At 34.1% G+C, this 70,374-nt stretch overlaps 7 protein-coding genes across 10 annotated transcripts; 3 read left to right on the top strand and 4 right to left on the bottom strand.

The window, feature by feature from the left end:
- The first annotated feature begins 544 nt into the window (after nt 1–544).
- Nucleotides 545–3,396, top strand: LOC122601920 (heat shock cognate 70 kDa protein-like). The gene is made up of 3 exons (XM_043774652.1): nt 545–772; nt 1,028–2,626; nt 2,761–3,396. Exons 1-3 carry the CDS (start codon nt 545–547, stop codon nt 3,199–3,201), a joined length of 2,268 nt encoding a protein of 755 aa, XP_043630587.1. The 3' UTR covers nt 3,202–3,396.
- A 562-nt stretch (nt 3,397–3,958) lies between these two features.
- LOC122599347 lies at nt 3,959–7,502 on the bottom strand. Its single transcript, XM_043771850.1, has 4 exons — nt 7,390–7,502; nt 6,043–6,114; nt 4,600–4,773; nt 3,959–4,480 (listed from the first exon to the last, which is right to left on the bottom strand). The coding sequence occupies exons 1-4, from the start codon at nt 7,417–7,419 to the stop codon at nt 4,409–4,411; spliced, it is 348 nt and encodes a 115-aa protein (XP_043627785.1). The 5' UTR covers nt 7,420–7,502; the 3' UTR covers nt 3,959–4,408.
- An 11,065-nt stretch (nt 7,503–18,567) lies between these two features.
- Nucleotides 18,568–32,875, top strand: LOC122600825 (mediator of RNA polymerase II transcription subunit 12). 2 transcript variants are annotated; one of them, XM_043773597.1, is made up of 14 exons: nt 18,568–18,890; nt 20,277–20,444; nt 20,630–20,689; nt 20,851–20,956; nt 21,153–21,221; nt 21,306–21,359; nt 21,512–21,619; nt 21,845–21,994; nt 22,077–22,421; nt 22,749–24,934; nt 25,476–28,040; nt 28,760–29,081; nt 30,024–30,518; nt 32,419–32,875. In XM_043773597.1, exons 2-13 carry the CDS (start codon nt 20,320–20,322, stop codon nt 30,471–30,473), a joined length of 6,540 nt encoding a protein of 2,179 aa, XP_043629532.1. In that variant the 5' UTR covers nt 18,568–18,890; nt 20,277–20,319; the 3' UTR covers nt 30,474–30,518; nt 32,419–32,875. The 2 variants fall into 2 exon arrangements, with proteins under 2 accessions (XP_043629532.1, XP_043629531.1); XM_043773596.1 differs by lacking the exon at nt 32,419–32,875 and having other exon boundaries at nt 30,024–31,104.
- Nucleotides 32,876–33,863: 988 nt separating this feature from the next.
- LOC122600550 (rop guanine nucleotide exchange factor 3-like) lies at nt 33,864–36,969 on the bottom strand. Of its 2 annotated transcripts, XM_043773281.1 has the most exons (7): nt 36,481–36,969; nt 36,105–36,221; nt 35,855–36,000; nt 35,541–35,615; nt 35,006–35,299; nt 34,451–34,783; nt 33,864–34,140 (listed from the first exon to the last, which is right to left on the bottom strand). In XM_043773281.1, the coding sequence occupies exons 1-7, from the start codon at nt 36,848–36,850 to the stop codon at nt 34,009–34,011; spliced, it is 1,467 nt and encodes a 488-aa protein (XP_043629216.1). In that variant the 5' UTR covers nt 36,851–36,969; the 3' UTR covers nt 33,864–34,008. The 2 variants fall into 2 exon arrangements, with proteins under 2 accessions (XP_043629216.1, XP_043629217.1); XM_043773282.1 differs by lacking the exon at nt 36,481–36,969 and having other exon boundaries at nt 35,855–35,983; nt 36,105–36,211.
- A 2,836-nt stretch (nt 36,970–39,805) lies between these two features.
- Nucleotides 39,806–42,824, bottom strand: LOC122600505 (UPF0187 protein At3g61320, chloroplastic-like). The gene is made up of 4 exons (XM_043773230.1): nt 42,126–42,824; nt 40,927–41,094; nt 40,632–40,838; nt 39,806–40,233 (listed from the first exon to the last, which is right to left on the bottom strand). The coding sequence occupies exons 1-4, from the start codon at nt 42,768–42,770 to the stop codon at nt 40,015–40,017; spliced, it is 1,239 nt and encodes a 412-aa protein (XP_043629165.1). The 5' UTR covers nt 42,771–42,824; the 3' UTR covers nt 39,806–40,014.
- Nucleotides 42,825–43,474: 650 nt separating this feature from the next.
- On the bottom strand, nt 43,475–49,542 carry LOC122599390 (serine/threonine-protein kinase BSK7-like). 2 transcript variants are annotated; one of them, XM_043771897.1, is made up of 11 exons: nt 49,141–49,542; nt 48,309–48,405; nt 47,755–47,972; nt 47,132–47,267; nt 46,525–46,658; nt 46,346–46,451; nt 46,102–46,187; nt 45,837–46,025; nt 45,026–45,178; nt 44,536–44,649; nt 43,475–44,037 (listed from the first exon to the last, which is right to left on the bottom strand). In XM_043771897.1, exons 2-11 carry the CDS (start codon nt 48,388–48,390, stop codon nt 43,780–43,782), a joined length of 1,476 nt encoding a protein of 491 aa, XP_043627832.1. In that variant the 5' UTR covers nt 48,391–48,405; nt 49,141–49,542; the 3' UTR covers nt 43,475–43,779. The 2 variants fall into 2 exon arrangements, with proteins under 2 accessions (XP_043627832.1, XP_043627833.1); XM_043771898.1 differs by lacking the exon at nt 49,141–49,542 and adding an exon at nt 49,068–49,082.
- Nucleotides 49,543–58,458: 8,916 nt separating this feature from the next.
- LOC122600822 lies at nt 58,459–59,988 on the top strand. Its single transcript, XM_043773593.1, has 3 exons — nt 58,459–58,645; nt 58,734–58,795; nt 59,678–59,988. Exons 1-3 carry the CDS (start codon nt 58,588–58,590, stop codon nt 59,807–59,809), a joined length of 252 nt encoding a protein of 83 aa, XP_043629528.1. The 5' UTR covers nt 58,459–58,587; the 3' UTR covers nt 59,810–59,988.
- The last annotated feature ends 10,386 nt before the right edge of the window (nt 59,989–70,374 follow it).

The raw sequence follows: 70,374 nt of genomic DNA, 5'->3' as shown, positions 1-70,374 counted from the left end.
AAGTGCCAAAGGGTTTTTGTTATCTAATGGCAGTTGTTGCTAAGTTTGTTATGGTTTATAGCATTACAATCTACAAGCATTCAATCAGGGAAGATGTTTTAGTTTACAATACCCAACATAGTGTTCTAACTTCTAGCTTAAAAAGATGACGACAATCTTTTCAGAAAAAATTCAAAACAGGGTTTTTGAGGTGGGTTGAATATATAAGTGTAATAAAGAGAAAATAGTTTTCTAATGAGAATGGTCAAACTCTTTTTAAAAGAAAATGTCTTATATATCGTCGGATAAAAAGATGTGAGAATATACATGCGGACATGCCTAATTTAACAATAGATTTTCTGAAGATATTTAATGAAACTTTCTAAATATATTTAAGACGAAATTATTTATTATTACCTTGTGTAGAGAAAAAATTATGTATCCTCTTTGTATAAATAGAGGCAGGCCTGCAGGGCACATGATCGATCGAGGAGTTAATTAGTCAAGAAAGAATTAATTTATTAGTTATTATTAGGAGGAATATATAAGAAAAAGAATTGAGGGGATGAGCAGAAGAAGTAGAAGAGGAAAGGAGGCAATTGGAATAGACTTGGGAACAACCTACTCATGTGTTGCTGTATGGAAGAATGACCGGGTCGAAATCATACCCAATGATCAAGGCAACCGAACAACACCTTCTGCTGTTGCTTTTACTGATGCTGATTGTCTCATCGGCGATAGCGCCAAGAATCAACTTTTAATGAATCCTACCAACACCATATTTGGTCAGTACGTTTGCTCAATTCATTGGAATCGTGTCTTTGTAATTACTATATAAGACTAATAACTTCTATGTTGAAAGTTTCACACATCTTTGGTCAGTAGGTTAAATTAGTTACACTTACTTGCACATATTTAAACAAACTTCTTACCCTGGTTTCTGAATTGTTACCCTAGTTTCTGAATTGTTTAACTCAAACCACTTTGTCAAAACTTATACTGTTCATCAGATTTTGGTCTGCAATTAACGGGCCTATATGTTCATCAGATTGGAAGGAATTATACTGATTTCCAAGAGCAACAAGACATTAAATTGTGGCCTTTCGAGGTCATACGAGGGCCTGGGGATGCGCCAAAGATTGTTGTCACCTACAAAGGTCAAAAGAAGGAATTCATGGCCCAAGAAATTTCATCTATGATTCTTGGAAAACTTAAAGCAACTGCCGAGGCCTACCTTGGGGAAGCCGTAGAAAATGCTGTCATAACAGTCCCGGCATATTTTAACGAATCACAACATCAAGCTACAAAGGATGCGGGCACTATTGCTGGCTTGAACGTCATCCGCATGATCAATGAGCCCACAGCAGCCGCCCTTACTTATGGGCTGGACAATAAATTATCTGGTGATCAGGAGATTAATGTGCTCATCTTTGATTTAGGTAGTGGTACTTTTGATGTCTCTCTATTGACCATTGATCAGAGAGGGGGTCATGACTTTAAGGTGAAAGCGGTTTCTGGTGACACTCATTTGGGAGGTGAAGATTTTGATAACCTCATGGTGGATCATTGTGTTGACTACTTCAAAAGGAGATGGAAAAATAAGGACTTGACAGGAAACCAAAGAGCACTGGGGAGGTTGAGAGCTTCTTGTGAGAAAGCAAAAAGGATTCTCTCATCCACTACTGAGACGTCCATCGAATTGGACTGCCTGCATGAGGGGATTGATTTTTCTATGAAATTCACTCGAGCCAAATTTGAAAATCTCAATATGAGCATGTTCAACAGCTGCATCACAACCGTTGACAGGTGTTTAAAGGATGCAGGGATGGAAAAATCAGGGGTAGATGAGATTGTTCTAGTTGGTGGATCGACTAGGATTCCTATGGTCCAGTGTATGTTGCAGGAATATTTTGATGGCAAGCAGCTTTGCAAGAGTGTTAACGCTGATGAGGCTGTTGCATATGGTGCAGCCATTATGGCTGCAAAGTTAAGTAGTGGTGGTACCAGTACCAGCTTATGTCTTCGTGACTTGGTGCTCGTGGACGTCACTCCTTTGTCCCTCGGTGTTAGGGTAGCTGGAGATGTATTTAGTGTTGTGATCCAGCGGAACACTTCGATACCTTTTAAGCGGGAGGGTTATCTCATGACGAGCTGCGACGATCAATATGCTCTAGAGGTTAAAGTGTATCAAGGTGAAAGAGCCAGAGCTACGGATAACCATTTTTTGGGGAAGTTCAAAATATCTGGAATTCCACCCGCTCCCAAAGGAGTTTCAATCTGGACTTGCTTTGATATAGATGCTGATGGTCTCCTCACAGTCACGGCTAAGATAGAATCAACGGGTAATACAGAACAACTCATCATTAAAAATGAAAACAGAAGACTCTCCATGGAAGGGATCGAGAAGATGATAAAAGATGCTGACAAGTACAAACACGAGGACCAAGAATTTAAGAGGAGAGCGGATGCATACATGGCATTAGAGGATTACTTATATGACTTGAAAAATATGATGAAAACCTATGATTATCAGGAACGGGCCATGCACCCAAATAGAAGAAAGAGAATACAAAATGCTATTGCTTACACGACCACATGGCTCCTGGAGAACCAAGCTGCATGCCTAGATGAGCTCCAAGACATGATGGTATATCTCTTCTCAAATCTGTATATGTATGTGCCAATATATATATACCTATATATATATATATATTTAGCTTCTTATTAATTAGACTACTTTGGTTATAGTATATGATAAGCTAGTTTGTTCTTGATAATTAGATAATGTTGAAGAGTAACATACAACGATTTACAACTGAATCAACACGGAGAAATCAAGAAACTGATCCAAGAAGAGGAAATGAAGAGGTGAGAAATCAGGAAACTAATCTTAGAGGGAAGAACCAGGAAACTGGACCAAGACAGAAAAATCAAGAAACTGAACCAAGACCGAGATATCAGAAAAGTGATCCAAGACCGAGAAATCGAGAAACTGAACCAAGAGCGAGAAATAAGGAATCTGATCCAAGAGGGGGGAATCAAGAAACTGGACCAACACGGAAAACTCAAGAAACTGAACCAAGATGGAGAAATCAGGAAAGTGACCCAAGACCGAGAAATCAAGAAACTAATCCAAGGCAGAGAAATCAAAAGAAGTTAAGCAGCTGGTTGGGAGGCTTATTATATGGTTTGAAGGATAGCATTCAACGTAGGTTCTACTAATAGATATATGACACCCAAACAAATTCTTTTGGAGCTAACTTGGTCTATATCTTTTGATTTTCGTTGTTCATTCGGTTAGGTTGTTTAAACATACATTTTTAGGAATGACCCCTTAGGTTTGTGATTAGATCAAGGGGGCATTAATTTGGTTGTTAGCAGCAAGCTTTGTTGATTAGTTTCACTATCTATCAAACTCGAGGCGCATGAAAATAAAAATCACATTTAACAAACTTTCAAACATCATTAAAATGATACTTTTGTAGCATAAAGAAACAGGTTATAATCAAAGAGTTCAACTTGTTAGTACTTATCATATTTATGTTTACTGGAGACTTGTCATTTATTCATAGAAAAATAAAAAGAGTCGGAAAACATCTTTTCAAATCACAAACTGAAACGAGCAGTAGACATAGCAGATGATCCAAAGGTACTCTCCTAGTTAGCTGCTTGCAAATGCAGCAGAGGAGTCTTTGCAAATTAGTGAGTGCTTGGCTTTTTTCTATTGTTAGTTAACAACAAAATGGCCCTTTAGCTTTTAGATAATACAAACGAGTACCTAAATTAATTTGTGTGAATGAACAACTAAAATTGGTAGTATTATGGCTTGGCTTTGTTATCTAGAGTCAGTTGTTGCTTGGTAATTTAGCCAAGCACCCAACTGTGATAACACCACATGGGACAGAAAAGAACAAAACATATATAGACATATACAACAAACACAAAAACACATATACGAGTATATACAAAAGACTGATCATTGATCCAATTTATTCATCCCATCCAACTCATCATTAATCCATGCAAAGTCAATAACATTTTGATGTCCCTGCATTTGAATTATCTCAATATCACTCTCATCACAAGCATTTTGCAATGCACACAGCTTCTAACAGCTTCAATTCGACACAGAACAGTTAACATACAAAAGTTTTTAACCACTCAAGTTCTACTCTTCTTACTTACATAATGGTGCACGAATCTTGTGAATCATGTTTGGGAAAAAGCTCCTCCGACAAAGGCTCAACATCCCCACGAGGGTCACAAGGAACATTAGTCTCCCAATGGATAGCAGCCTTGGGAAAAAGCTCATCAGGATCGGCAGGCTTGGCAGCATTGGCATTGGAATCAGCAGGCTTATTTATTATTTGTATGTTCATAGTTAAGTGTGTATTTCAGATTAGCAATCTAGACTATTTTAATCAAGATCCTACAAGAGTGAACCGACCTTTAATTGTTTATTTTCTTCTCTTAGATAAGCCAGATCCCTTTCCAGATGTTCCTGGCCATATAAAAGTAAAAATGATGAATAAATATTGTACAGTAAAAGGCGAAGCCGCTTTCAATATTCACTCGGATACATCTGGTGCTAATCAAAAAGACAATAAGAATACAAATTACCTTTAATTCTTTTTCTGCACACTGAAGTTTTGAAAGTTCAACATTCTTTCCATCTACTGTGCTCCTAAGGCAGGCCACGTCTCTCTTTAAACCAATCAGTTCTAGGTCTGTATTCAAATTGCCTATATGAGCCCTTAAAATTTCATTACTCTCTCGAAGTCCCCTAATTTCACACTAAACAAAATCCGAGAAAATCCAGTGAGTATTAAACCATTATGACAGATGTATATTATGTAGTTAGTAATGTATATAGATGTAAAATAGTGATATGGTAGACAGTTGTGTAACTGTCATGGCAGCCAATAATAAACACGTACATCGGTTAGAAGATGCCTGTTTGTAACCTATAAGTATGTATTCATTGTACTTTGGAAAAATCAATCGAAATAACAGTTATCATTTGTTCTCTGTTTTTCATCTATTCATACACACACACAATCACATTCACCAAAAACCATTTCAAGGCTAACCCAACAGTTGGCATCAAAGCCGACAGGGGATCCTGAGAACCTGTGAACCACAAATTTGAAGATATGCGGGTTGATTCCACAGAAAGTATCGTTACCATGACGATGACTTCTGGAACCAACAACAAAGGGAAGTAATCCATAATTTGGATTGCCTGAAGTTATGTCATGACCCTGATAATTACAAGGCCAGGTTGATGTATGCAAAAAAATGAATATGCTTCATTAGAGGGCATGCTTACTGGATTGTCCAAACAAGCCCACGAAGACTAAATTCAATAAAGAAAAACTAGTGAAAGCAAAGAAAGCAGAAGTGAAAACGGGATTTGAAAAGGCCACAGGAAGCAAGGATGATGAAACGGTTATAAAATCCATAGATTGGCAAGTGATAGGGACCGACAGAGAAGGCTGGGATGACATATGGTATGTTTCGGACGAATACCGGAGAAACATGACCCCAAATGTTCAACTTTTTGACAAGTTTCAGTCAGGAGACACGGGATTGAGTGCAACCAAACAAGATAGTTTGAATGTTCAAGGAGTTTGGGAAGTGATTGTGAAGACAGAAACAAGATATGGTAGACAGTTGTGTAACTGTCATGCCAAACAATAACAAACATGCACATCGGTTAGAAGATGCCTGTTGGTAACCTATATATACGTATTCATTGCACTTTGTTCTCTGTTTTTTCACGTATTCAATAACACACACACACATTCATCAGATTTTCCTTCGGATAATGTTTAGTATGTTAAAACACGGAAACCATTTCAAGGCTAATCCCAACAGTGGGCATATGTTTTACGAATAAACATATGATATACATCTACTTATAAACCATATGGAGTTAACAGTAGCTAGGCAGCATAAGTTTTGAGGGTGTTTAGGTAGCCAAAACATCAAGCGTGGCATAAGATTATTTGAAGAGAATGATTGCGGGTAGATGAAGATATATATAAGTTATGGATGCAAAACCTTATCACAAGATTGTTGCTCAGTGCGATTCAGCTTCCTTTCTTTTTTACCAGCATAACCTTTTGGTTCCTCCTGCATACAAATTGTATTTTGCTTAAATAACATTATGGATAAAACAACATATTGTCAAAAATAAAAATAAAATAAAAGTAGAATAAGCATGATTTGCATTTACAACCAAAAGTTCCACTCACTCAAGGCATATGCAATATGTATGATATCATAGATAGAGTTGAGAATAAGGGACAATTAAAAGCAGTCATTTTATCTATTTTTTTTAAGAACGGCATACTATCCTACTCCTACTCCTAAATTACACGTATTATTGGGATGGAACCCAAGAATCTCGAACCCTAGTGGAAAACCCCAAGGTCAACGACATTACTAATGGGCTACACCAATGGGACACCAACCTCATTCCCAATAATTATAACTACTTACCTAATGTTGGGATCTCCGTAATTCTCAGAAATTCTAACTTTGTTTAAATATGAATAAATGGCGGCAGTGAACAAAATAATTAAAAGTGAAATCCAGGGTAAAACGAAAACAGAACCAAAAAACTAATTAAAACTGAACCAAAAAAACCAACGGTTTTTGGTTCTGATTTTCGGAAAACGAAAAGTATCTGTTGACTTTTGGTAAAGTAAGAAAAACCGAACCACAAAAACCTAACCGAAAAATAAGACACCTATATATAACACATACGTCAAGATTGTTTAGTCTATATTCCAAAATTAATGACGATATCCTTGTAACCAACCTATCAATCCATCAAACCTTGGGGAAACATAAAGAGTAAAGGACGTAAACTGATACATATGAAGGAAAACACAACAGTATATAGGACACATACAAGATCTAAAATAACTTATTAAAGCAAGCAAGCAAGCATTTGAGTAAAATCGCCTAACACAAGCCGTATCCATTAAGTAATTTAGCAGATCAAACTTTTCATCTAGTCCGGAAAGAACTACACTATACTAAAACAACAACAACAATAATAATAATATTAATAATAAATATATAAATAAATAATAATAATAATAATTAAAAGTGTTTTTATAAAGAAAATAATAATAATAAATAACAACAACAACAACAACAATAATAATAATAATAATAATAACAACAACAATAATAATAATACGAGTACTAATAATAATACTAATTTACAGTACAAGTCAAGCTAAAATTCAGTTCATCAAAAAAACAAAATTTCATTTTAGATCATGAAATACAGTAGCAATCGTCTCATTAATAAACACAACAACAAAACGAAAAACTGTAAAAAAGGAAAAATAATATAAAATGAGGTATAATATTTTTACTTTAAATATGAATTACCTGCTCAGAAGTATTAGCATCCTTGGCCATAATCGCCACGACGATCTCCTCCTTCCGATTATATGTTCGATGATGATCGAAATAATGTCGCTAGAGAAGGAGAGTGTGTTTGATTTTTATTGTAAGAAAAAGAGGGGGAAATCAGAGAGTGTGTTCTTTTATTTTGGTTTTGTTTGCTTCTGATTATATAGGAAGCATCCCATCCGTTAGATTAGTAGGACATCCCATGTCCGTTGGATTAATTTTCTCCAGCTTGGGGGTTACGCTTCCTGTTTGTTACAACAAAATGCTTTATTGCTGTTTACCCCATTAACTTCTCGCTTTTTCAATATTCTACCCTCCTAACATAATTTCGCCAAGTATTTAATTGTTTATGTATACGGGTATTGAGGCCTTGAGGGTATCATGGTTTGAAATTTAATCTGGTAAACTTAATTTTTAAATAGTGAAATGTTTGTTTTAAGTTCGTAAAAAACAAGTTACATGTGTCTTCACTCAAATAAAAACTAAAATAACAAAAGCTCAAAACAAAAAGAGCCTAAACAAATTAAAGTCAAATACGAGCTCAAATGAAATCAGTTTAATAAAGAAGCTTGAGTCTAAGCTTGAAACAACAAACGGTGTTTACATTACAGATTATATAAAATCAGGCCACCAATATATATATATATATATATACTAGTCTTAAGTCCTGTCTGATGGACGAGTGGATTTAAATTATATGCCTTGTATATTTCGTTTTAATATGTTCTGATATTTTATGATAAATTATATGATTTTGCTTAACTAAATAAATTGATAACATATAAACATTTATATAATAACATGTTTAAAAATATTCAATATGTGTTGATAACACCGAACTTAGTGTGATTCGTACAAGTTCAGTGTTGTCAACACCGGACTTCCTTGTTTTACAAATTCTTTCAAACAAATTCCTATAAACACCACAAACTCTAAAAAATCTCCCATTCGTACAAAATAGATAAAATTACTAAAATCATTTTTTAAAAAAACATTATGTATTATTACTAAAATTATTAAAATACATTACATAACCCTAACATTCAGAATAGTCTGAGTTCACAGTACTGTCGTCGTCTTTGCGATGAATGTATCGATAAGGTTTAGAAGACCCGGCAGTGTCGCCGGGTTAAGGAGATGCGTACTCCTCCCCCAGGTTAGTATGATAATCTACACACCGACCACCACCGACACTTCCTTGCCAGAATACCGTGTGGTCTAGAGTGGCTGTGAATATAGAAGGCGCGACAGTAAGCTGAAACTAATCTGATCTAGCCAGTCAATCTTCCCTCGAAGATATTTTCGACAGCGCTACAAGCCCGATCGAGAGCTTCAATTCGGTTACTTCAGACCGGTGTCTATCATCGTTTACCATGTGGTTTTGCATCGCCATCTTAACATCAAAAAAGTTCATGTTTGTCATGTTTTATATATAATATGTGTGTGTTGTGTGATATAATAAAAATAAAAAAAGAAAGAAGCTGAAAAAAATAAGAAAATGGAGGAAGGAAGGATGAAGCAAAATAAAGAAATGGAGGAAAAATAACGAAAAAGAAAAAAAGAAGAGGGATAGAAGTGGACCGTTGGTTTTGGGTTTCTCTGATTTTTTTTTAAGTGTGCAACATTCCAATTTTGCGAGACCACGCCGGGGACGACTTTCCCCAATTTGCTCACCGCCCACCCGGTACCGGTAAACGGGGCGGTGTTCGCTTAGGTACCGGACTGGTATCGGTTTGGTGTCTTAGGCACTCCGTCCACCCTTACTAAAAAACATTAAAAAAATTAAATAAAATATATCAATGAAGAATATAAAGAAAAATTTTGATAAAAGAAAATACATTATATAATTTACATGTGTGTAAAAATTGATATTTAATCAAACAGTATATGTGTATCTATAAGAACATTAAGTATATAACATAATTTGAGCTTCTAGCTAACAACAAATGTTAAATCAAAAATCACATAAATAACTAAATATCAGTTTTGTTTACACTACCTAAACAAATTAGATCGATAAATAAGTTATCATCTTGAAAAAAAAACATTATACGATTATATATGGAAGAGTGTCACTTTTAAACAAATATAATAAAATGAATATAAAAAAATTAAAACACAATCAAAATAAATATATGAATAAACTTTACCTAAATTATAACCATAATCGTTTTTGAGTCGGGTTTTGTAACACCCCACCCTTTTCAAGGAAGAAAACTAGGGAGTTATGGACCAAACTAACGAAGATTATGTCAATTGAAACCATAATATCTTATTGCAAAATGACGAGCAATAATGGAAGCGTTTCAAAATATAATGACGAGATAGACTAACAAAAGTATTAATATCCAAAATAAAATCTCCAAAATCCAACGAACAACTAAAACTTAAAAGAAAGAGCTTATGTGCCATCCAGATCCAATATCTCTCACATCACCTTGCTCAAAATCCCCTTGATTACCTGCCGCAGGGAAAGAAAGAAAATTGCGGTTGAGCCAATTGCTCAGTGCGCAGATATAGAATGATGTATGACAATAACTAAAAGAGGCAAGATATTTTCAAATAAATCTTTTAACCAACAAGAGACCGAATATACCTTGACAGACCAAAGATTTAAAGTAAGTTTAAGTAAAGGCTAATTCAATACATAATATAATTATACGATCAAATAAATTATTTTCACATTATTAACAGAACATATCAAAATCCAAAGTTATCAAAAAAACTTACAAAGCTTCACATTTTCATATCCAACATTATCAACATACTTATATTTCAGAGTTTCATATTTTCAAAACCCATCGAGCTCCTACACAGAACGTATACACTTGCATACCCAGTCACATGAACCGATAAACAAGTGTCAGACATATGTACAATGGACTGCAGATCCAAATGTACCCTACAAATGTGAAATGGTGTGTCGGGCACAACACAACATCCACCCTACCAGAACCTACAATAGAGTCGACTCATACGCCTCCCAACAGAATGACCAATGCTTTTAAAAGTACACAAAAAGAGACGCCGTAACCGATCACGCTGTCACGGAAGTGTCACACCATTGGTGCCCCAATGATATGCCTATAGTACCCCATAGGTGGTTAATAGCTCGGGGTAAAATTACATATTAATACTCGTTTCATATGACATTAATAAAACAAGGTTTCTTATAAAAGCCTGACAAGTTTCAAAAGTACATCACATTATCTATATTTATTAACCAACCCGAGAACCCTTTTGCTTTGTAACCAAAATACAATTAGATATTGTAAGTGATGAAACAAGCACACTTTGCAAACGTTTGAACAGCCTTGCGACTACAAGAATAACAAAAATCGCAAGCCAAAGCCACTGAAGGAATGGGACGATCAAATTAAGCTGATGACAAGTTATTAGTTTCTGAAATCACTTGATTATATTCCAAAGGACCAGGTAACATATATATAATCGCTATTCACAGAAGGACGAGGTGACAAAGGTACTAACAGAATTGAAACAGAATTGAAGCAAAACAGTAAACACATAACTTCCGAATCAAAGACGAAACTAGAAGATAGATACATGCACTATAGGATGATCGCTGAAAGAATGCAGAGAATTCAAACCGACGTTTAACGTATCGATAAGTTATAGAAACAAGAATCCGTACCTTAAACGATCACGATGTCAAACAGAATCGCCTATCTATCTTTTCCACGAACGATCTACAACGATTATATAGAACTACCCATCATTAATAACAGCCTGCGATTATTCCTGACCCATCCCGTTTTATGACTGTAACTACATAATTCTTATCATATTAAAAGCTTAAGATCATAACTTGACTAAATTAGTTTACGTAGCTATATTATAACCTACCGGGTGGTAATGTGTTTGTAACAAAATAGTAATTAAATACTCTTATTTTTGTTAAACATGAAGTCCATGCACCAGTATCTTTCTCGTCTCTGTTACTTCCGTTTAATCCAAATAACATTCAAATTTATCTTGCTGGAGTGATAACCCACTATTACGTCTAGTATTATCTTGAACTCGATCTTAAAAGTTTTAAATCCCGATCAGTATAATCATTTACATACTTAAGACTCGAAACTTCCGTCTTTTCACCATGGCTGGTGATTTCGAAACAGATTTTGACTCATATAACACAAGCGATGTGACCCGAAAACTTATATAATCAAAATATTAGGTATATACAGAAGTTTGATGTGTGTTTTACTTTACTCAGAAAACAGTTTTGATGGCAGAACTTTTGCTCGAAATTATCTCTGTACTCCAACCCACCCTCCTGTTCTTATTTTCTTTTAATTTAAGTGTTCTCTGATGTATCGATTAGATTTTACGTGTGTTGTATCTCTCTCTCTATATATATAGAGTAAATCCAAGAATATAGGCTGCAAAGTATGGAATTTTAGTTGGGTTTGATCACATACGTCTCTTAAGCCAGGGATATCTATAGAACATATACCTATCTATATCAATTATTATTATTGTTCTACTAATTTATCTTTTTAAAATAAATAAAAATCGGGGTGTTATAGTTTTATTATTCATAATTTATAGTTTTTTTTACGAACAAAATGATTAGAATATTTAGATATTACATAATTATTAAAATTTGAAAAAATTTTATAATATTAAAAGAATAAACCCGTTTTAGTAGATTTATACAAAAATAATATTGATGGTGATTTTATGGATATATAAAAAAAACAACAACTAAGCGATAGAAAAAATAGTTTGTTAATTATAAAATGTAATAGATTGGACTTTAGCTAATTTGTAATAATAAAGTTTATAGTTAATTACTTAAATGATACTTAACGTTTGTGCGATATTGCTGGTTTGATACCTTTTATTTCAAAATTACGCGGATCATACCTAGCGTTTCCAAAACTCCACTCGAATCATACTTGAACCAAACGCCGTTTGATGGCCGTTAAAAACCCCCCCATGTGACTTGCACGTGAAGGGTAAAGATGTAATATCATGATTCTTAATTACTTAAATGGTACCTAACATTTGCACGATATTGTTGGTTTAATGCATAATGTTTCTTAATTACTTAAATGGTACCTAATGTTTAGTTCTTATTTTTTTTTGTATTTTATTTATTTTGTATGGTGAATTTCGCTTTAAGCCAGTGTTTTAAAAACCGGTATTTTAGTTATATCGGTGCGACAAAATTTCCGGTATTATGGGTATTACCGGAAATAACGGTCGGTCCGACTATTTTTAATTTGTTTTTTTTTTATAAAAATTCTTCAAAACTTGTTACAATTTAATGAAAATGGTCAAATGCACTTATAATCCACTCAAACATAACACCAAAAGGTATTTCATAACAAAATATAAGTTTTAAAATTCACAAATAACCAAAAATAGCAATAAAGTATTATAAAAATAATTTTAAATAAATTTCAATTTTTTTTTTTTTGAAAATATCGGAAGTACCGCAGCTGTAATAGCGGAAAAAATCAGGAATACCAAAAATATCGGTCGGTATTTACCGGTATTTAAGAAATTGCTTTAAGCTTCATGTCGCGGTAAATACCGGCCGGTATTTCTTGTATTCCTGGTATTTTCCGGTATTATCGCTACGGTATTTTTTGATATTTTCAAAAAAGAAAACTAGAAATTTTTTAAAACTATTTTTATGATACTTTATTACTATTTTTGGTTATTTGTGAATTTAAAACTTATATGTTGTTATGAATTACCTATTTGGTATTATTTTCAGTGGATTGTAAGTGCATTTTAACTATATTCGTTAAATTCTAACAAGTTTTTGACAATTTTTATAAAAAATTAAAAAACAAATATAAAATAGTTGTATTGACCGGTATTTCCGAATATACTAGAAATTATTTCACACCGTCATGACTAAATTACCGGTTTTAAAAACATTGGCTTAAAGTGAAATTCACTTTACAAAACAAAAAAAAAATACAAAAAATTTAATAACTAAACATTAGGTATCATTTAAGTAATTAAGAAACATTAGGTATGAAACCAGCAATATCGTGCAAACGTTAGGTATCATTTAAGTAATTAAGAAACATGATATTACATATTTACCCCTCACGTGCAAGTCATGTGGGAGGGGGGGGGTTAACGGCCATCAAACGACGTTTGGTTCCAGTATGGTCCGAGTGGAGTTTCAAAAACGTTAGGTATGATCCGCGTAATTTTGAAAGGAAAGATATCAAACCAGCAATATCGCGCAACGTTAGGTACCATTTAAGTAATTAACTCTAAACTTTATTATTAACAAATTAGCTAAAGTCAGATGTATGGGAAAAAAGAGATAAATTTTCTTAGTTAATTTATAAGAGGTGAAGTGTTATAAGGGAAAATACATATATATTTTTCACAACATGTTCTTTTAGTTATATAATATATGGTAAATATATATATATATATATCCTTGATTATCTGGGCTTTTTTTTCTATTAAAATGTTTTTCACTGTGATTGTTTTCCCTTTTCCCTTTTTTAGTTTTCGTTATTTACATATTTTAAGTTTTTACCTTTCAAATTATTCTTTTTCGGTTCTTGTCATAATTCGTAATGATTGCTAAGTATTTGTAGCCGTTAAACTTTTTTAATGTTTGTATGGTATTTTTTATACATGTAGTAATCATTCAGCACATAAAAATCCTAGATGGAGATCAATGAATAAAAGTTATTACTCTTCGGAACATTGACGATATATCAACATACAATGCATAAATTTCTTGTTAGTGACGTGGGGCAAACTAAAAAAAGTCAAAGTTTATAAACATAATAAAGCCTTTTTCATAACCTACATGCTAGAAGTATCTTATTAGGTGCCTAAACTAATATACTTAATTGCCAACAATATATTGAACACATACAAAGTAACAGAATAATGAGTAAATTAGTAACTACTATAAAAGGTCATTAGCTTGAGCTACCGATGGTCCATGTCATTTTTTAGTATGAGAATGCTAAAAGCAAAATAGCAAAAGTGCACATAAGCGTTAGTAGTCTTCACAAACATTGCTATTACACTTCTAATTGCCACCACACGTGACTCTCCACCGCAACAACATCCAGAACCCTCATACATTGGTCATATGTAATACCATAACAGCAGTAGTATCAATACCATTGTAGAAACCAAAACTTTGAATAATGAGCCGTGAATAAACGCCGAAGCGGACAGCTTGCAACGAATACGAAGACCATAAAATGCCAACATGCTACGACAACAACTGCAATATACTTTTGAAAACGTTTTTAATGCATAATACATAAATAAATCCATTACAAACAATCCATTTACCCATTCCATAAAACATTCGCAAAAAGTAGTTTATATCCAATAGTAATTATCATGGACACAACTAAAATGTTATCTTTATATATACTATAAGACAGTTGAACTAATGACTTATTAACCAATCACATCGTTTGATTTCATTAAATTGACTTTTGATGATGTCATCATTTAGATAAACTACAAATTAAAAATCTTAATAATCATTATCCAAATATATTATTATATTAATATTTATATTAATTTGTAAAAAAAAGTCTCATTATTTACACTTTTTTGTTTTCCATCAATAATTTACACTTTTTAGCCCTGAATACTTAATTTATATTTATATTTTTAGCTGTCAACTTGAGAGAATTTTTTTAAAATTTATAATCATTTAATTAAATAAAATTTTTTTAACATATCAAATATTTTCTACAAAAAATTATTTCAAAACCTAATGACTTAATAACAAATATTAGATTAGATTTCTATAATTATAAATATTAATATTTAGTTTAATATTAGATATAAATACAATGTTAGCTTTAGATACATATCCCAAACATAATAACAGATAACGATATACAACATCATTGTCTTAAACACAATAGGAATCACAGGATAGGGGACGATCATAGAACCAAATACGATTTACAACAGAGGGTTACTTGAATCCTAAATCCAAATCAATATAAACTCCATTCAAAATTCATTCTATCTCTCAATCAAAAAGATACATAATTTTCTCCTTTTCGTATATTAGTTTTGCTTTTTAATGTTTAAAGTTACAGTTGTCACTCAAATCAAGAGTCCTAATTGTTATCAAGGAATATAAAAACAATCCTAATTGTTATCATATTATCATAGAACAAGTGATTGAAAATAAACCTATGCGTGTTATGGACGTGCATCATGATTAAATCCATATACCTAAATGTCAAGTACAAGATCACAAATATGTTTATATTTTTATTCTTAATTATCTTTCATAATAATATCACATTATGAGTACATTTGGTTTCAAAATATTCTATAATGGAGAAATTATTATATATAGCATGTGCCTTGTGGAATGACTACAGCAAACAATTTCATCAATATGTCTAGGCTAATAATGACAGTGACGAACCTATGATTATTGTACTATAACTTGCAAAATATAACACTTAAAACCGAACTTTTTCAAAATTATAAGCTTTTATGACTTAAATGTATGAAGATCTAATATTGATAATATCGTAAATCCCGTGTCCAGTGTTGGACACGAGTCTAATATCTAGTAAAGAACATATAGGCAACATATAGGCAAATAGTGATGAAATACAATATAAAATGATTGAGTTTAATTTATGACGTGTTCAATCGGGTCAAATAATTTCATATCAATTGCCTTAACACCAATACTTCATAAATAAAACTGAAGCAAAACTATTCAGCTTATTTATTTATGTTAGATTATCTACCAACAAACGTAAGAAATCAATATGTAGACCATGTTTTGTATTTATAAAGAAGAGATTGGTGAAAAGGTTCGGGATAATAAAATTTGTAGTCACATTACGTGGATAGCACACATATAATCATCTTTTTAGCCCCAATAGTTTCATAAATTCATAATCTACAATTCCTTATGTACCATACAAGTTAGAGGCCCATTCACATGGCATGTTACCCAGCAACTATATTCTTTGCATAATCATCCTTTAATCCCCCATGTTTCCAGAAAGTGGCCACACGTATTTGGTTAACATACTATGTTAAGTAGAGTTGGTTTTTATTTATTTTTTATTATTATTTCTTTTTTATAGGTAATCATGGGTGTCTTACTCATTTTGCGGGCAAAACTTATCCCAAAAGCCGACTCTATAAGCTCAAAGTCAGAGCAGGTAAGCCTCTATAGCCACTAGAGTATTTTTTTTTTAAGCAACCACAAATTGAACATGTGGCCTCCAGGGAGTTTCACCCTTTTGGAGACGCATGCCCAAATAATGCACCACCACCCTAGTGGCTAGAGTTGGTTATGCACTTATGTTAAAGGGGACATTTATCAACTAGTCTTAACCCATCATAACCTTATTCACGAAAAACAATGCTCTTTACACCTTTATTTGATGTGTGTGGTTGTGGGATGGGGCGAGGGGGGTCGACCTAAGTTGGTGTGGGTCCAAAATGGGCTTTCGCTCCGCTAATTTCGATTATTAGCCATTCGTTATCCAACTAACGTTAAAACGAAGCCATAAACATAAACGAGCTTAATTTACACTAAAGCTTTAACAAAACATTAAGGAATTTATCTTTAATTTATACAAGTCAATTACATTAATCACAAGTCAGAATAGTCAAATATCACGAATGTTACATATAAATAAACCAAGTATAAAGGTATAATGGTCAATAAACATGACTATATATATATGTGTGTGTGTGTGTGTGCAAGTTATTTTAGGACCACTTATTTTAGGACTAATTTTAGGACATGTGTTTTTTGTAACTTACACACCACCATGATCATCTATTACGATATACAAGATTTTTTTGTAAAAACACTAAGACTTTCCGGCCACCACGTTGCCGGAAAATCATGTGTCCGGAAAGTCTTAGTGTTTTTACAAAAAAGTCTTGTATATCGTAGTAGATGATGATGGTGGCTTGTAAGTTACAAAAAACACATATCCTAATTGGTCATAAAATAAGAGGTGATCATAAAATAACCCAACCTTATATATATATATATATATATATATATATAGGGTAGAGATCAAGAAGGAAGCTTCCTAAGGAGAGAAGGGAGAGAAGATCCGTTTTTTTTATTGTTTTTTTTTTTTTGATATTTTTTCATTAATTAACTCGATCCATAATTTTTTTTTATTTTATAAAAAAACTAATTTTAATAACCCGAGTTAGTGAGTTATACATGTAGGGTACGGTACGGGCTTCGCCCTTAAGGATATTAATAAGGGGTAGCTGGTGGGAGTGATAAGTCATAGAGGGTGATCGGTGATGAGATGATCTACCTAACGGGATTAACCCTTAGCTATCATGGCTTCGTCATAGTCTGAGAGGCTTCACCTATAGCTTACAGGCTACGCCCTTTGAAAAATTTTTTTTTTTTTAAATATTTAAAATTGGTGAATACAAGAGAGAATACAAAAATTAAAAAATAGGAAAAAAAGTTCAAAAAAAAACTAAAAAAAATGAATCTTCTCTTCCTTCTCTCCTTAAGGTACCTTCTCATTTGATCTCTATCCTGTATACATATATATGTATTTGTATATGACGTTTTTTTAAGACCAAAAGCTATTGATTTATTAATTGGACTAATCGGTATTTAAATTCTATTTTCTATTTTGTAGAGGTGGATTATTTCAAATGATCATATAATTTAAGCATACAAATAGTTATTTATTTATTTATTTTTCTTAAAAGTTTGTGTTGGAACATCTTGAAAGAAGGATTTTATTAAAAAGAAAATAAACACTAGTGGAGGTTGTAGTGAGTAAAATCAAAATATAGATAACCATAACATTTATTAGTTTGACTACTTTTGGCATTGTTTTGACTATCTATACTTGTCTGAGCTCTTTTTGCTATTTAAAAGTCAAAATGCACCAACCACACCAAAAGACAAACTTATCCTTCATTTATCTATATATCCAGCATTCTTATTCGTATTCTTAGTAAGGTTTATTTGGTAAAATTTACCAACCTATCCGTCATTAGGCCTAATTATTCTTCGTAAAAAGCATTAATTAGATCAAAGATATCCTAATCCACCCCCTTTATCTACACAAACTTTCCAATTTGACCCCCCTGTTGTTTACTCATCATCATCATCATCAAAAACCAAAATTAAAAATAAAAATTAAAAAAGAGTCAAAAGCCCCAATCTGTTTCTGTATCTAATATAATACACACACGATTCGTGTTTCTCAAATTACAAATCCCTAATCTTTTTCAGACAAATTTTGATTCTGCTTACATATAATTTACATAAACGTTACAAGTTTTGTACCTATAATTCACATCAAAACCCTAATTTCCCAATTTTATTCAAAACCCTAGTTTCACTGACAGCTCAATTACAAACCCTAATTTTCAAAATTGAAAGTTTTTAACAACTGGGTATTGGATGTTTTGAACTTAAGATTAGGTTTCTTCCATAAAGCTTCTTGCTTGATTCAAAGGTATCATTAATTTTGAATTGATTTTTAAGATTCTCATGCTACTAAAATATCTTTGATTTTTTATGTTTTAATTTGGATAGTGGGTATTTAAATTTAGTATGTTTTTTTTTTATACTGTTATGGCGTTTATAAGCTGAATTTTTTGAGTATAGTTAGAGCTCGAATTAGCTCGGTGAAGATGTAAAGTTTTATGCTTGTATAGTGTATGATGAAAAATTTGACGATCATTGTGATCTGATTGATAAAGTAATGTTTTTTGTGGAAATTAGTGATTATAGGCTTCGAAACTTTATATACATGGTTTTTTGTGCCAGTTATGTAGCTGAAAGTCAGGGGATTAGGGTGCTTGTTTAAGATATAAGCTGAATGTTAGGGCATTTTTAAAGTTGGGATACTTGTGTGTCTGGATTCAAGAGCTGAAACCTAATGATGCCTGGATATGTTTACTGTTTTTGATCAGCAGTTACTGAGATGGAAATTTGGATCTATTTTGTGATAAATTTATGCTTATGGTTAACTTAGCTGGCGTCATTGGTTGTACTTGAAAAGCATCTGTTTTTTTTTTTTAGGTTCTTAACGCATCGTGTGTAATACTAATGTTATGTTCCCTCACAGAATTAATTTTTTTTCCAAACTTGGGTGGATGTGTCGGTTTGTGATTTCAGAAGTGCAGTTCATACAGAAAACTTAATGTAGAATTTTTATTTATAGTGTAAAAGCATTGTGTGCATTGCTTAATTGAGTTATGCACTTAAATATCATGTGCATATATTTGTCATTATGTGAAATGAATCATATTCGGATAAATTTGTGTTATTATAACAAGCTTGATGTCATCTTGTATATCAATAGTTAACCTTGCATCTTATGATGCTTATTAGATTATGTAGCGTTTGTATGTTCATTTCCAAAAAAAGTAACGTGTGCATGCTAGTTATTACACTTTAAGAAAAATCAAACACTATTGAGTAATTAAATACCACGTTGAGCCATCTCTTGTTACAACTTACTGACTTAGATTCTATTGTAACTTGAGATTTTGATTTCCTTCCAACTCAAGTTTGATTAGATTTGTAAATGCTAGACTCAACTGTTGCTTCGCTCTATTCTGTATACATAATTGTGTTTTTTACATGTCAGTTCTTCCTCAATCGCTAGTTCCCAGTTCCCACAGATGTTAGCCTATGCTTTTGTTATATTTCAAATAGAACTTTGATAAATAGGGGATCTATTAGAGTATTAGTGTCTTTGAAGGTTTTTCTAGATAGCTTCGTTCAATTTAAGTTATATATGCTGCTTGGATTACATGATTTTGGCGAAAGTACATATTTGAGAGATAATGTATTGCTGTATCTAATGCAATTTCTTAAACATGGTAATTTGCAGTTATTCAATGTGTGAGACAGTATGCAGGTCATAGTTTGGAGAAATGCAAAGGTATCATGCTACCAACTGCACTAGTGCAGTCAATAGCAGTGCAGTTGGTGGCTCATTAGGCCGGGATACTTCCCGAGCTGAGTCGTCTTCTCTCCCAGCTAATTATCCAATAAATCGGTTTGCATTGTCCCTTTATATCTCATCTTAAGATATATGCAATATATACGTCTTTTGATGCACAATATTATAACCATTACTGTATCTTCTGTATCATATTTGCTTTTCAAGTGATTTTTTTATTTATTTATTGGCAGTTCCATATGGTAATGTTGTCGAAATGACTTGTGTTATATGTTTTTCAGGCGACCTTCTCAGCCTGCACCCTACAAATTGAGGTGTGAGAAAGATCCCCTGAATTCTAGGTAATTTATGGGATCATGAGAAAATTTTTGATGTCGTTTTCTAAGTTTCACCCCTTTTTGTACTCTTTTGTATTAGATCATTATAAGAACGTCGACAAGGTTTTAATTATATATTGATATAAGCAGTATCTTTAATTTTCACTTTGGTACTCTCCTGTCAGGCTCCCACCGCCTGACTTTCACCCTCCGACTACAAATTGCCCAGAGGAGACCCTTACAAAGGACTATGTGCTTGCTGGATACAGAGAGACAGTTGAGGGGCTTGAGGTATGCCATAAATTATGATTGATTTTCGTTTTGAATAAAGTTATGCATATCATATGAGGCTTCGTTATTATGTACCGTTCTTTTATTCCATTAGATTTGTGCCTTTATCATTTCTGTTTAGTTTTCAATAACCCCTTGCTTATTTGTGATCCGTAAGTCACCTATGTTGCCAACCATTTTGAACTTTCTCTTGCAGGAGTCCAGAGAGATAACTTTATCACAGATTCAAACTTTCACCAAGCCTGTAATCTTAAAGTGCAAGGAGGTAAATTCTTTGTTATTGTGATATCATTCTATTGAACCATTTTTATTACTTTTATTATGACAGTAGACGTTATGATTTCCGCAGGCAATCAGAAAATATCACCGAGCAATCAATGAATCTCGTGCTCAGAAACGCAAGGTATTGTGTTTCTTTACTTGGGATAGTGCCACTGCTGATGGAGACATAGAATTATATGACTGCCATTTACACACACACACACACACATTCATATATCCATCATCCATATGTAATATTTTGCTGAGGGCCTGAAGTGTACATATATGATGCAGGCTGGTCAAGTATATGGAGTCCCTCTTAGTGGTAATTTATTGAGTAAGCCCAGTGTTTTTCCAGAACAAAAAGCCAGTGGTGAAGATTTTAGGAAGAAGTGGATTGAGGTTCGTCTTTCCGCTTTTTGGGGGCATACGGTGTTATATATTTTTACACTTGCTTTTCTGCCTCTTGAAATTTTACTTTAATTTTTACATTTTTGCTACATGAGTTGCTTACATGCACATTCTTCATCTAACTGAAGATGCATTATATATGCCCATTATCAAAAAATGCTCTTCAAGTGGTAGAACTTAGACTTGGTATCTGACACTTTGAGCTTTACCCTACAGGGCTTGTCTCAACAGCATAAACGTTTACGGTCCCTGGCTGATCATGTTCCTCATGGTTATAGACGAAAATCACTGTTTGAAGTCCTTATCAGAAATAATGTACCTCTACTAAGGGCAACTTGGTTTATTAAAGTAACATATCTAAATCAGGTATGTAAAATTTTATTTGGACCATCTTTTTTGGCATTTTTCTAGTTCATGGAATGTAGCGGATCATTATTTGATTTTCCAGGTTCGGCCAGGGACTTCTAGTACATCTTCTGGCTCAGCTGACAAAACTCGGCTTTCCCGCTCAGAGCAGTGGACAAAAGATGTTATTGAGTATTTACAATATCTCCTTGATGAATTTGTTTCTAAAAACAATTCTCATTCTACCTTGCATTCTAAAGACCGATCACCCCAATTTGCTTATGCCGGGTCCATCCAGCACAAGAATGACTCTGTGCTGACGCCTGATGGTGATGAGCCTTCGTTACATTTCAAATGGTGGTATGTGGTGCGAATCATACAGTGGCACTATGCAGAAGGGTTGCTTCTTCCTTCTTCGATCATTGATTGGGTTTTAAATCAATTGCAGGTGATCTTATTGGCTTTTTAATGAAAATAGACTGATTTTATGTTGATGATAAAATAATTAGGGTTGCAGCTATGATTATGAACTTGTATTATATTGCTAGCATATGATTTTTTTAATAGAATGAGTGTTTTTTATGTATTATCATTTTTCCCAACCCGGTGTGGGTGGGTGTGTGTGTGTGGCGGGGGTGGGGGGGGGGGGGGGGGGGGTAAACACTGTAGCTTCAAAGCAATTTTTTCTTTCAGCCTATTAGTGATAGGTCATAACCTGAATTGACTCATTCGTAAGCAAATTAGTTACATAAAATATCGTTTTTGTCATTTGCAGGAGAAAGAATCACTTGGGATATTGCAATTGCTTTTGCCTATCATATATGGTGTTATTGAAACTATTGTCTTATCTCAAAATTATGTTCATACTCTTGCGGCGATAGCTGTTCGTTTTATCCAGGAACCATCTCCAGGTGGTTCTGATCTTGTGGATAATTCTAGGCGGGCATACACTATATCTGCTCTCATTGAGATCCTTCGATATTTAATACTTGCTGTTCCGGATACTTTTGTTGCCTTAAATTGCTTTCCCTTGCCATCATGCGTGGTATCAAATGCAGCAAATGAAGGTAGTATGATAACACGGGTTACCAGGGAAGGTGGCACTAAACACGGGCCTTCCTTATCCATTGATGCAGTTGTTTCTTCAATTCAGAAATGTGCAATAAATCTTGCAAGAGCAGCAAGACCTGGACATCGGGTTCATGGTGTGGCCAAAGCAGTTAATGAGTTAGATAAAACACTTATACATGGAGATATCACAACCGCTTACAAGTGCATGTTTGAGGATTTATGTGATGAAATAGATGATAAAAGGTGGACATCAGAGGTCTCCTTGTATTTAAGGTCATCTCTTAAATGGATCGGCACAGCTAGCTCTTCCTTACTTTGTTCCATATTTTTTGTTTTTGAGTGGGCAACATGTGACTTTAGGGATTTTAGGACTGCCCCCCCTCATGGTATTAAATTCAGTGGCAAAAGAGACTTTTCTCAGGTATACGTTGCTACTCGACTTTTAGAGATGAAAATGAGAAATATGCGTAGTTCAAGCAAGTCAAAAGCAAGTAAAAAAGTCAAAGATCTGTCACATTTTTTTCAAAGCCCTGGCCCGTTACATGACATTGTTGTGTGTTGGCTTGATCAACACCAAGCTGAAAATGGCGAAGGTTTTAAGCGTGTTCAGTTACTCATAAATGAACTCACTCGATCAGGAATTTTTTATCCCCAAGCCTATGTGAGGCAGCTTATTGTTAGTGGAATCATGGGTCGGAATGACTCAGTTGTTGACTTTGATCGGAGGAGGAGACATTATAAACTCCTGAAACATCTTCCCAGTTCATATGTTCAAGGTGCACTTGAAGAAGCACAAATGGCCGAGACATCTCTTATTTCAGAAGCCATGCATATTTACTCAAATGAACGTCATCTTTTGCTTCATGAACTTTTTGGCCTTCCAAAGAATATCAACTCTTTGCATAAGCAGAAAACCAATCAAAAGTTCGGAATCGTTCAACGGAAAATACCGTCATCTGCATCTGATTTGGTATCGAATAAAAACATCAATAGGGCTACCAAGATAGATGAACTTATGAATTCAATTGGGGTGCTGCTTCATTTCCCAAGTTCCCTTTCTTCCATGGAGAATGGTCTTGATGAGTCACCTGGTATTAAACGCCCCGCCGGGCCAGTAGTTATTAGTGAAGGAACACCTGGATGTGAAGAATGCAGGAGAGCGAAGAGACAAAAAGTAGAAGAAAAAAATCCTAATCTGTCTGATGATGAGGATGTTTGGTGGGTTAGAAAGGGCCTTAAGTCATTGGAGTCTTTTAGAGCAGATCCACCGATCAAACCAGTAAAACAAGCCTCAAGAGGCAGACAAAAAATGGTCCGTAAGACTTCAAGTCTTGCTCAGTTAGCAGCTGCCAGAATTGAGGGTAGCCAGGGTGCATCCACTAGTCATGTATGTGATAGCAGAGTAAGTTGTCCTCACCACCGAAATAGTAACGATAATGATGTCCTGAAAACAACGGATTCAATCAAAAGTGTCAATTTTGGAGATATCTCTTCAATTGGGAAAGTTTTGAAACATGTACCGTTAGATGAGAAGCGGGCTGTTGTAGTGTGGTTGATGGGCATTGTGAAGCAGCTTGTTGATGAGGCTGGAAAAATCCCCGAGACTCCAGCAAAAGTTGGACCGTACGGTAGAAATTTCCCGCATGTTGATGATAAAGGTTTGGGAAAATGGAAGCTTGGTGAAGATGAATTATCCACTATCTTGTATTTGATGGATGTTTGTGATGATTTAGTTTCTGCAGCCCGGTTTCTTATTTGGCTGTTGCCTAAAGTTCCTATTAACCCAATTCCTCCGGTCCATGGTGGGAGAAATGTTATGATTGTACAGAAGAATGTTGACAATCAACTGTTTGTTGTTGGGGAGGCACTGATCTTATCATCTCTTAGAAGGTTTTCCCTCGCTCTTCGTAATAAGTATTTATTTGTAGAGGTGGTTAGATGGGGTGTGGGTAACGTGTTCATGTTGAAATGGCAAACAGGTCTTTTGTAATGTGGGTTTACATGTTGAGTTAGGTTGACATGTAAAGGGTTTTTTGTTCATTAAAAGAAGTTATATACAATTAATGTGGCAATATTGACCTAAGGGATTGTATGCATCAAAAGTAGCGTTTAGTGTTCTTCAACCTGCTTGACCCATTTAACTTCTAGCTGGATTTTGTAACGACCCACTTGAGAACAAAACACTGCCCAGATCATCATCCGTACGTAGGTAAACGGGTTAAAATTGGCACCTCTAACTATATGTATCCATATGTACTATCAATTCCATTTTTAACTGTAATATGACCCACTTGAGAAAAAACACGGCCAAGATCAACTATTTTTTTAGTGAATGTGTCAAATTTTGCCACCTTTAGTTAATTGTATACATATCCGCATTCCACTGTAAAGCTTTTTGTATTTTAAAGATCTTGAGAATCCTTTTCTTCAGGTATGAAAATATACTTGCTGCAGCTGATCTTATTCCAGAAACATTATCTGCCATGATGCATCGTGCTTCCGCAGTTATGGCTTCCAATGGGCGGATTTCTGGTTCTATAGTTTTAGTCTTTGCTCGTCAGATGTTAAAAAAATATGGGCATGTAGTGAGTGTTGTCGAATGGGTAAAGAACTTCAAAACAACATCTGATAAAAGGCTTGTTATGGAACTTGAATCTGGAAGATCATCAGATGGAGAATTTGGTTTCCCACTTGGAATTCCTGCAGGAGTCCAAGATTTTGATGAGTTCTTACTTAAAAAGATTAGCGGTGTTCGTATTTCTAGAGTTGGTTTGGGCATGCGGGATACTGTTCAAAGACTCATTGATGAAGTCAGTCCTACGCCTTATGGTCAGGAAAAGAAGTCTTTTGCAGGTGGCCAGTTGAAAAGAGCAAGTCTAGAGAAATCAGATGATGCGTTCCCGATAGCTCAACAGGTTGTAAAAGGGCTATTGGATTGCATGAGACAAACAGGAGGTGCAGCGCAAGAAGGTGACCCGACATTGGTTGCATTTGCAGTTTCTGCAATTGTAAGTAATGTCGGGCAAGTGATTGCTAAAATGAATGATATATCTCAGAATTCATTAAACTTCGCGAGATACATCTTACGTATTCATCTTACATGTCTGTCCCTACTAAAAGATGCACTTGGAGAACGCCAAAGTCGGGTTTTTGAAATAGCTCTTGCTACCGAAGCTTCGTCTGCCCTAGCCCAACTTTTCTCTCCTCCAAAAGCTGCTCGTGGTCAGTTACAACTATCTCCCGAAACCCGTGATTCCATATCTAATGAAAATCTGAACATTGCTGGTAAAACTACATTTTCTAAGCTAGCCAAAACGACTGGTGCAATTTCTGCGCTTGTTATTGGGGCTGTTCTTCAGGGTATTGTTAGTCTTGAAAGGATGGTAACAGTTTTTAGATTAAAAGAAGGGCTAAATGTGATTCAGTTTGTAAGGAGTACAAGGTCAAACTCAAATGGAAGTGTACGGTCTATAGGTGATTTAAAAATTGATAATCTGGTTGAAGTTTCCATACATTGGTTTAGGGTCCTTGTTGGGAATTGCAGGAGTGTTTCTGATGGATTCATAGTCGAGATTTTGGGTGAATCTTCTATCGTAGCATTATCAAGAATCCAACGAATGCTTCCTGTTAACCTTGTCTTCCCACCCGCTTTTGCTATGTTTGGATTCTTGATATGGAAACGGTTCATTCTCAACGCAAATGTTATGGCTCGTGACAACATTTCACAGCTATTTCAATCTTTAACAAGTGCTATCACAGATGCCATAAAGCATTTACCCTTCCGTGACGTGTGTCTCAGAGATTGTTCTACATTATATGATATAGTGTCTACGGATACAAGTGACTCTGAGTTTGCTGCCATGCTGGACTTGAGTGGGCCAGATATGCATTCAAAGATTACGGCTTTTGTCCCTATAAGAGCCCGAATCTTTTTAAATGCCATCATTGATTGTCAATTGCCACATGAAGTTCTTTTCCATGATGATGGGAATCGGGCATCTGTGCATACTGAGTTAAATGAGATGAAGCTTCTTGATAAGCTTGTTCATATTCTGGACACCTTGCAGCCTGCAAAGTTTCATTGGCAATGGGTTGAGCTCAGATTGCTATTGAACGAGCAAGCCTTGATTGAAAAAGTAGAAGCCCGGGACGCTTCTATAGTTGAAGCTTTGAAATCATTTTCACCAAATAATGAAAATCTTGGGACTTCTGAGAACGAAAATAACTTCATTCAAATGGTCTTGACCCGGCTTCTGGTTAGACCCGATGCTGCTTCTCTTTTCTCTGAGGTTGTGCACCTTCTGGGAAGGTCGCTAGAGGATGAAGTTCTGTTGCAAGCAAAATGGTTCCTTAAAGGCCATGATGTTCTCTTTGGTCGAAAATCAATTCGGCAACGGTTAATTAATATTGCTGAGAGCAAAGGTTTGTCAACTAAGATTCAATTTTCAAAACCATGGGGTTGGTGTAATTCCTCTCCAGATGGGCCTGGGCCCACAAAAAAAGGGAATAAGAGGAAGTCTGAGATGATATCTCTGGAAGAAGGCGAGGTAGTTGATGATGGAAATGGAACCGACACAAAGAGACATTCTAGAACATTTAGCCAAGTTTCAGATGTTGAAGCGTTTATAGTCAGTCAACAACACGTGACCGAAAAAGCGTTAGTGGAATTACTTCTTCCGTGCATTGATCAGAGCTCTGATGACTCACGGGTCACTTTTGCTACTGACCTAATTAAGCAGATGAACGAAATTGAGCAGCAGATAAGTACAGTTACTCATGGAGTGACTAAACAGGCAGGAACCGTTGCTTCTGGGATTGAAGGTCCAGTGGCCAAAGGGAATACTCGTAAGGGTATAAGAGGTGGTAGTCCTGGATTGGCTAGACGTCCTGCAGGCCCCGTTGAAATGATGCTGCCTTCACCTTCAGCATTGCGTGCTTCGATGTCGCTGCGCTTGCAGCTCCTCCTAAGACTGCTCCCTGTAATCTGTGCTGATGGGTAAGTAGTATGCTGACATCTGTAGTGATAACTTGTATTTTCAAAAAAGCTTGAATGATGACCTGGTGGTATAGGTAGCAAGGCAGGAGGGTTGGTCACAACCTAGTTAAAAAAGGTTTTTTTTTGTGCAATTTAAAATCTGTCGCCTCGTGTTAGCTGACCGAAAACACCTAGTCCTAATTTTTGTAAAATTTTTTTGCAATTAGTTTCTTAGTGCAAAAATATAGTACTTATGTTGTTGAAAAGATTATAAGCTTTATGGCATAAATTGATGTAGAAGGTTGTATGCATTAATAATAACTTCGGTCAACTCTTCTGACATGTTTTATTTTAGCAGACATAAAGATTATAAGCTTTATGACATGTTTTTTTCTGACATGTAGAAGGGTTACAATGGCTGACCAACACTTTTTTTGTTCTTCCTTCCATATCTATATATGACTAACTAATATATTAGGATAGGTAACATAACTGTTGCATAACAAAGGATCCCATTTTGTTTAATCAATCAATTTAGGAGGTTGTGTACACCTGAGTATATTTTTACATAAATGATTTGAATACAATACCTCTACTTAGTGTTGACTTGATCCTGTTAAATAGATCCAAGGTTGACATCATTTCTTAGTAAACATTGAGAAAACCAAGTTGAATTCTCAGTATAGTAAATGCTTTCTTTTAACCCACATAATTTTCAATTACTGTTTTTAATATGTCAGTGAGCCATCAGCACGTAACATGAGGTACATGCTTGCGCCAGTGGTGCTTCGTCTTCTTGGAAGTAGGGTCGTCCATGAAGATGCAGATGCTTCTAACCCTGCTTCTAAATTTTCCATCAAGAGAGAGGTGGAATCGATGATAGATTCTTCTGCTTCTGTTGATCTTGGTGAAAGTCTCTTTGATCGTTTATTATTGGTGCTGCATGCTCTGTTAAGTAGCTCCCACCCCTACTGGCTCAGGGCAAAGCTTATTTCCAAGACTGCGTCTGAGGGTTCCAGAGACTCATCACCGTATGATCGTGAAGTTGCAGAAAATTTGCAGGTATGAATCTCGTAAACTTTCAATGTTAATATAATCATTCTGTTAGTCACAATAGTAAGTTATGTAGTATGGGGAGATAAGTTGCAGACTTCATGTACATATGGTAGAACACCTATAAAGCTGTAGTACAACTCCTCAATGCTTGCATATTATGTACCTGCATAAACTAATTTCGTGTATAAATCACTTCTCTACAGTAAAAATTAGTTGAGTTTTTGAAATTAAGTGACAATCTGTGTTCATATTTGGATAACTTAATAGATCTCTAGAGATATGGTTTGGTATCCTTGGTGGACCCAAATCCATACCTTAAAGCAAGGTTGGGTAACTAGTGACTTGGGACTCGGCTGGAGAAAAAAAAAAGGGGGAAGGGGGTCATGAGTTTTTGGAAACTCAGACTCAACTTGGGGGTACCCGGATTGGGGTTATATATTTAATAATTTTTTTTGGAAATAATATGTAATAGAAAATTAGAAAAAATAGATTACAAACTTCAAACTTAAACATAATTGTTTACAAACATTTACATAATACTTTGAAGTTCAAACTCAAATGTTTAAAAACGTAAACTTAAACCAATTTAGGGTCTTTTTTAGAGTTTATGTAAATTTTTTCATCATCTTTGACACGAGTTAGGCAAGTTTGACCTGATTCGGCTCAGTTTTACTCGAGTTGGCTGAGTTTGGCCTGTGTTGATCTGAGTCTAATCCAGTGACTGAAATCCTGTGTTGATCTGACTTGACCTGTTTGACGTTCGAGTCACGAGTCAAATCCGTGTATCCAGTCGAGTCAGCCGAGTTTTACAACACCACCTAAGTTTGTATTGATTTGATATTACTTGCTTCTGTTCTGAGACATCCTTAAGAAGATTGTTGCATTTTACTCGAATAGATTCCATATGTTGAAAGTGATTAATCTTAATATATTTACTAAATGATGCAGAATGAGTTGGATGGCATGCAATTACCGGATGCAGTCAGATTGCGGATTCAGACTGCCATGCCATTTGTTTTCCCTTCTATGAGATTTTCAATATCTTGCCAGCCACCCAGTGTCCCCAATTTCGCACTTGGTTATCTTCAGCCGACCATATCAATACCCGGACCAAATCCTGGAAGTCATAGAAACAATCAAGTTTCTTCATCTCGCATCATTTCAAATGGGCCAGGAAAGGCCACAAAGCCCGTGTCCTCACAACCTGATTCCAGTATAGAGATTGACCCATGGACCCTTTTGGAGGACGGAGCAGGATCGGGGCCATCTTCCATAAATGCAGCTGCAATTGCAGGAAGTGATAATGCTAATCTGAAAGCATCAAGTTGGCTCAAGGGTGCGGTCAGGGTGAGGAGGATGGATCTGACTTACATCGGTGCCATAGATGATGACAGCTGATTATAACTTTTCAAAAGTTAAATTTAAAGTCAGACCCTGGTTCAGGTAATCATTAACTTGTAATATTACCATTTTGGGGTCAGGGTCAGTGTCAGCCTCCTGTTTTATGTCCTAACCGGCAACAAGCAGTGTTTGAGGCTGATCATATTCTTTTGAGGGCACGGGGTAGTCCGGAATTTTCTACGAACAACCAGATGCATTCCTTTGGCTCAGTCCTGGCTCGATGACTAACCCCTTGGACCATAGTGGCTCAGTCCTGGACCGTATGGTTCGGAGATTTGTTGTATATATAGGGATATCTGAGCAAAAAGTATGTGAAAAAAAAAAGAAAGAGAGAATGATGTTCAGCAGTCGTCTGTTTTGTTGGCCCTTTTTAGGACTATCGAGCTGGAATAATATACACACCAAGCTCTTTTAACACTTTACTCTCTCTCTCACTCACACACTTTGTGTATTATTATCATTATTGTTTGCTCATATGGAGTATGAAGAAGATAAATCCTTTTCTCCTCAAGTTAGAATCGAATCTAGAGCAATAAACAAATATAGACTTGTCTCATGTAGTGTAAGTTAGTGTAAGTTGTACCATGCTTTGCATTTGACTATTTTTTGCTCTAGATTATTTTGTGTTTCGTTGACGCTTTACCTGAAAATGGGTGCATGTTTCTAGATGTCATTTCTTGTTGATTTGAATGTTCCACCAAGACCTGGCCCAGTTTGGTTGGTTGAACCGCTTGTAAGAGATCATGCCAAATCAGACGAGATAATTAAAAATGGTCGACCTGATAACCCAAGCACTATTGGCTTATGATAATGGCTTATGCAGTAGGTGAAATATGTAAACCTTGTTAGATAGAATGTCATTAGGAAATGAATTAGTGTCTTCTCCATGAAATGGTATGTTGCTTGATTTATCTTAAAATGCAGTATCGTGATCTTAAAAAAGACTTCTGTGTAACGTTCAGAGTTGATAATGTGTGTCTGTGTATAATAATGTGAAGTGTTTCCGGATTATATGTATGGTATGTTCATGTTCATAATTATATATATAGGGAAACATAACAAGAGTTTACAAAGGTATAATGGCTAACTGACAGTTCCAGACCCATGTGTAATGGATTTTTTAGCCGCTAAAAGTTGCATGAGAGCTTGAAGGCAGGTCATGTTTTAACTTTCATTATTAATACTCAACAGACACGTAGATTAGTTGAAGTCAGTTGAGTGTCATAGTAGTAACTTCAATGTTACTACTCCAAGCCCCATATCATCACTACTTCATAATCCTAACACCACTTTCGTACCATAACCACCCCAAGGCTTCTCAAACTCTTGTTATGTATGATCCCAACGACTTGTCCAACCAACGACTTTACGATGGGGGTGCAAAAAGCAGGAAAAGAAAGTGTGGTACTTTACTTTTGTTGATGTTGATGATTCCGTAAAGTACGTAGCCATCTATCAGTCAAACTAATCCAAACAAACTACAGCAGTACTTTATAAAATAAAAAATCATAATATATATATGTGGGATTAAAAAAGTGGTTGAGTTACAAAGTAGACCCCACAAAATTATGTCACAAAAATAACAAGACCTTCCCCCCACCCTCCTCTATCTTCTAACAATAATAATAATGCACCAGTTGGAAATTGCATGTTTTGTGAAGTGATTATTCACTCACAATTCATCATCATCTTCTTCTTCTATAAAATTACAAAAAAGTGCTTGTTTCTGTGTGTTTTTTTCTACACAGTGACAATCATCTATTTATTAGAGTAAGTGTAGAAATATATAATTTTCTACTTTTCTATCAGTGAAAAAAAAATAATTAATTGGTTTTTTTAGCTTTTATTTTCTTGCTTTTTGTAACTAAATTCTTGTTTTCTGGTCCATACATGGGTCCGTCCAAGTAATTATTGAATTTGATGCTTTTTTTTTTGGTTGAAGTTTGTTGGTTAATTTGCAGAGGAGCTAGCTAGCTAGGGTGATCAAGAATGGAAGGGGAGGTGGATGGTGGCTCCGAGAAAGTCAAGAATAATGCTGCAGCTGGTCCCATCAGCGGCGGTAATAGTGTGATGAATGAAGCTGTAAGGAAATGCTTGGAAGCACAAAACAAATTAGGAGGAGGAGATGATGATCATAAAAAATGCAACCCAAAATTACTTGAAGCTCTCAAGTCCTCCTCCTCATCAAACAAGAAGAAGAAGCCCTCCCGGGGTCCTTTAAGGCTTAGGAGTGGTTCCTTGACTGATGTATGAACCACCCACCCATCCATCCTAAAAATGAGCTTTTTATAAGAATCGTATAATTAGCAACTTTTAATATATTGATGCATTCATGTATAAATCATTATTGAAGCAAGCATATATATATAAAGTGATCGAGGTTCTAGCGCATTGAGATATATGAACGATCTTGATAGTATAATCTTTCAAATCACTAAACATGAGCTTTTTATAAGAACGGTGAGATATATATGTATATATCTTAAAAAAGGTTCAATCCTTTGTAATTAAACCAAGACTATTGACTTACTTTTAACACACCAAAATTTTAAGGTTCAATCCTTTGTCAATCATCATCATATGATATATATTCAGATGATCACCATCCAACAATATCATCATTATCATCATCAATTCAATTGTATTGGATGTTATGCTTATTTAGTTAATCTTTATATCTAGTACATCACCATTCTAATTTTAGAAAGACGCCTATAATGCAACAAACATGCACCCCAATGAGTAGTATCAACTTTATACCTTGTAAGAATAGACTTACTTATGCCTGGGGCTGTAAACGAACCGAACGAGACCTTGTTCATGTCCGTTCGTTAAGTTAAACGAACGGTTCACGAACATATAAACGAACAAAGTGACTTGTTCATGTTCGGCCGTTTGTGTTCATGAACGACTGTTCACGAACACAAACGAACGAACACTAATGAACGAACACAAACGAACGAAATATTTATAAATTAACTATTTTTATTTAAACTTTTTCTTAAATAGTTAGGTATTAATAATATGTATATTATATAAAACAAATATTTATATTTATAAATGAACATAACGAACAAATGTTCACGAACATAAACAAACTATTGTTCACGAACGACAGTTCATGAACATAAATGAACGAATGTTCACGAACGTAAATGAACGAACGAGAGCTTTGTTCATGTCCGTTCATTTAACTAAACGAACGAACACGAACGAACTTCCCGCCGAACGGTTCATGAACTATTCGTGAACTGTTCAGTTCGTTTACAGCCCTAGTTATGCCTAGCTAATTAAAAGGTTGTCCTCGGACCACTAAGAAAATCAATAATTAACCATAATTGTATGATCAACGTCTCGAGTTAGCTGGGCAAAACATAACCAGATATGTTTAGTGATAAGCTTAATTGGACTAACTAATCATCATTTCTATATACAAATAGGCAGAAGAAGAAATTGATAGAGTATGTCTAAACGTACAAAAATATATGTATATCTTGCAAAAATAAGGCAGGCAGAGGCAGGTTAACAATAACTAAGAGTCTTGATGTTGTTGGTTTGTCACGGAATGGTCTACAAACAATACATCTTCCACCCAACCAACAATATTATATGCTAAACCTTCCAAAACCCTTGAGTAGCTCTCCAATATAGCTTGTCCCACATCCTACAATCATAATCACCATTTCAAACTACAATATATAGTTGTAAAACTAAAATTACTTTAGGTGAAAAAACCAAGTAAATTGATTATTGAGATGTACAAGAACCATTTGTACAACTTGGACACTTTTTTTTTTGTCAGAAATTTCACTTACTTTTACATTGTTTTTCACATTTCTGCAATACTTTGTTTACCATAGAAAATGAAGTAGTATGCCTATTATTAGAAAATTTGATCATTCATTAATTCATGTCTCCAACTAATTAAAAAATTGTTCATAAAGAATGAAAAATAGTTTCATATATGCACTTACTCTGTTGTATTGAATTTTGGTCGTGTCTAGTGTTGTTTGTGCAAGTTTGGGGAAGCGTTGTTTTAGGCTGAAAAATAATATTTCCGCTCTTTCGGCTAGCACCACGTTCTTTTCGCCCTCCATGTGTTCTTTAACCAATTCCCATGATGAGTTTGGAAAACTTGAGCATGCTTTTTGCCTCCATGTGAACATGGAGGCCTCAACACGATCGGCTAACTCAAGGGCTTCATGTTCCGAGCTTATGTTGAGACAATCGAGAAGATGTTCAGGGGAGAATCTGCTTGTGGAAGTCATGTACCGATATATGGTATCCCCTACACTTGTTCTTCCACTCTGAAAACAAACACATAAAAGCTTCAAAAGACTGCAAATTTAAGCGGTTCTTGGATTGTGAATTATACAAGAGTAGTGAACCACAATGAATCAAGTATCTGCAAACATGTGTTTGGATAACAAAGTGCAACTTAGAGTAGTTTTTTTTGGTATTTTCTTATAACAAAGGCAAATTTACATAATTACTTGTTAACAGTGAGGTTGATATATGGAGGGTGAAACCTTAGGAAGGGAAGCAATATACGTGCGTGGGATTTCCATATCGGCAAGAACACTATTGTTGATAGCCATTGCAGCTTTGTATATTTGATTTGCTGCATCACGTTTCTGTCTCAAATGCTTCTTGGCCATCTCTGAAAGGCCTTCTGCTGAAACACATGGGACGGGCAGCCACCACTTCTCTTCTTTCCTCCGAGGCCGAGGAGTTTGTCTAAAAGATCCAGTCCCTGAGTGTCCTGACATGCTTCCTTGTTCGTCATACCAAAATTCTGTTTCTTGGAAACTCTCCAATATTTCCTGCAATGGAAACAGAAGACTCATTTAGACAATCATTATGATTAAGAAGTATGTTTTTTTGTGGCTAAAGAACCGTTGTTTTACTAATTGAATAGTCATTTGATAAGACGTGAATATGATTTTGTTGATAAAACAACAGCAAAACAAATTTTACAAATTGCACTATAATCATGCGTAACTTACTAATACTTTTGTCCAATATGATCACCAAAACAAAGCTAGGATTGAAATATGGCCTTACAATGAGAAGTGCATCGAGCTTAACTAACGCGGGAAGGTTGATATCTATATCTGATCTTGGCCTGCTAATCATCATCTGAAAGAAAGAAGTTTGAACATATATAACCCATCACGATGTTCCAACAAGAAAATGGATAATAATCATAATTGACCGACATTTGTATTGTTGCAGGTGAGACATCATTGCAAAATAATATCGATCTGTTCTTGCGAAAAAGATTTGCAAGAGTAGACATATTCAAACAAATAGTCAAAACGTAAATGGAAGACCATGCTAGTTGACACTTGCAGAACAACATTTAGTTATAACCGTACCTCCATGGATGCTCCGTTTTGTGAAGCTGGGACAAATTCAACAATGTAATCACATACAGATAACAAGCAAGTCATTTCCCTTTTCCACATCATCTTGTTATCACGATACAACGGTTCCAACCTCTGGTGCTGCCCAAACATAGAAACTACAGTGTACAAATTATGGTAATTAAAGGATGCAACTCATTGTCTATAGGCAATATATATGCTATGTGTTAAGTTATGGTTTGGAGACAAGATGAGTAGATACCATAGAGATTTGTGATAGCATTAGAGACAGTAACTGCAGTGGAAACGCCTTTGCCACCGCCTGACATATCCTCCCCCAACAAAAGCTTCGAAAATCTTTCCTTGATCATTTCAAGCTCTGCAGCAGCAAGCAGGAATGTATACTTTTAAAGATTAATTTGTTGCATCGACAATGAAATGGATACTGATACTTAACTATAGCCCATCCAATTAATTACTAATGTTTTAACAAATAAGCTCTAAAACCAACTGGCTGATACAAGTAATAACCCATAAGTTCTTACAATCTCCAACGTGGAATTGGGCTGAGTTTGCACCACCCGACCGACAATAATATTCTCGACTAAGATTAACAAAGTAATTTTAAAAAAACTAACCCAAATCAGTAGGTGCTTGATCATTATTGATGACCTTATGATGATCATTATCCTTGAGATTAAGATACTTGTTGATTCCTCCAGCAAATCTCGAAAGGGTTGGCCTGCAGTAAGGTGATTTCCTGGTGCCTGGCCAGCATACCGGAGAATTTGCCTCTGATGAACAGCTATTGAAATCATGATCAGTTGATGATTGCTCAGAAAAACCTGATGAAGAGTTGGTCCTACAATAACCAAATGAATTATTATTATTATTATTATTGTCACTTGCTGGTGTTGTCGGTGCCGATTGATCATGATCCATCATGGATGATGATGATGATGACTGAAAACAGGCCGTATCACAATTAATCTCTTGTAAATCCTCCATGTTTTTTTTCCTTACTACAAAGTGTTTTTCAAGTTTGGTCCTAGCTGCATACAAAATTAAAAATGCAGTTGTTTTGCAATAAAATTCTTTCAGTTTTAAATCACTAGTATACTATAAAGAGTTTCTGTCATTTGTGTTGTTTAAATAGTTGAACCTTTTCAAGGCTTGACTAGAGGGAACATTTTTTAATTTTTTTAAATATTTGTTGTGTATGATACTATTTAATTTCAATAGATTAAAAAGCGTTCAGAAAGTCAACACCTAAGCATGATCACACATTCACGTACAGATTAATTAAGCCCATCGATCGATCAGGTATGGTTGAAAAGGTATATATAATGGATGTAAAAACATATATAAAAAACATTCAATTCTATGAGAGGGTTGGCTTATCGAACACTTGATATATATATATAAACGTACCGAAAGTATGATATATATTTTTGAGAGGTCTAAAGCAAATTTAGATATTATTAACTAACGGACACGCCTACCTTATCAGTAATTAAACCGATAGATAGATATTAGGAAGCTGCTGTGATCCTAGCTACCTAAATTATTAAGGTATCAAAGAAGGGACCAGCCAATTAACCATTGAACCTGGGCTAACGCAAAAGTCATCATCTAGCTTGAAGGCTACACCAGACCCCTACCAAACTGTCCCGCGACTCATATGTTCTATGTTTTTTTTTTAATATATATATATATATATATTGAAAAGTTATTTTGAGAAACTTTTTTTGTGAGAACCTTTGAGAACTTTTCAAATCAAGCCCAACTGATGATTGTTTTTTATATGAAAATTGTTATTTGATTGTTTTCTGAATAACTTATGTGCAATATTGAAGTTTATAATTGTATGGAGGCATGGATTATCATCCGTTATACAATTATGTGGAAATTTTAATTTTTGATCACATGTGCACGAATATTGCTATGATTACATGTGATCGACTTGCATATATGTGATCATAGCAATATTCGTGCACATGTGATCAAGAATCCAAATCTCCACATAATTGTATAACAGATGATAATCCATGCTCTGCACAATTATAAACTTCAAAATTACACATAAGTTATTCATAAAACAATCAAAAAACAATTTCCATATAAAGAACAATCATCGGTTGGGCTTGATTTGAAAAGTTTTCAAAGGTTCTCGCAAAAAAAAGGGTTCTCAAAATAACTTTACCATATATATATATATATATATATATATAATTTGAACTAGAACACCAAATTCAATAAATGGTCGACATCTTGTCCAACAACTCGTACATTTTGTGTTTTTGTTTTACAAGAAAGGCTCATACGTTGCGCATGACATTTATTATATCTATATATATATATATATATATATATATATATATGGGATAACTTGGATGATGTTAACATTATTTTGGTTGGATGATGTTGCTTTCACAAATCATTAAAATCATGAGGGGCTTTTTGACATGTGTAAAAAATGATTTAGGTTAGTTTGTGAAAACAACATCATCCAACCAAGATGATGTTAACATCATAAATCATTTTCCCATATATATATGTTAGAGACATTAAAATCTTTTTACTACGGGATTATTGAATATCATAAACATCTATGAATTAATTAATTAGAGGATTTGTTGATACTAGTTTATAATGAAATATGGGAGCCGATTCCTTTTTTAGTGGACCAAACATGTTTCATCCGTATTAAGATTTTAACTAAAGCATGTTTGATAACCTACGGGCTAAGGCTAAATTTTGTAAAGAATGATGTACAAATCTATCTCACCCATGACATACAAATAATGAGAGATCCGACAAACTAATCACGTCCGTCCGTCCATCATGGGATGCTTAAAATACTACTCGTATCACTTTACATTCTATTTGGAGACAAGATCTTTCAAGTTATATAATACGTTAGGGGTCTCGATGATAGACGTGCAAGCCATTAAAATCGAGTCGGTCAAAACAAGTAATAACAATAATGTATCATGAATAAGTTGACATTATGGCCCGGGTTTGACTTCATAAAATAATGCTAGTCAATGTGACTGTTCACATTTATAACAAATCTGTGTTATCTAACCCTTTTTTATTAAAAAAAAAAATCACAGCGCATTTAATTGCGAAAAATGTTTTTTAGTTGCCTGAAGTTTTTTATCTCTAAAAAACAAATAAAAATTTTGAAAACGCGTTCAAAACCATAAAATGAAAAACAATGTGAGGTTTTCAAAATTTTGAAAATGAAAAAGGAAAAATGGAAAAGAATAAAAAAAAAATTTCTAGTTTTCCATAGAAAAGTGAAAAATAGTGTTTTATGTTACAATAAAAAACTTTTTTAAAAAAATACAATTTGGACGTCTTTCCTGATTTTTATATTTTCTTGAAAAGTAAAAATGGAAAACATGAAAGTTTTCTTAAACGAAACGCACCTTTATATACCATTAATTTCCATAACCACCACCCCCCCCCCCCCCCCCCCCCCCTCTAGACTCAATTTTATGAAACCCCCATGTCACTTGATCCAGAGGTCATTAGTCAAAATGTTACCAACTTGATCCATGACGAGCATGGGCCATATACGTAGTTATACAATTGGACTATGGTGTAGTTTTCTTACTACCAAGCAGTGAATAAATTTAGAAAATCATCAATCAGAATCTTATGAGTCAATTTATGAACTGTCGTCAATGATCCAGTCTACATTACAACTCAGGGTCTATTAACCACAAGCTTTTTCAATGGCCTCCCTCAGTCTAACAATGAAAAGGGAAACCGATTCACAAATGAAGCTTACATGATTCTGCTAAATGCTAATGACATTAATGTTCATAACATGGTTGTACTTTTACCATAATATCCAAGGGTTGAGCTTTTGTTATGAAAAATACAACTTTTTATGCACTAACGAGCAACCCCTAGGGTTGTAGTTAGTATTTTCCCAAGTTTTCTATAATGAAGTTTTTCAACAACCTCCAAATTTTATTAAACAAATATGCTACACATTTATATAACCTAACAAATCTATAGCTACAACAGGCCTGGCCAGGATACAAAATGTGCGGTGCCATTCGTTTTGGTCATTTTTTTTGCAGTGAAAAAATGAAAATGTGATTTTGGGTCTCAATGAGCGGATGCAAGTGAAGCAACCAACATAGGCTTGTGAACACCTATCGTGAGTTAGAACTGTTAGGTGGAGTATTATGTTCGTATCCAGATGTTGGGTGCCCATTTGGTGACAGGTTCCTGGATTTAGCCTCTTTCTTCAGTATTAAAGTTTCTCGTATCTTATTCTCGCTTTTCATTGCCTCTTGTACATGGTCACAAGTTCGTATGCAAAGCTCATCCAGAGCAAGCATCTGAAAGGGCTCTTCAATGAGAACTCCCACCTACAAGTTCCCACATACAAGTTCAGTATCAAGTCTAAACAATTTCACAGGGCATAAAAAAGTCAACTACTTGATCCATTTGACATTAAAGGTAAATTTCTGGTCAAAGGTGAACGATTAGAACTCAATGAATATATGCCACTCCCTCTCTGTAGTAAACTCAAACATATTTAAAAATATGTTATAAAGGCTTTAATCTCAAAAGGAGCTATATAAACATTAAAATTTTGATTCATCCTCAATTTCCATCCAAAATTTTAAGAAATGCATTACTGTAGATTTCATGTCATAAAAACTAATTAAAAGAAATGCATTGGGATTGCGTTTACTTGTTGAGTAGTTTTACCTTTAATAGTATGGTCTTTTTAAAATGAAAAAGTCAATGGAGAGAGTGATACCTCTTCAATGCAGAATAGAGAAGCCGCACTAACAAATGTAGCAGGAACCACAATCCAGTTACAATCATCCCAGAGTATGATGGGAAGGGTAAGATGCCATAGCACAAGAAATCTTGAGGTCAAACGAGTGTACGAAAGAGGGATAGGTATGCCCATGATTTGTTCACAAACACCAATACCTTCATGGAAACAAGTAACTTTTGATTCCTGCATATTTTTCAATGCACACAAAAGTTTACTCAACAGAATGTTTGACTTTAAGGTCAGATCTACAACTTCTCAGGTAAAAATTTACCAATACAGTCCGCTTTGGTTCCTCCAAATTAAGCAGCTTCATGCTTTGAGAGATGAACTGAATGATGCAGCGTGGACGATGATTTGAACTGAGAACTATTGCTAGATCATCATCCTCAAGCAGATGCTCAAGATCTCTTCCTATATCAGATTCGTAAATCAAATGGCACTGCATTCAAAGATTGGTAAATAAACTAAACATAGACTAATACATTCTTAAATTATGCATTTGACTACAAAAATTAAATCATTTATCTGATTATGGAAGGAGGTAGATTTACTCAATTTCGTTTTTTCAAAAACTATTTTCATTTACTATAACTATTAATTCTCTTGAGCAAAATCCGTAAACAAACCAATAAATATATGCTATATTTCCAGTTACGCTACTCTTTGGCAAGTCACCAAATACTATTTCCACCATTCCAGACGAAAAGAAAGGTCTAGCTTGACTATCGGGTCACACTACCACTTCCCTGATTCAATGAGGATACGAATTTTGACACAACAGTACTTCTTGTTTATACAAATCAGCTACCATTTTCTCTCTCGTTCATTATACAACAGTTCAAGCCATCACTAAATACTACTATTCTTGTTTATGATACAACAATACAAAACATCACCAAGTGGTCTAGTGGCAAGGAGTCTTGTTTCCTCACAAGAGGTTTAAAGCCCAGAGATATGGTTAGAATTGGCCCCGGGCAAAAACTAAGGACCAATCAGGGCTACATCTGAATTGAAAAATATGGCTTGCCAACCCCAGGTAACCCGAACAGGGAAATCCTCCTCCCTTTACCCGTTTAGCTAACATTATTTTCTATAACTAACAAGTAAGTCAAAGATTATAAATTTCTTTTAATGGTCAAGCTGAGTCAATATTGTCAGTTGTTTGTACTAGACAGGGCAATTTCTCAGTAATGAGAAACTTGGCCAAAAGGTGTGAAGTTAAAAAAAGCTTGTGTTGGCTTTGCATCCTGATTAAATTGCTTTATACAGCATAAACTAGGAATTTTGCTAAAGATGGCCCTCCACACTGTGGTTATTATGAACGTAATTCAGGCAATTCTACGTTAATACAACACACATTTTGCAAAGTACCCAAATGCCAAAAAACAATCTCGTACAATTTCACAACGACATTCTTCAAAGTTAAAAACTAAAATGGAAACATTATTTAGTGCCGGCTGGAATACAAACCTTAAGAGCAACAGGAAAGGCCACGATATACTGCAAAAGGGAAGTCTTCAAACACAAATCATCATCAACACTAGCAATAACCTGTCTAGCAAAATCATTAGTACCCGAAATAACCTTACTCCAAGCCTTCCTCCCTTGTTCGAACCTCGAATACGAAGCTTCCGTTCTAAAAACCAACAACAGCGCCAAGGCGGGGGCAGTCAACTGATAAGGCAAAGACGAAGCCCTCAGAACCGGAAGAAACTCAGGCAACAAGTGCCACAAGACTGCAGTGTTATAAGTAGCTACAACGGCAGCAAAAGACGTAAAAGCGATCACGGGGGGGACTAACGACAAAATGACCCTGGAATTAAGACTGGACAACATATGGCGAAGGTGTCTGTAAGAGCTACGGTGTCGAACCCAGTCTTGGTGTTTGTAAAGAGGGCGGGTTTGTTTCATACGACGTTCTTTGATGCTGTCTGCCCAATCTGGGATCGATTTCAGGATTGAAGTTATTAAGGTTGTGGGTGGTTGGGAACAGAGGATTTTGGAAGATGGTTTTTTTAGGGGGAAATTGAGGAGGAGGTGGGGGGTTTTTGGGGATTGTGGAGACAATGAGAAAGATGCCTGAGATTGAAAACAAGGGGGTTTGGGGGCTGACATATGGAATCTTGTTATTAGGGTTTTCTGGTGGAGGGGAGTTATGTGAGCAGGAAGAGGACATGTTTGGGCAGTTGGAAACAAGTTTGAGTGGAAGGTCGTTAAAAGCGGTTAGGTGTGTGTCTTTTCGTTTCGGAGGTTCCTTCGAGTTCTCCCAAACCGGATCAAGTTGGAAACATCTTGACCCTCGAATGAAAATCAAAAGTTAAGATTTAAAGATAATATTTAAATCTCAACCTTTGATTTTCATCTACGAGTCAAGATCATCCCAACTTGACTGTCAAGTTGGGAAAACTTAAAGGAATCCTTTTCCGTTGGTTTTTTCTTTCTTTTAAAATTTATCTTATTATATGCAAAATGATTAATTCTCTCAATTAAATGACTTGATAATTCTTTTAACCATAAGATAATGAAGTGAATAAATGCAAAATTAAGAAAAAGAATTCTGATACCATACGTCGCATTCTTATGATTTTATAGGAATATTTTATAGGTTTTTTTTTGTTTTAATCATTTTTCTATTTATATAACTTTCAAACCATATTTTTCTTCTTTTTATAACGATTTTATAAACCATAATTCCAACAATCAAGTCCAAAACCTACCTATATGTAAAAAAATTAATAAAAGTTTCACATACTTCATCAACAAGATATATACTCAAATACTCATATCATGGTTCAAACAAATACATTAAACTATAAAGAGACAAAAATGAAGGCAAGATTGTCATTACATACAAAAAACTACATATGTGTTGTCCAACTGTGTTCTTGCTTTACAATCTGTGTTTTCCCACCAAATCTGTTTCTCTATTTCTCAAATACACAATTTAATCCATATATAGGCAAGGTAAAAGAAAGAAACATTAAACCCAGAGGAAAAATTGTCGTTTTGATACACATACTAAAGAACCGCCTCTCTTTTACCTGGTTCTCGTTTTTCACACAAAAGAAAATATTTGAAGATTAATAACAGCAATTTACAGTATACAACAATGGCAACAACTTGGTTATTGTCCATTGATAGTGGCTCCGGTTTTCCTGGCTTCAAGAGTAACACCCTCCTTGAGAGCCACCTGGGCTTCGGTTTCCATTTTAAGGGTGAAAAGCGCGGCGGCTTGTAGATATGAAGCAATGTGCCACACAGGTGAGATGACTTGTGCTTGCATTGCATCACCTAAAGCTTCTTGAGGCATGTTGTTCATGAGGTATGCTAAACTACGTCGAGCATATACAGTTGGAGATACCATAGGTCCGTGTTCAATGAACTGCAAAGAGAAAGACACATGGTATACAGGTATTCAACAATATGCATGTGTCCAATGATCCAAGAGCATGAACACCTAAATCCGGAAGTCTACGAGCATGAATGCAAGTTGTAAACTATTTTGTAATGTGAAAAACAAAAAATAAATATTATGTGCCTTCTGCGTTTCTGGGTAATAGATATTGTTACGGCAGTGTATACTGTAGTCGAAAATCCCGAACCAGCCATTCTGTATATGCATATGTCGATCTCCTAGAGCACGTTCGTAAGTATCAAATTTTTCATGAGTATGTATGTACATACTAAAAGGTCTCATACTATGAACAAAATCCAATTATTTCGAGTTAATGTGTTCGTCCAATCATTGATCATCAAACCATATCATTTTTAAGCAAGTATCGGATATATAGGTGAAAACAATAAGGGACATCAATAGTTGAAAATCTGTAGTGGTTGTTTCCATATGTAGATTAACAAACAAATGCAAAAGACAACATACCTGAGTATAGCACTCGATTGCAGTACTAAATTCTTTGTGCCGAAATGCGGCATCACCCTTCTTTTTCGCGTTTAGCGACTCTTGCATTTGATCGGTCCACATTTGAAATGAGAGCTAAAACAAGCAAACATATAATCAGAAAGTATCAAAAGCAGATACACAACAGTCAGCATTTTACATTTAACCATTATTTAGTACAAATAAAACGGCGAAACAATAACACTAGGGTAAAAAATTGGTCAAAACTCGAAAGGGAAATTTTAAAGCTCACCATAGCACAGTCAAGTGACTATAACCTCCCTGATACTTTTATTTTGCAAGAAAATAAAGTTTATAAATAACTATTTTAGTAATAGTTTTATACTATATTATTTATGAACTTCGTTAGAGAAAAAATAAATCCCATTTGACCTAAAATAATAATAACTTGTTATCCAATCTGCCAATGAAGCAAGATGAAAGACTAGTTGTTATCAAGAGAATATATAACCTCGGTTGTTTGTCCTTCATCATCCTTATACGAAAGCTTTTCCATGATCTCGTGTATTGCAGTCAGATCCATTCTCAAGCAAGCTTCACCAAGTGGAGATCGAGGCGAGAATGATGTAGTCATTTGGAGGCCCATCAAGACGAGTGAAGGAACCTATTTGTCAAGGAGAGAAAGATTTTACCAAAACAGATGCTGAGAAATTTAAGATGATTTTTAGTTTCGACATAATCAGATCAAGCCGGCTCTTGCCCAGGCTTAATTCTTAACTCTAGTTTTCAAAAATCATTTATAGCTTTGTTCTGGTTTACAACCCAAACCAAACTCAGTATATATCTATCAAAATGAAAACCAATTGAGCATGGCTCAAGTGGTACTCACATCCACAAAACACATGGGTCCACTGAAGGGACTTAGATTAAGAAGATCTTGGATTCAAGCCCTGCCTCCACTATGCCCCACTATGCTAGCGAGTTGCCTGCAGATATTCTTTATGAGATGGTCAATGGCCCAGGTCATTAGGTCAAGGGTATCCCTGCCAATCTACACCTTTTGGTAGCTTTTGACTTAGTCCATTTCAAAGTAGTACTAACCAAGTTTGTACCCAGCTTAAGTTTTAAACTGAACCGCAGATTTCGGTTCTGTTATACTATTATATTTTTGGCAAGACCCTGTTCAGGTCCCAACACAATGCATGCCCCTAAAAGACCATTTCAGGTACCTTTGTCCCCACAAACATCACAAGACCCTGTTGATCTAAAAATTATGTGGATGGCAAAAGATGACATTATGTACAACAAAAATGTCACCTAACCTCGGTCTCCTGTTGAAGAGAAATTAGAGCAGACACTACCGACTTCGGATTTGGGCGTTCACGAGGTTCATATTGCAAACAACGAGAAGCCAGACGCACCAATTCGGTTCCATCATCATTTGAAAATTGTCCTTCTAGACATGAATCCGTAAGCATTTGAAGATTTCGGTCCCTTATCAAGTCAAGAGCCTAAGACAGCAAACTAAGTTCATATATATACGCTTTCAAGATGACTTATTTGAGCCTCAAGAATGCTTATACTTACATGGCTGGGAGGGATGTGCTTCCCACTAAGAAGGTCAAGCAAAAGAGTCCCAAAGCTATATATGACACTTTCCGGAGTCACCCTCCCTGAACCAAAATTAGATAAGTGATGAGTATTTCATAAAATATTAAACTAGACTTCAATGATGACAATCTTTGGGACCCATATCGGAATAATCCATCTTTAATGGAAGAGGTCAGTCTAGTTTGAAAACTTCCATAAGTTGAAAAAATAGGAGCTATACCAGTTCTCAAATACTCGGGAGGAGTAAACGCAAGATTTGTACTATAACTTTTCCCGTCCCTGCTATTCTTCATTAGTCCAAAGCACGAAAGTCTGGGATTACCTTCCTGTGAGAATATAATATATAAATTATTAGATTTAAAAAGGATTTAAGAAAACGGAACAGAAGTTAAAACTTACCTCATCAAATAAGACTCGGTAAGCATTGAGGTCATGGTAAAGAGCACGGCCTTTACTTGTACAATATTCAAGAGCTTCTGCAAGATGTAGCACAACCCGTAACCTCATTGCCCACTTCATTGGTTGTGATTCCCCTATATGATGGAGCTTTTACATGTAAGTCACGATATTGAAAGAAAACATAGAGGGGGCAAAGGCGATTTCAACACAATTATGTAAACATGGCCCTCTATGACAAGTCAAACAGGAGGAAATCAATCAAAGTAAATAAATGGATAAACGATCAATAAAGGTCCCCCACCGACCGGTCTCACGTAAATAAAGAGATACCAGCTAATAAAAATCGGTCAAACGGGCGAACGCATTAAGATTTATCCAAAGCATACTAAAGTTGTTCCACCAACCTACTAAATAATTATACTGTTTCAGTGATCACATTATTACATCGATAAATCTATGAGAGTAAATATGGGGGGAACATGTGCTGATGGCCCAACCCGACATTGTCACTTTTTGATCCACCATGAATTTACCCATTTTAACCAATTAATTGACCCACCATTTACCCGCCTTTACAGATAATGAAGAAGTGGGTAGGTGATCTTACAGTGAAAAAGATGTTTCGCAAGTGTATTATTGGGCATGTATTCGGCCACAAGTAGCCTCTCGTCATCTTCACAGCAGCAACCAAGGAGATTGGCAAGCCTACCATTACGAAGCTGGCCAACAGATTTTGCTTCTTCCTGGTGATTTTCGAGATAGATTCTTAGATACCAATTCGATGATGGACACATACTTTTAACAAGTGCAAGACTACAAGTAACCTTGAATAGAAACTAAAATGAAATATTTGTCTCAATCAACGTACATAAAAACCATAAAGTCCCTTTGGGGATTTTCAATATTAATAATCAAAAAGGCTTCACCATAAGGTTCTCCTAGCTGGAAAGTATTTAAGATATTTAACTGAAAGTCATAAACTAACTCAAGCTATGTGTCTGGTCAAACACTACAATTTATCTATGTTATTGATTATATGGTAAGCATGACCCAGACTAAAGCACTGACCAACAACTAATTCGTCTAATGTTATCTTTGTCTCAATCTCTAAAGTTGACATGTAATGGTTAAATTAAAAGAGCTATAGCAAGTGAAGAACAAAAAAAATAATGCACAAAATATACACATGGTTCTAACAGAATCAGTGATATAGTGAGTGTAATAGCGTACCATAAACTGTCGAGAATCAGGCCAAGCTGATCGATTAAAGCGCTTTACAGCTATCCTCATTTGATTCTCAAGTTTCCCTTTATAGACAACGTTTGGCGCCTTCTCACCGTGCTCAGAAACAATGTTCTCCACAGCAAAACCAGATGTGGCATTTTTAAGTTGCTCCAACCTGAATTCTTTGAATGCAGTTGGATCACTCGACTCCTCGTCCTTGTTTCCTGCAGTAACAAGAAAAAATTTCAATATCTCAAAATGGGTCAATTTGGGTTTATAACGAATTGCTAACGGGTCAAAAGGGTAAAATTTAAAAAGGTTGACTAAAAGAGAAAGAGATTGAACAATATTAGTCATCCATGACATAATCCACACAGCCTCCACATTCAAGGGCTTTTTTCGAAAAATCAATTTTCTGACAATACTTCTTGTAATCATATTCAGATATATTGAACCCATTTTGACCCATTACCCAACTTGCCTAACTTGCAACATTTGTTGCCTATAATATCTATTTAGCAACTTGAAAAGGTAGATATATCATCATGGTGAATTCGTACCAGTATTTGGATCCTCAAGCACCAATGAATCTTGTGACGAAACCAGACAACATGGAAAGAGTTTGGTGCAAAGAGAACCCATTGTGTAGACTTCTCACTATATGGATAAAATAATACAGATGGGAGAAAATATTATGTAAGTAAATCACTTTCATAATGTACAACCAAAACACCACCTAAAGTGCAGGTCTTAAACAAGACTACTCAAATAAGTTTAAACTTTGGTATCTCATCAGTCCCAGAAAAGGATTTCTCAGTTGACTTTTATGTGTCAAACAGCTTAGTATTTTTTTATAACTTTGAGACTCGAAAGAATTAATATCATTTCACAGATTAACTATGTAGAAAGTCTCAGTATTTTCAAGATAAAAAAATGAAACTAAAAGTTGAATCAAAATTCAGTACCAGGTTGACTATCAACTCAAGAAAATAAAAGTGGACTACTATAAGCACTATCACTTCATCAAAAACACAAAACTATAAATCCCATATAAACTCTACTTGAATTCCACATGCTTGAATGAAAGAAATATGATAAACTACAACAACTTGAATGAAAGAAATATGATAAACTACAACAACAATATGATTGAGATACTGCTTGCACAAATATATTATATACATATACACGCATATACATATATATACGCACATATACAATCAAAGATCTTGACTTCATTAGTAAAATAACACTAATTCAACATAATTATACTTAATCAAGAAAATTAAACAATACGAACAATAAGTGGAGAATTATACACCAACTTAATCTTTGAAGCCCAAAGAGAAAGACCCAAAAAGGAAAAACTAAGAAAGAGCTTAAAAATCATACCTTTTTTTTAATATAATTATCTCTTGGTTCTTGAAGTCAACTACTAAAAAGAAAAAAGTCAACTTTCTGCCCACCTTTCTGATTGTGAATCACACTCACCCAAAAAGAGCCTTAACTTTTTGTTTAGTCTTATAAACTTTCTGTACATAAGCCAAAATCATAAACTTTAAATAACAAAAAAAAATAGAAACAAGAAATCCTTTTGGGAACAAATCAAATCAAATGATAAACCCCAGTTTCAATTATCCACATTTTCTTCTTAAATATCAAAAATACCCCTCAAAGAATTGGCTTCTTTCCATTCCAAGAATCACAAAACCTGAGCTTAGAAGTCTAGAATGATTGAAATGCATAAAGGGTATTTGGGGAAACATAGTTCATAGCCTAAAAGCATGAAGTTTGTATTTTGGGTTTTTAGTTTTGTGTATGTGAACGGATTAATGTGTTTTGTTGTGGAATTAAATAATTGTTTGTTTGTTACGCGCCTTCCTTCATTTGCGATAAAAAAAAAAAAGTCGACATCATATTTAAACCCGAGTGAATTAAGAGTATGGGTGAAATAATAATAATAATGCACACTTTTTGCAAGTATACGGTCGAAATATATTATCTTGAAATATATCAACTTGTTATTGATCAATCATAAGCTGTGATTTTGACAATTATTATTATGAGTATTTACTTATGGAAAGTGATCTATCCTCTTAAAAGATTAGCCTAAAAATTCTCTTAATAATCTTAGATAATGACATGCGGAAACCATTAATTTTTTTTCCTAATCTCACCTTTGATTTTTCACATGTCATAATCCTATTAATTAGGATAATTTTTAGGTTAACAACTTAGGAGGATTTATCATTACTCCTTATATCATGCAACAATAAAATTCTGTCTTATATTTGCGAACTTCATATATGCGGATATGCCCATGTAATCATCATTCTCTATTGTTGTCTTTTTAAATATCTTCATATTTTAATCTCAAAAGTTATATTTTTTTTTTGGTTTTTCTTAAAATAATGATAAATTACTTTATTTTTATTTATCTGAATATATCTCAAAATAAATTTTTACATTATGAACATCAAATTTTATATTATACTTTCAAGCATTTTGCTTATTTTTTTATTTTTTAAAAAAAAATTTACTAAATTTACATTTACTTTACCATTAAGATATTTATGTTAATTTTATAATAAGGTTACACAATTATTTTCATTCTTAATATTATCACAACAAATAAGAAACATAATTCTCATAAACTATACTTGATAGGCCAAAGCTGGTGGCTATTTAGCGAAGTTAGCCGTTGACATCGTCACTCCTTGTTGTTCCCTTTGTTGTGTGTAGTTGTGTACTAATTCAATGAGTTTACAAGCTTCTATTTGAGAACTCGTCCACTATCACAAGTTGCATGAGTACGACTAAATCGCACACGCTTAATTGCTTAAACGAACAAAGATGACTGGTTTGGTAAGTAATATAAACTAGAAAATTCCGGACCCCGCAACGCGTGGTTTTAATTGTCTTGTTGAAATGGTTACGTTATTATTCAACCGCTTATTTAAAAATAATTATGTTATGAATATGTTTGTTTAAAAATGTGCAAGAAAAATATGTAGAAAAAAAAAGATCGAAAAAATAAACGGAATGCAATGTGATAAATTTCGAATAATGATGCGGGATATAACATCATCCAATCAAAGTTCCACATGATTGTATCGTGTAAGAATATTAATGCCCATGGTGAGTGTTCATAACCATGGGCTTTAATAAATATAGTAATATGGACGAATAGAACAGTGTCAGCGCCCAAAATATTTGTTAAGAACACAAAGTAAAAAAAACTGTGAAAAAAACCAATAAAAACCTAAAGAATAAAACTCGAACAAGATCCGATATAGCAAAATCCAAATAGTAATGCGGAATGAAATATAAACCAACGGAACAGTGCCACGTGGCAGTGACACTGTTCATAAACTTGAGTCTTAATGATATTGTAATTGTAATATAAAGTAATAAATAAATGATTTTTGTTTTTTTTAAAGGTGAATTTCGTTTGAAACTTCATGTTGCAATTTGACAACGGAAGGTCTAGCATACGTTATTTTAATCGGGTCTACTCTACAGAGCTCCCTCAAAGTATAAATGTTTTTTTCAAATACCTAATGGGGGGAAAAGCACCTACAAATCTACCCGAAACACTGTAATAGTCAATCTAGTATTCTGCTAGATTGTCTGATCTTTAATGATATTCATACTAACCAGGGGTGACGGCCTTTTACATGGAAAAAAAAAAACTTTGCCCCATCTAACTTGAACCGGAGTATATCCAAGTCAAGTCTTCATAAAAGGACTACCTGTATCTCAAAGTTGATAGAATGGAGATTCGAATCTGAGACCTATAGATCACCAGGAAACTTTAAACTACTACACTAACTCATCGTTGATATATCTAGTTGAAGATATGTCATTGACTTTCTATATATGCAAAGGGAAATGATTAATCCTCTTAACCATATAGCCTAATAATCTTTCTAACTATAAGATGATGACATGTGGAAAAGGAAGCTGATTTTTACACTTAATATTTTACTTGATACACTGAGATTTTATGCATTTGACTAATATACCCCCGCTTTTATGTTACGAGTATTATTTCGCTACATGAATTTGACCCCAAAGACTTCCTCTATTGTTTCACTGAATTTGACAACACCTCCCAATTTTCTCCATCTATCTCGTTCCCAAACATCACCACCGAACGCCATTTTCATAATGCATGGTGGAGGAGAATTTTTTTTTGAAATTAAACCCCTACTAATTTACTATCTAACTTAGCTGTCGAAGAAACCATCATAATTCCCAAACCCATCTAATTGAAAAATAAAATAAACCGCTGCCACTTTCCCCATTTTTCCGGCCAACTAACCACCATCACTGTCCATATATGTATATGAGTACACAAATTAGAGAGTATACAAAATAAGCTTATTATTTGAAAATATCATCTACACCACCGCGCGATATCTTTGGCATCAACAAAAACTCCGGTGGCCCTTCCGATACTGCCACCCTTCCAACCTGTTTTAGTTTTTATCTCCAACATATGGCTTAAAATAAAAGCTAAATAAAACAACCAAAAGGAGAAGATGATTATGTAAAGTATGCAAATTGTGTAGTGAACCTTTATGAGAAATAATGAAATGTAGGTATTTGAGGGAATGTAGGTATTAGAACAGCTATTAATTATGGTGCAAAAGGTTACAAAATGATGGATGGTAGAGGGTTTATATAGACATTACAATTACACTTAGCACCCTCATTAGATTACAAAACAAGTCCTTGATTACTTACAACCTAACCCTCCATCCATAACAAGATTAAATATAAGGACATTACTAATTTATATTTACAAAACACGTACTAACAAATATAAAAGCTAACAATCAGGAGCCCTTTAGTATTGTTTTGTAAATGATCATTGTTGAGCTCTTTTCTTCTTTCTTTGTCGTCTGTTTCGCTTCTTTGTTGATGATTCGGGTTTGTCATGAAGAAAGGTTTGGTCTTTAAAGGCTCTCTTTTTGTACTCGCTCTTCTTTCCCTTCCAATACTTCTTTGGGACAAAATGGTACTTTGAATCTGCTGATCGGTCTGGTGGTTCAATTATGTTGAGAATCTTTGATGTGGAAATAACTTTGAAGATTTCTCTTTATTTTCATTGTCTTCATGCAACTTTGACTGTTGGATTCTTAATATTTTGTGAAGGCGGAGACTTAGGCTTCTTGCGAAATGAGGAAGCTTGGTATAAAGTGCGGAAGCTTGGCTAGGTGTAAATTTGGTGTGAAAAATGATTTGTCATTTTAGCTCCCCCTCAAATTGAGCAAATTCTTCGGTCATCTTCAAAGCTTTCATTGTGCTCCCCCTTAAATGGGCAATCTATTGTGCTCCCCCTTACAAAGACAATCAATATCAATCTTTAACACATTTCTCCCCCTCATGATGAACATGTTAAATATGTTCATCATGTAATAGTGATTGATTGCCCAAAAGGTGAATGAAAAGGTACAATTATGAAGTAGCATCTCAATTAAACATGTTCTAAACGGGTTGTACACTGAAATGTGTACAAGCCAAATCACAACCACCTACTTGAATCCAGAAGTTTGGACCCATGTGAGGGTGGGTCCAACTGGATATTTGAAGAGAGAAGTAGGAGGTTGTGCATAGTCAAGCACTTTTTGCACACGAGGGTGAATGATTCGTGGTGCAAACTTAAATAACTCAGAGAGAGAGTACTTGATGGGAGTGCTTTTAGGTTTTGGGTTGGGTTTACTATGAAAAAACCAGCCATATCGATCTTTATAGCGAATGATTCCAGTGGTGGAATCCTTGTATCTCTGGCAATGGCTATTTATATGCTTGAGGGGAGATCCGGTCTTGCAAGGTGTGTAATATGGGTTCATTTGTTTGAAAGTAGAATGGGGTTTAGTTGGAATGGTTTTTGTTTTGATGAGATGAGGTTCTTTTGAGTAGTTGGGAGTTGTATGAGCTGGTTTGGAAGATGGTTGTGGGTGTTTAGTGTTTTGGTGAGATGTTTTGGTATTATAAGAATTTGTTTTGGTTTTGGAGGAAGGGTTTTTCTTGGTATTGTTTGATAATTTTGGGTGTGTATGGTTTGATTGGGTATTTGAAGGAGTGGATTTTATTTTAGTTGGAGATGAAGTGGTTTGGTTTAGAAGTTGTGATTCTGGAGCACAAGTTGAAGTATGATTCATTGGATATGACTTTGTTGCAAGTTGAGTTTCCAATGATAAGGAATGAGCTTGAAGTTGTTGGATTAACTTCAAACTTGTTTGCTCGTTATTCCTCGAAGAAATGGATTTGTTTTCCAATTCACGATTGAGCTTCGAAAATTGTTGTTGCAAAACAAGTTCTTTAACTTGGGTTTCGAGTTTGGTTTCAATGAGCTCTTTGTGAGAAATATCCAACTCATTGGTTAAATTGAGAATCTTTGATTGCAAATGATCATTTTCTTTTTGAAGACTTTCCATGTTTGACAGAATGAGATCATTTGCAGATTTAAGCTCTTTGTTTTCAGATATGAGTCGGTCAACTTCAAGTTGAAAACTTTTGTGTTGTTCCATGAGTTTTTGACTCATTTCATACATAAATCGTTTTTCTTGAAAACGAATGACAGTACACGCGACATGTTTTTCGAAAAACCTTGGATTGAAATTACATGTACAACGACAATTGTCATGATCACATATTTCATCCCATGTGGGTTCTTGAATGAACATCGTCGTCAACTTATCTGACACATTGAACTTTATTGACTCAAAATTTTTCGAAGTCTGATACGAAGAGATAATGGATTTCAAGTTACTAATGTCAGACTCAAAATACGCACGCTCCTTACAAAGAACTTTGAATTCCTTGGAAACATCCTCAAACTCTTGATACACTCGAACAATACATGCAATTCCTCAAGAATATGAACACTCTTGACTGTTGTGAAAATTAAATAAACCAAAGCTTGGTTCAAATATAATCGGTTTGATTGACATTTTGATGAACTAATATCGGTATTCGAGGGAAAAATTGGGCAGAGTGACTTTTTGTGAAATGGAGAATTGAAGAGCTAATACCGGTTTTGGGGTAAACCAGGTATTTTGATTACAAAACACACAAACAACCACACAGCAAATCTCAATCAGAAACCGATTTTGAGGAATAGCTTAACTAATACCGGTATTCGATAATAGGAGATCAAATACCGGTTTTCAGCAACAAAAATGGGCAGAATATCGGCTTAGAGAATGAATGATAGAAGATCAAATACCGGTTTTGGAGTAAACCAGGTATTAATACATTCAAACAACAACCGCACACAAAAATTCACACCAAATACCGGTTTTGGTAAAGGATGTACTAATATTGGTTTTCACGAAGATACGTGAACAGAATAACGGCTAAGAAAATGGGCGAAATAAAGAACTAATACCGGTTTTGGTGTAAACCAGGTATTTCAACAACCACCACACAGTGAATCACAACAGAAATCGGTTTTTAGTAATAGACTAACTAATACCGGTTTTCGTTTTTGGAAGAACAAATACCGGTTTTGGGGTAAACCAGGTATTAGTACATACAAAAACAAAAGGAAACCCGGTATTACAACTTTTATTCAAAACCGATGAATCCCGGTTTTAGTACATGCAAAAAACAAAAAGAAACCCGGTATTACAACTGCTATTCAAAACCGATGAATCCCGGTTTTAGTACATGCAAAAACAAGAGGAAACTAGGTATTACAACTGTTATTCAAAACCGATGAATCCCGGTTTTAGTACATGCAAAAAAACAAAAGGAAACCCGGTATTACAACTACTATTCAAAACCGATAATCCCGGTTTTAGTACATGCAAAAAACAAAAGGAAACCCGGTATTACAACTATTATTCAAAACCGATGAATCCCGGTTTTAGTACATGCAAAAAAACAAAAGGAAACCCGGTATTACAACTACTATTCAAAACCGAGACGAATCCCGGTATTCAGGTCAGAAGGTATAAAATTCAAATTTAAGGCTTTGTGATTTGAGTTAGGATTTGAAACTTTATGGGTGATGTTTTAGGAAGGTAAGGAGTGGATTAAAGTAAGAAATTCGTTTACTTTAACAAGTATAGAGGATAAAGATCAAAGCTTTCGGTTTTGGGATAAAAACACAAAATAGCACACACGATGAACAAAATCAATCCATGGATCATTCACAAGTTGTGATTTTGCTCTGATACCAAGTGTAATGTATGCAAATTGTGTAGTGAACCTTTATGAGAAATAATGGAATGTAGGTATTTGAGGAAATGTAGGTATTAGAACTACTATTAATTATGGTGCAAAAGGTTACAAAATGATGGATGGTGGAGGGTTTATATAGACATTACAATTACACTTAGCACTCTCATTAGATTACAAAACAAGCCCTTGATTACTTACAACCTAACCCTCCATCCATAACAAGATTAAATATCTAGACATTACTAATCTATATTTACAAAACATGTACTAACAAATATAAAAGCTAACAGATTATGATTGAACGTTGTTGTATTAGTTTTATTTATATAGAGGAGATGAATGGAGCTTGCTAGTTGCCAACGTGAAGAAAAAAATTCTGAAATTTTGAATGGAATTTTCTTTTTCTACCTCATGATTTTTATTCTATAGAATTGGATTAGGTAAGGTCAGAGAAAACAAATAGAGCTCTGTAAATTAAAGAAGAGGCTGACATAAGTTAAGAATAGAAAAATGTATGTAACAGCGTAAATTGGGGAAAGGATAGACACGGGGTATATTGGTCAACTACTATAAAATTTCTGTGGATGAATTAAAAAGCTACGTGTAAAAATCATCTGCCTGTGGAAAAATCATGGGGCAAGATTAAAAAAAAGAATTAGTGGATAACACATGTCACTTTTTAATGTTTTAAAAAAATTATTAAGATATTTGGTTAAGAAGATTTATCATTTTCCATATGCAAATTAACGGTAGAATCTTGAAATTGTTTCTCGTCCATTCGCAAAATGTTGCATAAGGTTTGAACCTCGAGTCACCTGACAAGTAGGTCATGTTAAAATGTTTTTTTTTTATATATATTTATTTAGTTAAAAAAACATTTATTTTAAAGACGTCGGTACACTCATATTGTGTAAATAAACGAATTGTTTATAGGGAACAGGCCAACAAGAATTTGTGTGGGAAAGATATGGTTGTATATGATTCCAGAAGTAACCACATACAACACGAACTTTTTGTCATCATCATATTACTCAAAGTATTTTTTATTTCTTAGAATCTCATTAATCATTGGACCATTGGTTGAGTAATCAAATATGAATATGATATTGTTCCAAACGTTTTTTTTTATAGGTATAGAATAGAATATATGTATTTATGGTCGAGGCTTGGTTTATCTATTTATTATGATTTAGGGGTCTTGAAAACTTTTCTCAAACGAAAACCGAAAACAATAATAAACTCATTGTTTCTTGGTTAACAATACCGTTATTTTTATTATCGTCTATCCTATTTATATATATCAAATCTTACGTAAAAATGATAAACAAACGGACAACAAGTTACGTATGTGCTATTTTTAATCTTAACTACTCAAGCTGGGTAGATTGGTGTTGTTTCAAATTGACGTTATCTTGATGTATATTGTATAGTGTTGTCGAGGTGGTTGTAATTTAAAGTTCCTTTAAAATAAATGAATATAGATGCATTAATTAAAAATCAGTTAACAACATAACCGAATGAATAAACTAAGATAATCAGTTATTAGTTAAATCATTTTTTAATTTAGATTTAGATTCAACAAATCACTAAACAGATTAATCGATTTTCAAATAATCGAATTAGCTGTTAATCATCCATGAACAACCCTATCTGTGTTCAAAATCTGATGGGGCTTTATAAGTAAACATAGGCTTAGGGGATATTTTTGAAAGATCTAAGCCTTGGAATCTTACTATTGTTTTTTCTTTTCATAAGTTATAGTCTATATTATTAAAATAAGATTTTTGTTAAATATAGTTTTAGAAGTTGTAGTTAAAATGTATAAATAGGTTTGTTTTTAGGGAAAATGATCCATACTGTAGACTTTATTAAAGCTTAGGTACTGACACTTTAAAAAATTATAAATTAAACCTTTGAATTTGATAAACATACATAGCCCTCCCCTGAATTTTACATAACCTTCACCTGAATTTTACATAATCGCCCCCTGCTTTATCTAAGATAGGTATCGCATGTTTTACCTAACGTTTTCCCTTGTTTTTAACATAAAATTTATGAATGATCTTTTGATATGAAAAGAACACCTCTTTTCTAACCAAAATATCATATTAAAAGAGAAAGTGTAATACATATGTTTATCAAATTTTATTTAAAAACTAATGTTTAATTTTGGGATGAGGTTTACAATTAATAATATGAGTTTCAGTTTGTTCAAGCTACGTTCGAGCATACTTTTATTTGCATCTTTTTAGCCCAAATATAGAGTTACTATAAGTATTTAAATTCAAATTCAATATCACGAAAATTGCTTTGCTATAGATCAGAATTCAAATTATATAAAAGGAGAGTGAGAGATAGATTAAAAGTGACATAAAATGATTGATTAAAAATTGCAAAAGTCTTCCTAAATACATACTCGTAAATAAGTGATGAAAGTAATAAAGACAACAAGTATAGGGGGCCAAACATCAAATTTCCTAAACTTGCAGTTACTTGACTATATTACGAGTATCAATCAAACTCAAAATAATCAATAAAACCCAATTGTGCCCTAGAGTTAGGGTTTTAGCGCAGTCAAATTCGTTATCTCCGTTCACCGCAGTCCCATAAGAAAACAGTGGCCGGAAAAACACTACATCGGAGATGTCGAAGAAAAACAACTTGTCTCTTAGGAAAAAACAGCACGAATTCGAGCTTCGAAGTAAGACATTTCTCAAATCTTTCTATATGATTTATAATTGTAATATAAACCATCTTATGCTGTAAATACAAATTGGGGAATTTTCCAGGAGAAAAGGAAGAAAAGGAAAAGAAAGCCAAGAGATTAGAAGCTAAGAAGAACAAGATGAAAGTGAGTTTCTTTTTCTTTTTTAATTTTATTTACATCTTGCTTGTTCAGGTTTAGTCTATGTGTAGTAGATGATGAGAAATTGTTGGTTTAGTAAGAGCTTCTAGAGTATATTTACTATGGAGATGTTTATTTGTGACCATTGTACTGTGATCATTGGTTTGAAGAAGGAAGTGTTGATACCAATTTGTTATACGTTTTGATCGTGTTTCGCTGCAAACAAAAGCAATGGGTTTTTCATACTCTGGAGCCAAAGTTTTTTTAGCTTTGGAGCCAAAGTTTTTCAACTGAAACGATCAACCAAACTAACTTCATTAGTTACCAGAGCTCTGTTATTGTAGAATTAGTATTGACTTTACCGGGATTTTGGGAAGAGAGACAACTCTCGTTGTAATGAAAACTTGATGACAATTTTACATCAGAAATGATTTGGTGCCACGATAATATTATGCATATATGAATATGATGAAAAGTACTAGGTTTAGATTGGAAGTGAACAATAAACTACTTGTTCAAATGAAAGAACCCCCCTTGTATGGATCTTGCCTGCCACATGAATATAATTAGAAACTATGATGCTAAATATTGAGTTTCACTAGTTGTTTTTCTTTCATTTTTTTATAAAAGCTTTAGCAGTGTTGGAAATGTAGAAACATAAGGTATTGGAACTTAAATTTGGATTGTAAACTAGCTTTCAATTTCTTGAATGTAACATGATCATATATCCTTGTGATACATGGAGTTCTCATTTGTGTCACACCCAAATTGTCTTTTTTGATGGGGTTTACTATGTAATGTAATTCTAGTAACACATGTGAAATGAGACAAGTAGCCAAATCAGGTAAGTTTTTCGCCCCTCATTTCTTTGTAAACTGCTGTGGTTAGGTTGATGGAAGTACAAGCAAGAACAAGAAGAAGGGTAGCCGTGGATTTACAGTAGGGAAAAAGAAGTTGAAGACTAGAATGACACCATTGGCAAAAGCTAAAGCTGGTCAAGCAATGGAATTAGACAATTGAGATCTAGCTCTCTAAGTTGAATCCAATATAATTTATTGATAGTAACATTTCGAATGTGTTCTCATGCTTGTCGTTCCAATTTTAAAGCTCTCTTCTTATCATTATTCGTTGTATCTCTGCAAACCAATGCTAAAGTTGGGAGTTTGTTTTATGCTCATATTGCAAATTTATTTTGTCAATCGTGGTTTGTAGCAAATGTTAAGATGAATGCCGTCTTCTAGTTTATATTTTGAAAGAACAATTTTGTATTCATTTGATTGACATGGGGAATTTCTTGGTTCATGGTCGGAAAGTGTCTACGAGTTTTAGATCCGCAGCTCCATAGGCTGGAAGGTGTAACTTATCAGCATACCTCTGTGGTCACCCATTCATTATGTGGTAACCCATTCATTGCAACTTAGAAGCTTGAATGGAATGGAGTATTGGATAATTTCTTTGAGGCCACCGGTTAGACGGGTTTATAGGTTTGAGGCCAACTTTGTAGTACTAATGAATTAAACCATCTTCAGTATCAACCTCACCAAATATGTATCCTTTCGCTAGAGTTGCAGAAGGAAAAACAGACCAAGGTCTTAAGAGAGGCAACAAGGTATCTTCAACTAAATTTGGTGAGAATTGAGAAAGTAGTTTTACTTACTTTCGGGTTTACTCTTGCAATCAACCCTCGGCCACTATGAAACAAGGTACTATATTTTTGGTGAGTTTTATCACTTTATGGATCGGGCTGAACTCCAACCGATTGCCAATATAAAGCTGCCATTTTTTATTTTAAAGAGATTACGTTGGATTAAATTGTGATCACTGGTTTGGAGAAGGAAGTGTAGACACCGATTTTTTTATACTTTTTGATGTGTTCCAACTTAGTGATTGATCGTGTTTTGCCGCCAAACAAAAGCAATGGATTTTTCACACTTTGGAACCAAAGTTTTTGGCTTTTTTAACTTAGCGAATTGACATGGGTGCTCACCTGAAACGAGCAACCAAACCAAGTTCATCAGTTATGACTCTGTTATTGTAGAATTAGTATTGATATTATTTTCAGTTTACCCGGATTCTGGGAAGAGTGACGACTCTTGTTTTCATGAAAACGTGATGACATTTTTACATCAGAAATGTTTTGATGCTTTGATAATATTATGCATATATGAATATGAAAAGTACTAGATTTAGAAGCTATGAATATATGCATATATGAATATGAAAGATCCCTTGTATGGTTCTTGCTACATGAACGTAATTAATAATTTCTTGGTCGTGATGGGCGACAGTGTGTTGTCGGGATCGACTGTTGGTGATGGAGGTGGCATCAATTGGTGTATGTAATTAATGTAAAGGATTAACGAAAATATATAAAAGAACAATGATTGATAGTGTAATTTAATTATTAATGCAAAAAGAGCAATATATATGGAAAATTATGTTAGTGTCGCTAGGTATTTAAAATAAAGGTTGTTTTTTTTTGTATTTTATACTTAAGGATTATACAAAAGTTTTTTTTTTTTTTTTTTTGGGGGGGGGGGGGGGGGGGGGGGGGGGGTTGTAAAAAGCGATCGAGTTTATGGGGTTTCCAGTTGAGACATCGTCTTCGTCTGTTCAAGGTAGTAACTCTTTTACTTCTTCTATAGTTCTGTTACCAGTACTACTTTATACTGATTCTCAGATATTATATGATTGGGTTAATAATAATGATTTAGAGATTATTGGTGAATTACCGTCTAAAAAAAAGAGATTATTGCTGAATTGGGTTTTCTACAATACACAGAGCAATAGATAGGCTTTGTATGTAAAATGGTTTTTGATTAATTATAAATAGTAATAACTAGATTTTAGACCCGTGTTCGACTCTGAACACGGGGTTTATGATATTATCAATATTAAATCTTAATATGTTTAATTGATAAAAACTTATAATTTTGAAAAAATATAGTTCTAAGCGTTATACTTTGCAAGTTGTAGTACAATAACCATAAGTTCGTCACTATCATTATTAGCTGAGATATATTGATGGAATTGTTTGTCGTAGTCTTTCCACAAGGCACGTGCTACAATAATTTCTCTATTTTATAATTTTTTTGAAACCAGATGTACTCATAATGTGTTATTATTATCAAATAAATTAAGAATTACTCGTAAAATATAAACATACTTGTGATTCTATATTTGAAATTCAAGTATATGTGTTTCATCATGATGTGGCCCATAACATGAATATGTTTATTTTCAATCAATGTCTTATGATAATTAGATAACAATTAAGATTGTTTTCATATTTTTTGATAACAATTAAAACTCTTGATTTGAGTGACAATTATAACTTTAAAAACTTAAATATAAATACTTTTTGTAATTTTTAAAAAAAATCTTCTCAAGTGTTGATGGCTAAAAATAAATATAAATTAAGTATTTAGGGCTAAAAAGTGTACATTATTGATGGAAAATAAAAAAGTGTAAATTAATGAGACTTTTTCTACAAATAAATATAAATACTAATATAATAATATATTTGGATAATAATTATTGAAATTTCTGATTTATAGTTAATCTAAATAATGACATAAGCGAAAATTAAAAAAATAAAATTGAGCGATTTGATTGGTTAATAAGTCATTAGTTCAACTGTCTTATAGTATATATTAAGATTAGTTTTGTCAGTGGAATATTTGTTGGTAAAGTAGCAAGATCAATTATTATGCAGTAAGATTGATCTTTATCATACTGTAAGTTAGTTTATCCAGGCCAAGAACTGAATTTGAAGATCTAGGTACTATTGCCGTTTGTGCGGGCAGGGTCTTAATAATCATTGAAATGGACTCTGGGATTTCGGATGATACAAGGTATAAAACAATAAACCATATGCAGAGATACTAATAATAGTAAAGTAAAATAGCGTTAATTGATTCGAGATTCTTTGATTCAGGTTTTACGCCCAGTCTATTAATGCTGTGTATATGGTATTCATGAGGATTATGTTCTCGGGTTTCTCAAAATACGCAGGTGTGCCAGTCACAAAATCAGTCAAGCGGGTTCAGATTGCTGCAATCTCTTTGCTATCAACTTCTTTGTTGTGTGGTTTGCTTTACTAGAAGACACTCATCAATGGGTGGTTTCTACCTGTCCAGTGGCTTTTACTATAGTCTTGATTACCACCATGATATCGGCTCCGGGAGTTCTTATCTATTCCGCCCTGCAATATGATAAGTTTTGACACATACCACTTGTTTTGGTGGTTTGCTCTGCTCTCTCATATTACTTGGTGCTTTATGCATTTTCGTGGATGGTCCTACATTCTCCTCGCTTTAGCCTTTAGGTATGTTAGGATTCTTGGTTGTTTACCATAGTTTTTAAGGGCTATTGTTAGCACAACGTATCTTCGGTGTTTTGGTTTTGATTCTTGTGATTGTTTGTTTAGTTGAAACAGCACTACTATTATATCTGAAGTTCATAACTCAACGTTCATTGCATACTTGAACTTTAGGTTGAATTTTAAGTATTTTTATATTGAGATGATTTAGAGCTCAATAAGTATGCTGCATTTTCTTTTGTGATAACCCAACGTTCATTGCATACTAGTTGGTTGCATTTTCTTCGAATGGTGAAAATGAATTGGTTATAAACTTGACAATGACACAATCTATGCAGTAAGCAAAGGTTGCAGAAGAGCAGCATAATTACTTATAGAATCCGCTTTTAAACTTAGATTAGTAATCAATTAATTTTATGACCCGTTTTGACTCGGAGCTTAGACCTCTGGTTTATTAATAATGTAGATACAAATACATGTAAAGGTTTTGTTCCCCACATTTCTGGTTTATTGAGCGGGGCCTGTAACTCTGAAGTCATCATATGGGGAGGTTCAGATTTTCCTCCCTTGACCCAAATGATAAGATTTTAAAAGAAAATGGGCGGTATCATTGTCAGAACCAAGTGACTCCACGGCTTCAGCAATCCCCCTTGTTTCTGATTAATCCATATTTTGGAGGAGTCGATGTACATGTGCTTTAACGTATCCGGGACATTCCTTTCCTCCTACCTTAGAGCTCTTCATGGCCTATGTGGACCTGCTCCTTCACATTGGTTGGTTTTTTCCATAAGCTACCTTACGAATTAATTATATATTGGATGACAAATAACTTTTAAACGTAATAAATAATGAACCACAAAGTTTTGAATGCATTGAAAAATTTCGTTGAAATTGCTCATTTTGAAAATTTTAAACATACGCTAATCATAAGTACCTTTTTCCACTCGCTGTATAGTAGACATACCTGTTCAGAAAGTATCTTTCACATGACAAGGGACCCGTCTATATATGTCTAAGTACAAACTTATCAACCATTTATTTGTTTGGAGTTACCTCTCTAGTATTATATTCCATGTATCTTCAAATTCTACTAGGAATAAAAGAATCATACACAACTTTTTTAAGCCTATACTTAATATGTATTTTTTACGGCTTCCTAACTTTTCAGGTAGTTTTTTCATGATATGCCACAAACACCACCTAACAGAAAGAACTTTTATTAGACTTTCGTGAAGACCTTTTATACACTCCAAATCCCCCTTTTCCCCATAATTTGCATAAAAATTAGCAAGCTCTTTAATAGTGTCAAAGTTCATGCAATCTTTGGTTCTTAAATATTTTCATCATGGTTGTTGTTGTTACTTTTGTTTGGAGAAAACACGTTTTCACGATATTTGCCATCATCTAAAGTTAAATCACAGCTGGTTTCTTTTTGCCTACAACGAACAAGAATTAAAACATTTAAGATTAGCTTAAATTCTTAATCTTAATCTTAATATATATTATAAGATAGCTGGACTAATGACTTATTAATCAATCAAATCGTTCAATTTCATCAAATTGACTTTCACTTATGTCATCATTTAATTTAATAATAAATTAAAAATCCTAACAATCATTATCCAAATATATTACTATATTAATGTATTAGTATTTATATTAATACTTGTAGAAAAAAGTCTTATTAATTTATACTTTTTAACCCTGAATACTTAATTTATATTTATTTTAGTCATCAACTTAAGATGAATCTTTTTAAAATTTTTAATCATTTAATTAATCAAATAAATTTAAACATATGAAATGTTGTGTATGAAAAGTTATTTCAAAAGATGAGATACAATATATGTGTTTAATGTGCTAGAAGTATATTTTTTAAAATTTGTTTTTACTTATAGTTTTTATATTTAAATTTATATATTTAATAGTTTATTTTATCTTTAAAATGTTATAAACAATTCATGTAATCACATCTCTCGATTTTCTCAAATTTTCAATTTTGACTTTTCTTGACTTTTTAGTATATAAATAAACTAGATTAAACCTGCACGTTGTGCGGGATACTGTGAACATAAATAAAATTTTTTTTAACCTTTCTTATGATATATAATTATTAAATATTATATAAAATAAATATTTTAGATTGTATAATAAACAAACTTATATGATAAAAGATAATTATTATTATTTAATAAGGATTAAATTGATGATTAGATTCATATATGGCAATATAGATATAACAATTTAAATGAAAAATGACCTCTTGTTAAAAGTATAATGATGCAAAAACTAAAAGTGTCACATAAGAAAAAACATACGAGTATCATTTTTTAGTCATATAGAGATATGTTACAATGATTAGATTTATCTCATATTTATTTCTTTACAAAACAAAATACTATTCCTCCTTTTTCAACTTTTTATCTTTAAAAAATCCAACATAGCCTTAATTTTTTTATACATTCTCAACTCACACTAAACCTACCCAAAATATCCATAAAATGTTCAATTATATCTCTCAAAACTACACTATTCTTTATTCATAAATTTAAATATTTTTTATGTGATATTTCTATAATACTTTTAATAAAATTATTTACAACATACACCCTTAACTCATAAGTAATTACACTGTCATTTATATCAATTACTTTTGGATTAATAACCACACTGTTAATGTCACCACCATCACCCGTTATCATCATCGCTACGTTGCGCGGGTACTTCTCTCACATTGTGTTCAAGAAAGAACCCTTTAAAAGTGTTCATTGAAACAGTTAGGTTTATCTAAAAAACTATGCAACAACAAATAAAAATTGATTAGAAAATTAAAATAAACTAACGATTTTTATTAATTTATGAACAATTATAGATTTGAGAATTAAAAAATCAGTACATGACTTTGCCATCCATTAATTAATTATTAATTAAGATATACATGTACATGATTAAGATATACATGAATTTGACTTTACCGTCAATTTTTTTAAAAAAGTTTATTTATTATTATTTAATGATGATTAAGCTAAAGTATAAATTTTAAAGTATGTTTTAATGATGACTAGGCTAAAGTATAATTTTTTATAGTATGCTTAAAATTAAAAAAATAATATAAGTATGACACCTAAATAAAAATCCTACATGGCATTATTTCATAATTGCCACATAATCAAAAAATTATTCTCTCTTAGTTATATAGAGAGAAGATATAGATTTATACATAAAAATATCAATGTCGAGTATATGTTTAAAGAGAAAGGACGATCACAAAACAAAGCACGATTTACAACAGATGATTACTTGAAAACTAAATTCAAATCAATATGAACTCCATTAAAGATTCATTCTATTTCTCAATCACAAAGGTACAAAGTTTTATCTCTTTTTATATGTTAATTTTTGCATATTAATGTTTAAAGTTACAATTGTCACTCAAATCAAAAATCCTAATTGTTATCAAAGAATATGAAAACAACCCTAATTGTTATCTAATTATCATTGGATATGTGATTGAAAAAAACTATTCGTGCTATGGGTCTGCATCATGATCAAAGATATATACTTAAAGGTCAGGTATCTTTTATATTTTAGTTCTTAATCATCTTTTATAAGAATATCACATTGATTTCAAAAAAAATTTATAATAGAAGAATTATTGTAGCATGTGCCTTATAGAATGACTACGTCAAACAATTTCATCAGTATGTTTCAGCTAATAATGATAGTGACAAACCTATTATTATTATATCACAACTTGCAAAATAACATTTAAACCTATACATCTTCAAAAGTATAAATTTTTGTGACTTAAATGTATAATAATCTAATATTGATAATATTGTAAGCTTGTGTCTAATGTTGGATATGGATCTAAAATCCAGTTATAAGCTATAATGAAAACTTAATTTGCTTAATCCGTCTACTATGGGGGAAATAATATAGTTTTATAACTTTATTTGGAAAATATATATTTTATGTGTATTTTTTAATTATAAACAATGTATTTATATTCAAAGTATATTTGGGTTGAAATTTTAGGATTGAAAAAACACGATAGTACTGAAAGTCTTCGAGTTCGAGTTGGAAACATAAAAAATACATTTCAAAAAAATTTCATAAATAAAGGCTTCCAACGTATGCGATCATTCGAGCCCACAACATTTAAAAATATATATATATATATATACGAGAAATACTTGACAAAATCATCAACAAAGTAAAAGCGAGTATTTATTTATTTAGGCCAAAGCTCACAATCTAGGGAACAATCGGCTGCCTGAACAGAGATCTGCTACTCGTAACATCATCTTTTCCGTAGGCATGCGTGTCTCTGTTACTGTTGTTTCTTAGAAATTAAATTTTTCTTATTCAATCTTTATCCTGCTGTATGATTATTATTATAAACCCTATATCTATAGATGTGTACCAATAAATATTTTCTATATGATTTTTAGCGTTATCAGAATCCCAATATCTGTTACCCTGTATATACTTTATTTCCCCCTGTAAATATGTGTGTGATACTTGTGTTTTTATTTATTTTGGAAGAAGAGCAGTTATTGTAAAATTACTAATGTTTAATCTTTAATTGATTTCCAGGAAAACCAAAGTTGAATATCTAAAGATGGACTCTACAGATGACCACCGGTTTTAATAAACAAGAGTGAATTACTCCTTTTGCATGCTGCACTATAATTGATCTGTCTACAACATATTCTTAATTAATTTCAGGTTGATCACCGTCGGGGCATATTTTATGTACTGTTTATTCCTCTCTGTGACGGTCTTGTCGTTTCAAGGGAAGCATCAAACAAGTCATTTTCTATTGCCTTGTTTCTATATATAATCAACTTCTTGGTTCTCTCTCGGAGAGGATTGTAATCCCATGGCTTTCTATGTAGTGATATTTTTTACTACCATGATCGCAAGTCCAGGAGTACTCATTTATGAATTGGAGCGTCTTCATCAGGTATTGATAACTGATGAGGCTTCCTTGCTAATGTGATTGCTCCATTTATCTAGTTAATTCAGTTACTTGATCGCGATTACTCTTCACTCACAACCATGTCCTAAGATACTTTATGTTGTGTACTCTGTCATTTCTTGTTCAATGACATTCCGAGGGAAGCATCAAAAATGTCAATGGACATTGCCTTGTTTCAACATGAGTGGATATTGCCCTTTAATTTTCTCTTGTATATGATGAGTAGTAAGAGCTCGATGTATTTAAATGTTGGTGCAAATGTGTATGGTGATGAATGGGGTATTTCTTGTAAACTAGTTGTCAAATGACACCGCCATTTTGCAGCAAGCTGCTTGGAACTTTGCCCGAGTCGAGTCTCCTTAAAATGTTCTCTGTTTTAACATTATACTACATACTATCTCCCGAATCTAGTGTCCTGATATCAGTCCGCTGCATGAACGAGTCAACTCGAAACAAAATAGAGGAAATCTTAGAAGACGCTATAGGCACTTAATTTGATGATGGAGGGTCCACTTTGGATTCTAACTAATCGGTTTTTTTTTGTTATGTATGTATATGTGTGTGTTGTTGAAGGGGGGGTTATATATTTGTGATGGGGTGAAGAAGATGACTTATAGGTGAAAGGTGTCCTAGGTGATGTGGTAGAATTCCTTCATTAGAGGCACAGCCGCACAGGTAGCCTTGTTCCCGTTAAATTCTCAGTTAACGTATCCGATTTAATACCTTAAGTGGCCCGTTTTGAAGATGGCTCGTTGACTCTTAGTCCCTGCCTGGTGTCACTGGCTTTGACTTTGAAGTCAATTCAGTGATTCCAAAACTATTATTCATAGATCATGATATATAAATTTTTAATATAGTTCGATACCGTCTACCTGACCTGGTCAGCTTTACCTGACTTTGTACTTTGGGGGTTAATTAGATCCGGGGGACTCTTCATCATTCTAGACATAACTGCACTACATTGTGTTGAGCAGCAAACATGTTGATGGGTCTACCTTCCCATGGCAGCATCCTCTTTGCATGATATCTTTTGGCTGCTTCACCAACTAAACAACTGAAAACATTGTAAGTGTTCCAAATTAAAGCTTGTCTCCGGCTGCAATAGTAGCCTAGTGGTAGGAGAGATGCACCATCAAGATGGCGGTCATAGGCTTAAATCTAGGCTATGTCTCTTTAATGTGGGTTATGCAATTCACACACAGTATACACAAAATCAAATAAAAAACCTTTAATAGTATCCATTTCTCATTCAGTTGCACAAATGTTATCGGAATTTTTTTGGGAGTTTAGAGCCTTTCCAGATGACAACTTACATGTTATATCCTTCAAAATGCTGTTTAACCTGGCAAACCACCAAGGAAGCAAGAAAGAAGTATCACGTGGACTCTGAATTGGTATCACTTTTACACTTTTATTTTTGTCCACGATAAACCGGAGCTCCAAGTACCCAGACCCAATGGAAACAGGTCATATTTACTGGATGGCATATAGTTTCAGTTACCAATCACAAGTATCAAATTGAGAATAAATACTTCACATACTTCCAAACTATTTGTATACAATTAAATTATTACTAATAATCACAAGTATCAAACTATTGAACATTATTATTAGTATTTGAATACAATTAAATTCCTAGATGGTACGTAGGCCGGATAGGTGGAGCAATTCATATATCACATAAGCGAGTAGTAATCGGCGTCGTTAGTTGTCAAGACCACCTGATGAATATCCCCCATGGTATAAAGAAGTAATCCTGGACCCAATATCATACTCCCATAAAATATTGTGTTAAAAGCCACCGGATTATAATTATGACAATACCAAAGTTCCGAGTCATTAGTGGCGCAAAATGAAGCAAACAAGTTCATAAAAAGGAAGATGAAGGCAAAAAAGACTGGCCGCATGACTGGAACCTGCAGATGGAAATAATATAAACATATTGGCTAGTAAGAGGAGTATATATACTTCCATATATTGACATACACATCACATATCATTTTACCTATGTACGTACCTTTGATTATCTGAGCTTATTGAGTCCATTTTGATGACTTTGATCACCGAATAAGTAGCGCTACACCGAGCTTCAACTCTTGGAAATCTTACACAACCTGGCCTACATATATATTGATTGTTAATTATGAGAGCAAGTACCCGCGCGTTGCGGCGGTGAAATGGTGAAGGTGATAAGTCATAGAGTGTCTTAGCCGTACGGGCTCCGCCATCGGATTTAAAAATTCGTCGAAAGTATATGGAATGACATCTCTAATGAAAGAG

The sequence above is a fragment of the Erigeron canadensis genome, chromosome 5, assembly GCF_010389155.1.
Source record: "Erigeron canadensis isolate Cc75 chromosome 5, C_canadensis_v1, whole genome shotgun sequence".
Taxonomy (NCBI): domain Eukaryota; kingdom Viridiplantae; phylum Streptophyta; class Magnoliopsida; order Asterales; family Asteraceae; genus Erigeron; species Erigeron canadensis.
Note: the sequence above shows the minus strand (reverse complement) of the source record. Positions and strands in the feature narration are given on the sequence as shown.

What these genes read in the sequence shown, in the direction of transcription:
- LOC122601920 (XM_043774652.1), top strand. Translation starts at nt 545, where the DNA reads ATGAGCAGAAGAAGTAGAAGAGGAAAGGAGGCAATTGGAATAGACTTG. An exon ending in ACACCATATTTGGTCAGTAC is followed by an intron (nt 773 to 1,027) that starts GTTTGCTCAATT and finishes TATGTTCATCAG; the next exon opens with ATTGGAAGGAATTATACTGA. An exon ending in ATGAGCTCCAAGACATGATG is followed by an intron (nt 2,627 to 2,760) that starts GTATATCTCTTC and finishes CTTGATAATTAG; the next exon opens with ATAATGTTGAAGAGTAACAT.
- LOC122599347 (XM_043771850.1), bottom strand. Translation starts at nt 7,419, where the DNA reads ATGGCCAAGGATGCTAATACTTCTGAGCAG. An exon ending in ATGCTAATACTTCTGAGCAG is followed by an intron (nt 6,115 to 7,389) that starts GTAATTCATATT and finishes ATTTGTATGCAG; the next exon opens with GAGGAACCAAAAGGTTATGC. An exon ending in GTGCAGAAAAAGAATTAAAG is followed by an intron (nt 4,481 to 4,599) that starts GTAATTTGTATT and finishes TTATATGGCCAG; the next exon opens with GAACATCTGGAAAGGGATCT.
- LOC122600825 (XM_043773597.1), top strand. Translation starts at nt 20,320, where the DNA reads ATGCAAAGGTATCATGCTACCAACTGCACTAGTGCAGTCAATAGCAGT. An exon ending in AAAGATCCCCTGAATTCTAG is followed by an intron (nt 20,690 to 20,850) that starts GTAATTTATGGG and finishes CTCTCCTGTCAG; the next exon opens with GCTCCCACCGCCTGACTTTC. An exon ending in AGACAGTTGAGGGGCTTGAG is followed by an intron (nt 20,957 to 21,152) that starts GTATGCCATAAA and finishes TTTCTCTTGCAG; the next exon opens with GAGTCCAGAGAGATAACTTT.
- LOC122600550 (XM_043773281.1), bottom strand. Translation starts at nt 36,850, where the DNA reads ATGGAGGATTTACAAGAGATTAATTGTGATACGGCCTGTTTTCAGTCA. An exon ending in TCAAGCACCTACTGATTTGG is followed by an intron (nt 36,222 to 36,480) that starts GTTAGTTTTTTT and finishes TTGCTGCTGCAG; the next exon opens with AGCTTGAAATGATCAAGGAA. An exon ending in ATATTGCTTCCCTTCCTAAG is followed by an intron (nt 34,784 to 35,005) that starts GTTTCACCCTCC and finishes GTTTGTTTTCAG; the next exon opens with AGTGGAAGAACAAGTGTAGG.
- LOC122600505 (XM_043773230.1), bottom strand. Translation starts at nt 42,770, where the DNA reads ATGTCAGCCCCCAAACCCCCTTGTTTTCAATCTCAGGCATCTTTCTCA. An exon ending in CCTTTCCTGTTGCTCTTAAG is followed by an intron (nt 41,095 to 42,125) that starts GTTTGTATTCCA and finishes CTTTGAATGCAG; the next exon opens with TGCCATTTGATTTACGAATC. An exon ending in AACCAAAGCGGACTGTATTG is followed by an intron (nt 40,839 to 40,926) that starts GTAAATTTTTAC and finishes AAAAATATGCAG; the next exon opens with GAATCAAAAGTTACTTGTTT.
- LOC122599390 (XM_043771897.1), bottom strand. Translation starts at nt 48,390, where the DNA reads ATGGGTTCTCTTTGCACCAAACTCTTTCCATGTTGTCTGGTTTCGTCA. An exon ending in GCTTGAGGATCCAAATACTG is followed by an intron (nt 47,973 to 48,308) that starts GTACGAATTCAC and finishes TTGTTACTGCAG; the next exon opens with GAAACAAGGACGAGGAGTCG. An exon ending in ATGAAGGACAAACAACCGAG is followed by an intron (nt 44,650 to 45,025) that starts GTTATATATTCT and finishes TGCTTGTTTTAG; the next exon opens with CTCTCATTTCAAATGTGGAC.
- LOC122600822 (XM_043773593.1), top strand. Translation starts at nt 58,588, where the DNA reads ATGTCGAAGAAAAACAACTTGTCTCTTAGGAAAAAACAGCACGAATTC. An exon ending in GCACGAATTCGAGCTTCGAA is followed by an intron (nt 58,646 to 58,733) that starts GTAAGACATTTC and finishes GGAATTTTCCAG; the next exon opens with GAGAAAAGGAAGAAAAGGAA. An exon ending in CTAAGAAGAACAAGATGAAA is followed by an intron (nt 58,796 to 59,677) that starts GTGAGTTTCTTT and finishes TGCTGTGGTTAG; the next exon opens with GTTGATGGAAGTACAAGCAA.